Source organism: Spermophilus citellus (genome assembly GCF_964194105.1).
Source record: "Spermophilus citellus genome assembly, chromosome: 1".
In the NCBI taxonomy this organism is placed as follows: domain Eukaryota; kingdom Metazoa; phylum Chordata; class Mammalia; order Rodentia; family Sciuridae; genus Spermophilus; species Spermophilus citellus.
In genome coordinates this window covers 121,258,654-121,330,491 of record NC_138182.1, presented here as the reverse complement: position 1 = coordinate 121,330,491, position 71,838 = coordinate 121,258,654, and the positions used below count along the sequence as shown (strand labels likewise).

The following is a 71,838-nucleotide window of genomic DNA, read 5'->3' as shown; positions in this document are numbered from 1 at the left end:
CAAAAATATTCATATAGTAAACCATCAAATCTCTAAGATGAATAAGGGAGGAAGACATGAATATAGAATATTCAAAACAATCAGAAGGAAAACATCAAAATAACAGGAAGAAGAACATGTCTTTCAATAACTCTGAATGTAAATGATTTTAATTCTCCAATTAGACCCAAACCACCTGATTTTTATTAAAAAAACAAGACCTGACAATATGCTGCCTGAAAGAAAATCATCTCCCTGGTAAACACACACACAAATTGAAAGTAAACAGATGGAAAATGATATTCCAAGCAAATGGAATCTGAAAACAAGCAGACTTTAAACCAGAATCAGAAGAGACAAAGAAGTTCACTACATTTTGATAAAGGCAACAAACCATCAAAAGGTGAAATGATTATAAGTTTATATGCATCAAATATCAGAGCACTTGATTTTATAAGACAAATACTAATGGATATTAAGGGAGAGATAGGTCACAATTCAACAATAGTGGGTGATTTTAATACCCCATTCTCTCCAACATATAGATCATCCTGACCAAATATCAATATCAAATCATATTATAGATCAAAGGATTTAGTAGTTGACCTATGGATCATTTCACCCAACAGCCACAGAACATATATTCCTTTAATCAGCACATGGACCTTTTTCCAAAACAAATCCCATATTAGGTCATAAAGGAAGCTTAACGGATTTTAAAAATTGAAATAACTTCTCTCATTTTATCAAATAACAATGGAAGGCACTAGAAATCCACATCAACAGCAACTATAGGAATTATACAAGCACATGGAGATTCAGCAATACACTTTGAACAAACAGTGGCTCTCTGAAGAAATCAAAAGGGAAATTAAAACATTCTTTAGAATCAAATGAAAATGGAAACACAACTTACTGTAATTGTGGATACAGCGAAAACAATACTCAGAGGGCCATTTACAGATTTGAGTTCTTACATTAAAAAACAGAAAGCTCTAAAATGATCTATTGATGCATCTCAAGGTGTTAGAAGAACAAGAACCATCTGAATCCAAAATCAGTGGAATGAAAGAAATGATAAAGATCAGGGGAGAAATAAGTGAAATAGAGGCTAAAGAACAATACAAAGGAGGAATGAAATAATTGGTTCTTTCTTTGAAAAATGTAAACAAAATTGACAAACCCTTAATAAAACTAACCAAATAAATAAAAGTAGAATAATTAAATAAATAAATGTAGATATGAAAAGGGGATATTATAACAGATATCACTGAAATTCATAGAATCATTAGGGAATATTTTGAAAAACTATACACCAATAAACTGGAAAATATAGAAGAAATGGGCACATTTCCAGACACATGAACTGCCAAAATCAATCCAATGAGATAAAGATCAATAACAAGCAATGATATTGGAGCGCTGATTGAAGGTTCCCAACAAAGAAAAGCTCAGTACCAGACATATTCACTGCTGAATTCTTCCAGGCTTTTAAATAACAAATACCAATGCTCCTCAACCTATTCCATAAAATAAAGAAAAGGAACACTTCCAAACTTATTCTGTGAAGCTGAGCTACTGAAAACTGATAAGGACATAACATTAACAATAACAACAAAAAGAAAAGAAAACTATAGACCAATATCCATGATAAACATAGATTAAAAAATGTCTATACAATACTTGCAAATTGAATTCAGCAGCACATTAAGAAGTTCATATACCATGACCAAATTTCATTCCAGGGATATAAGGATGGTTTCAGCATATGTAAATCAATAAACATAATACATCAGATAAAAATAATCAAGGAGGTGGGCATGGTGGCTTATACCTATCCAGGGTTTGGGAGGGGAGGCTGAGGCAGGAGGATAGCAAGTTTAAAGCCAGCATCAGCAATTTAGGGAGGCCCTAAGCAATTTAGTAAGACACTGTCTCAAAGTAAAAAGGGCTGGGGATGTGACTTAATGGCTAAACACCTCTGAGTTCAATTTGTGGTACAAACAAAAACAAAATGAAAAGAATCAAGTATATTAAAAAAAAGCATATGAACATCTCAACAGATGTAGAAATTAGGCATAGAAGGATCCATAGACAACATCATACTGAATGGGGAAAAACTGAAAAAAAATTTCCTTTAAAATTAGGAACCAATCAAGAATGCCCACTTTTACCACTCTTATTCAATATAGTACTTGAAACTTTAGCCAGAGCAATTAGACAAGAGAAATAAATAAAAGGAATACAAATAGTAAAGGAGAAAGTCAAATCATCTTTTGCTGATGATATGGGTCTAGATTTAGAAAACTCTAAGAACTCCACCAAAAAAACCTCTTAGAATTAATAAACAAATTTAGCAATGTAGCAGGATACAAAATCAGCATTCAAAAATAAGTAGCTTTTCAGCAGTAAAGCACCTCTGGGTTCAATCCCCAGTATCAAAAAAAAAAAAAAAAAAAAAAAAAAAGAGGAGCTTTTCTGTACACAAATAATGAACCCACTAAGAAAGAAATTAGAAGCATAATCCTATTCACAGTAATATCAAAACAAACAAACACAAACAAACAAACAACAACAACAACAACAAAACTCTAGGAAGAAAACAAACCAAGAAAGTGAAAGACCTCTACAATAAAAATTTAAAAACATTAAAGAATGAAATTGAAGACACTAAGTTGGAAGGACCTTCCATGCTCATGAATGGGGAGAATTAATAGTGTTAAAATGGCCACACTCCCAAGTGATCTGCTGGTGCACTGCAATCCCCATCGAAATACCAATGGTATTCCTCATAGAACTAGGGAAAAAACCCTGAAATTCATATGGAAACGCAGAAAAGCTTAAATAGCCAAAGTAGTCCTGAAAAAGAATAATGTTGGAGGCATCATAATACTTGATTTTCAAAATATTCCACAGATAGTAACAAAAATAGCATGATATTGGCATAAAAATAGACGTGTAGGCCAATGTAATAGAATAGAGGACTCTGAAATAAACACATATGTACAACCAACTGATTATTGACAGAGGTGCCACAAACATGTTGGAGAAAAGACAGCCTCTTCAACAAATGGTGCTGGGAACACTGGAGAGTCTTGTGCAGACGATTAAAACTGGACCTGTTTTCTCACCTTGTACAAAAGTCAACTCAAACCGATCCAAGACTGTAAGGTAAGTCCCCAAACCTTAAGACTACTAGACAAAAATACAGGAGAAACACTTCAAGGTCTCGGCAAGGGAATGCTCTCCTGAGTGGGACCGCAGTAGTCCAGGGAGCAAAAGCAAGAATTGACAAATGCAGTTACAAGAAGCTGAACATCTTTTGCACAGCCCAGGACACAATCCACAGAGTGAAGGAGCAGCCTGCAGATCAGGAGGGAGTCGTTGCCAGCTGCTCACCCGACAGAGGATTAATACCCAGAATATAAATTAATATCCAGAATTAAAAAATGACCACAGAATAAGTAATCCAATAAACAAAGGGACAAATGCGCTGATCAGACAGTTCACAAAAGCAAAAATGATCAATAAATACACGAAAAAATACTCAATGCCTTTAGCCATCAGAAAATGGCTGGTATTAAAAAAATCCAGAAACAGTTAGTGCTGGTGAGGATGTGGAGGAAAAGGAGCCCTCCTGCGTGGCTGATGGGCTGTGAATTAGAACAGCCACCGTGGAAAACCCAGTGATCACATGAGTATCTTCAGGAAAAATGAAAATAGAACTACCACACGATTCAGCCAAGCCACTCCTGATTATTTACCCAGAGGAAACGAAGTCAGCACACAAGAGAGACGGCGTGTGTATTGAGACACGATTCACAACAGCCAAAATGTGAAATCAGCTTAGGTGCCCAAAGACAGATGAATGGATGAGGAAAATATGGTCGATATGGGGAGCAATACTGAGCCAGGATGAAAGTGAAACCTTATCATTTGCAGGAAAATGGATGGAACTCTAGGACATCCTGTTAAGAAAAATAAGCCAGGCACAGAAAGACAGGCCCCACATGTTTCTTCATATATGGAAACTAAAAATATATAAAAGAAAACCTGATAGTAGAAAAGGGTCCATTAGAGTATTAGGGAAGAGGACGGGGCCCAGGGTCCAGGAAAGAGGGGAAGAGAGGGGAGGGCCAAGGAGAGTAGAGGGGAGGTGAACATGGTCAAAACTTGACATGTATGTTATGGAAATATCACAGTGAAACTCAGCAATTGGCACAATTAATATTCATCAATTATAATTTCAAAATGAAATAAAAATCTTCACAAAAAAATGGAGGAAGAGGAAATGTGGACACAACCAGGGAGGCAGGTCCAAGAGGAAAGGCCACGGAGGACCCAGCGAGGAGGCAGCCCACTGGGGCAGCCAGAGGAAACCGAGCCGCCAACACTGGCCACCGCCTCTGGGCACCCACAGCAGGAGGCCTTGGTTTATGTTGGTTAAGCCTCTGCATCTCTCAGGTTTTTGTCATGGAAGCTGTAGAAAAGGAATAAAATCACAATTATCAGTTTAAAAAAATTAAGTGTCTCTTCTCCTTTAACTTCTTTCTTCCACTTAACCCTATGCTCCATTTCTTTCCTTCTGAAGATGGGCTGTTGGGTGCAGATTGACAGATGCTTGAACAAAGGCTTGAACATGGTACAGGCCCCTGATAGCAGAAGGTTTCAACATCTTTTTTTTTGCACTTATTTCCTGTTTATCCTCTTCCTTGAAGCATCTTTTCAAATTTTTCCACTCACTTTTTTTCTTTAACTGTGGTTGTCTTTTATTTATTTATTCTATTTTGTTATACATGACAGAAGAATGCATTTCAATTCATAGTACACACATAGAGCACGATTTTTCATGTCTGGTTGTACACAAAGTAGAGTCACACCATTTGTGTCTTCATATATGTACTTAGGGTAATGATGTCCATGTCCTTACACTGTCTTTCCTACCCCCTGCTCCCACCCTTCCCCCTCTCCCCTTTACTATTTAAAGTTTCCGCCCATGTTCCACACCTGCCCCCGCATTATGGATCAGCATCCTCATATCAGAGAAAATATTTAGCATTTGGTTTTTTGGAATTGGCTTATTTCACTTAACATAATATTCTCCAATGCCATCCATTTACCTGAAAGTGACATGATTTTATTCTCTTTTAATGCTGAGTAATACTCCGTATATACCACAGTTTCTTTATACATTCATCTACTGAAGGGCATCTAGGTTGGTTCCACACTTCAGCTATTGTGAATTGTGCTGCTATAAACATTGATGTGGCTGTGTCCCTGTAATATGCTGTTTTTAAGTCCTTTGGATATAAACCAAGGAGTGGGATAGCTGGGTCAAATGGTGGTTCCATTCCCAGATTTCCAAGGAATCTCCATACTTCTTCCCATGTTGGCTGCACCAATTTGCAGTCCCACCAGCAATGTATGAGTGTGCCTTTTCCCCACATCCTCACCAACACTTATTTTTGTTTGTCTTCATAATAGCTGCCATTCTGACTGGAGTGAGATGAAATCTTAGAGTAGTTTTGATTTGCATTTCTCTAATTGCTACCAAGGATGAACATTTTCATATATTTGCTGATTGTTGTATATCATCTTCTTTTTTTTTTGAGAGAGAGAGAGAGAGAGAGAGAGAGAGAGAGAGAGAGAAAGAGAGAGAGAGAATTTTAATATTTATTTTTTAGTTTTTGGCGGACACAACATCTTTGTTTTTGTATGTGGTACTGAGGATCGAACCCGGGCCGCACACATGCGAGCGTGCTACCACTTGAGCCACATCCGCAGCCTCTGTATATCATCTTCTGAGAAGTGTCTGTTCAGTTCCTTGGCCCATTTATTGATTGGGTTATTTGTTTGTTTGGTGTTAAGGTTTTTGAGTGCTTTATATATCCTAGAGATTAGTGCTCTATCTGATGTGCGTGTGGTAAAGATTTGCTCCCATTCTGTAGGCTCTCTATTCACCTCACTGATTGTTTCTTTTTGAAAGAAGAATAAAAATTTTTAAAAATTTGTTTTGGTAGTCCTGGTTTCTTGCCCTTTCCATAAGAGAATGATCTTATTTATCTATAAAAATTCTTGCTGAAAATTAGAATCAAAAATTTATCCGTAGATCAGAAGCTTTTTAGTTTGAATCCATCCCATTTATTGATTTTTGATTTTATTTCTTGTGCTATAGGAGTTTCACTCACTTTTTAACTGTGGTGTTTGTTTTCTTATTGTTGGCTTCAGAGCATACTTTGTATATTCTGGATGTCAGTCATTGTCAGGTCTATGATTTGCAAATATTTTCTCCTCCTCTATTGCTCATATTTTATCTTCTTAACAGTGTCATCGGCAAAGCGAAAGTTTTAAAAATTTAATAAACTCCAACTTATCAGTCTTATCTTTTGTAGATTTTGCTTTCGATATTAAATGTATGAACTATTTGCTTAGTTCTAGGACACAAAGGTTTTCTCTTGTGTTTTCTTCTAAATGTTTTATAGAGCTTTCAAATGTTTTATAGATATATGGTCTATATTTATGTAAGACATGAAGAGTAGGTCAAGGTTTTTGTTACAACTTTTTTTTTGAAGAAAGATTATTTTCTCTATTGAAATTGTACTTGGACTTTTGTCAAAAATCAATTTGTCATATTTGTGAGTCTATTTCTGTTCTGTCTCTTCTCTTTCATTGACCTATTAATATATATATATCTCATGACAGTACAATGCTATATAAAATACTGTAACTTTATAGTAAGTCTTAAAATTGGGTAGGGTGGTTATGTTACTCTTCTTTTTAAAAGAAGAATAAAAATTTTTAAAAATTTGTTTTGGTAGTCCTAGTTTCTTGCCCTTTCCATAAGAGAATGATCTTATTGATCTACAAAAATTCTTGCTGAAAATTAGAATTAAAAATTTATCCATAGATCAGTATTTAGGGAATTGACATTATTCCTATGTTGAGTGTCCAATCCATGAATTAGTGTGTCTTCAATTATTTAGGTTTTTGAGATCTTTTGTAAGCATTTTGTAGTTTTTATCATATAGGTACTATATGTATTTTGTTAGATTTATACCAGGGTTTTTTTTCATTTTGGGGAGTTATTGTAAATGATATTTATACATTTTGGTTTCTGTTTATTACTAGTATATATATATATATATATATATATATATATATATATATATATGATTAATTTTGCACATTCATATATTCATAATTTTGCTAAACCCATCTATTAGTTGTAATGATTTAAAAAAATAGATTCATTGGGTTTTCTATGTAAACCATCATGTTTGAAAAACAAGGATAGTTTTGTTTCTTTCTTCCCAACCTGTGAGCTTCTTCTGTTCCTTGCTTCTCGGCACTGGCTAGTGCTCCCAGTAGTGCTGGGCAGCAAGTAGCACCAGTGGACACTGTGGATCTGCCCCAGGTCTCTGGAGGAAGGCATTCACTCTCTCACGCTTCCATGTGACATTAATTTTTTTAAGGCACCTTTGACCAGGTCACTGAAATTCCCTCCTATTCCAAGTTTTCTAAGCATTTAGATTGTGTTAATGTTACACTTAATTGAAAGCTTTTTATCCATCAATTTCACTCCTAAGAGAAAGCTCACTTGTTCAAGGTGTATTATTTTCCTTTTTGCCTATAGCTGGATTTGATTTTCTATTTTGTTGACGTTTTTGCACCTACATTTATGAGGTATATTGGCTGGTAGTGTTCTTGTCCTGTATTATCTCTGAGTGACTTTGATATCAGGTTACTGCTGGCCTCATAGAATGAGTTAGAACATGTTTGCCTCCTTTTCTATTTTCTGAGAAAGATTATGTACAATCAGTGTCATTTTGTTTTAGATTTTTTTTTTTGGTTGAATTGACCAGTGAAACCACCTGGGCTTAAAGATTTATTTGGGTGACTATTTTAAATACAAATTCATTTCCTTCATGGTTAGGACTATTCTGGTTAACCTTTCATTTGGAGCACGTTCTGATTCGTGGCTTAGAGAAATTAGGCCATTGAATCTACTTCATTAGTTGTTTGCAGGAGTTGCTTATTATTCTCTTAAGGTCTGCCTGCACAACAGTGTCAAGCTCTGTCATTCGTGGTACTGGTGATTTGTGATTCCTCTTTTCTCTTTGTTCATTCTCTCCAGAGTTTATCAAATTTATGGATCTTTAAAAATAACTGGATTTTGCTTACATCACTTTGCTCTATTGTTTTTCTTTTTTTCATTTTGATATCTGCTTTTTATGGTCTCTTCTTGTTTGCTTTGTTTTTATTTTGCTCTTATTTTCTCCGAGTCAGAGCATATTTATTTCGACTTCTTTTATAACATACACATTTAATGCTGTGAATTTTCCTCTAAGCACCGCTTTTGCTGTGCTTCCCAAATTTTGATATCTTATATTTTCATTTTCAACTCAAAATACTTTCTAATTTTTCTTGAGACCTTTTGTTTGACATATAGATTATTTAGAATTAAGTTGTTTTGTTTCCAGTTGTTTGGAAAATTCCCTGTTATTATCCTGTGACTGATTTGGGGCCTTGTTCTGTTATGGATAGAGAAACTTCCTTGTCCCATCTCAGTTAAAAAAGAGAATGTTCAGGTTTGTTTTCCATCTCAGAATGCACACTGTCTTGTAGGTGATTCCACTTGAGAAGCATGTACATTCTCTGTTGTGGGGGGAATATTCTGTAAATGTCGGTTCTTCTGTAACAGTGGTTCTCAGCTGGGGTGGTCTTGTCCCTTTCTCCTTTCCCCCGTGGGACTCTTGCCAATGTCTGGAGACATTTTTAAGTGTCACATCTTGAAAGAAAGATGCTGCTGGCATCTAATGAGCAAAGGCAGAGATACTGCTAAAGAATTCACGATGGCTCCCCCACAAAAAATAATTAACTGCTCCAAAATGAATAGTTGTGAGGTTGGGAAGTCCTGTTTTATATCAGTACTTATTTTCTGTTTGCTCTTCAGTTAATGAAAGAGAACCATTGAAGTTCCCGACTGTTATTGTGGTATTCTCTAAATCTTCTTCCTGTTGTGTCATTTTGCTTCACGTTTTTATTAGGTTCATACACATTTAAGATTGTCTTGTCTTCTTAGTGAATCAACAATTTTATCTTTTGTTGTATGTAATGCCCCTCATTATCTCTTGTAATTTTCTTTGGAATCGACTTTGTCTGATATTAACGTTAATATAGCTACTTCAGCTTTCTTTGGGCCAGTATTATTATGATTTGTCTTTTCTTATCCCTTTACTTTTTTTTATTACTGTCAAATGATCCTTTTTATTGAAATATTTTCCTCTGTAGTTCGTAACCAGCTGGGTGTTCTACAGCTCCATTGTGGATACCATCTGTGAAGTCCTAAGAGTAGAGGACATCAACCCTGCAGACCCAGTGTGGAAGTCCCTCATTTCCCAAAGGGTTCCCAGAGTTCTCCAGCTAAATATCAGTGCTCATCTGTTAGGCAATGCTGATGGTCACATCCAAAGTGATTTCCACTTTGCTGTTTCTCTGCTTCTTTCTCCCTTGAGGGCCTTAATGACCAGGGAAGAGGTGGAATGCATTCCTGCAGGGGGGGCCTGGGTGTTCTGACTGGTCAGTTTTGCTGTAGAACTCAGCCCTCTGGACCAGCTGTTTACTTGGTGAATTCACCACCAATCTCTTTTTGGAAGAAAGAACTAGGGGACTGGTCTTGGGGTCCAGGTGGATCCGGTACCCATGTTTCCTCCCAGTGTACTTTGGTTACATGACTTTCATCTTGTTGAATCTGGATGATATGGAAGAGGTGGCTGCTGTTGGATATAGGATGATAGAAGATAGTTGGCTTTGGCTCCTTTGAGCTGAAAGCCAAAAGCCCATCCTTTTAATTTTAATGTACATACATTATTATGTTTAAAGTGAGTTGTCTCAGTAGTGTCTCTCTCTCTCTCTGTGTGTCACATACACACACACACATTTATTTCATTACTGAACATACAGATAATATGTTTATTTTCTTCTGGGCTTTTAGTAAGAATAGTGCATGCTTACATGCGAGTACTGGCTAGGGTGACCAAACGAATTACCACGCAACGGAGGGCTCTTGAGAGCAAAGGAGGAAACTGACAAATGCCAAGACAGATGGACCCTGTAAAATGCATCCTAAACAGCACTTCAGCTGGGGACGAACCACCAACAGTGGCTGGAACCACAGCTGGGAGAAACCAGCGGCAATGGTCTTGGCCTTGGAGGATTTGAAGAGGGGATGCGTGCAGTCCCTAAGGTTGGTGTGGCTCAGCCACTCAGGATCTGGCTCCCACGTCCAAAGGGGTTTCCTTGGCCATACTCTCTTCTCATGCTCACAACCGTTCTGCGAGGGGAGTTATTGTCCTCATTCACAGATAAGGGAGCAAAGGCCCAGAGAGTGAATGCAGAAGGTCCAAGATTGGTATATTCAGAATTTGGTGGAGGTGACACTGCTCTTTGCCCTTTCTGATTCTACACACTAACCTGGATGCCATAAGCCACGTGCTGGATGTAGACTTTGGTGGCGATGGAGCGGGGCTCAAGTCCCAGTTCTGGGCTGTTGAGCTCTGTGGCCTTCATTGCCCTGTATGATCACGGTGTGGTTGTGGAGCAGCGGCTTCAGTGTTTGCAGCGCCGTCACTACCCTGCTCTGTATCAGATGTTTTCTCTGTGTGTCCCACTCGCACCTCACCTCAACCCCACAGTAGGCACTGTTACAAACCATGCTCTGCAAATGATGGAGACAGCCCGAAAGGGACCAGAAAATTGCCCACCATGTGGGAAAAACACAGCAAATAATCTTTCGTTTCTGTTTTGACCGTGGGTCAGACCAGAGTGCAGGGCTGGAGTTCTTCTGCTTCTCGGTATTATTCAGGAAGGTCTGAGGAGGTGATTCCTTCTTAAAAATGTGCCTGCTTTTCCAGTTTCCCAAAGGCTCAAGGATTGCTTTTTATGTAATGTCGATTGATTTTTAAAATGTGTATTGTTTTTGATGTGGCCAGAGTCCCTCCCACTTTTTGAAACCGTTGTCCCATGCAGTGGTTGTGGCCATGCATGAGAAACAGCAGGTGGTGCCAGATGACAGATGGTGCGGGAGCCGTCCCGGTGGGAGGGGGCGCGATTGGAGCAGGCAGGCAGCTGCCAGATCTTCCCCGCTCACTGGCGCCTCGCTCGCTCGCAGAAGCTCGGATCCAGACGCACGCAAGGCGCTGTCCTTCAGCACCACGGCTCGAGCTGGGGCGGGAGGACTCCTGTTTGTCCTCCTCCTCAAATTGGCTTGAATCTGCTCTGACCCCAAGAGTGCAGCACAGTAAGTAGGCATTTGTTTTTGTTGAAACCACTCCCCAATACCCTCTAAATCCTACCACCCGGTCCTCCCCACAGCAGCCTCGTTTTGTGGGGTAACATTCCATCAGCAGGATTGACAAGAGGAATTCAGTTGTGCTTGGCGTTTGAGGGTGGGGTACAAGCACTGTTTGACTTCCAAGGGAGCTGGAGAGGAATAAATGTGGTTTGTTTATTTAGTTGGCAATCTTGCAATATGGGGGCCGCTAACTTTCCATGGAACCAAAAAAAAAAAAAAAAATGGCCCTCCGCTATTGAGGAAATGGAGGCATCCATGGCTGAATAACAGGATCAGCTCAAGCCAGCCTCTTTTTGTTTTATGAAATTGAACGTCATGTGCAGTCTACATGTGATGTGAAGGGTACACCTGGAGACATTGAGTGAATGCATTGTCTTTTTTTTGGGGGGGGGTTGCTGAAGGAAAGCCATGTAATGAAATAGCAACCAGGGTGGCGAGCTGAAATTTATCATACTGCAGGGGGACCCAGAATAATGGGATTTCGTTCTGCACTAAGAATAAGCTTTTCACTGGGGTTATATGGATATTTCAGCTGTAGTATTTGGGTATTTTTTAAGCTTGTATTTTTTTATGTAGGTCTGGGATTTTCCTTGTTTCCCCCAATTTGAGGGCTATTGAGCCCTGTGGGCAGGTGGCATGTTCTGATGATTAAAGAAGTTTTACTGGACAATGGGGATCATGTCAGGAAATCTAGCAGAAGATCAATGACTGATCACTAGATTGAAAGCCGCCCAAGTGGAGCTGTTGAGGACAGCGCAGTTTTCTCTGTCGCCAGCCCTCTCTCCCTGCCTCACCTCCTGCTGTAACCAGAACCCACTGCTTGCCTTAGGTCTGGGAAGAAAGGCGTGAGGATGGTGAAGCTGAACAGTAACCCTGGGGAGAAGGGCACCAAGCCACCTTCGGTGGAGGATGGCTTCCAGACCGTCCCCCTCATCACCCCCTTGGAGGTCAATCACTTACAGCTGCCTGCGCCGGAGAAGGTAAACGAGGTGCTCTTCCCCTCATCATCCCCCTAGCACCCCTATCCCAGGAAATAAAATGGCACGCAATCCCATCCCAATCCCTTTCTTTCCCCCATCAGCCATGGATGCCCCCTTTCTTGTAAAACGTAGCTATTTTCTCCAGAGACCAGACATCTCTTGTATTATTTCAGATTTATGGTAAGTGTTTCTTCATTTTTTGGTTTGTGTCTATATGCTTGGGCAAGCAAATCAGGCTTTCCTTGTTAAAGTTTTGTCACAGCCGATGAATACAAATAAGCTTCTAGATAGTGACAGAGGAAAAACCTGCCTTGATTATTTTGGGAGGTGTTTCAAGAATTAGCTGGCGTACATTTGAAGACAGAGAATTGGATTCAGTCCAACAAGCATTCAGTTTGCACCTGCTAAGGCTCTGTCCCTATCTAGGAGTTGGTTATAAAAAGAAAAAATTACAGAACACTTATTCAGTATGACAAATGAAAGTAATGTGTCATGGTGGATGCTGTACCTGAACATCACAAAGGCTCTGAGAGTGCATGGGTGGAACAAGCTAAATTCTGTTGAAGTGGGAAGAGGCTGGGGAGGGCTTGGGGATAGGACTGGTGGACAAGTTAGATAAGCTACAGAGGACATTTGGATTGGGACTTTAAAGGTGAGTAAGAACCTTCCAGGAAGACCATGGAGGGACAGGCATTTGAGGCCAGAAGCACACATGTGCAAAGTGTGGGGAGCCTTGGGGACAGCATGCCTGGAGCAGAATGTCTCCAGGAGAGGCGTGGCTGGGGTGAGTGATGGCTGATGGCACATCTCCTGACATGGGAGTGGCCCATGAAGAATGGAGGTGGGCATTCATACAAAGGCGAGGGGTTGTCATCCCATGGGCACAGATGGGAGAAACAGTCATTCACTGTCCACCTGAGAGTGCTTGGGGTTTATAATGTGAGTTTTGGGCCATCATATGAGAGATTTGGAGGCAAAGGATGAAGAGTGAACAATGGATCATTCCATCTGTTTGATTTTTCTCATTGGCATCTCCAGGAGGGCACTGTGCGTCTTACCACTTGGCTCCATCCAATCCAGAGAGGAGGAGCCAAAGCTAGATAAAGAGCCTGCTGATTGGCTGGGATCGAGTCATTTGTTTTGAAAGTGCAGAGGTTGTCAGTAGGAGATGGTGCTGGAGTGGGGTGGGGGGCAGACATGAGGATTTCTTGGGCCATTCTCAGAAACTGATAAAGCCTTTAAAAATAATTTTTGAACAAGAAATTAGCACTCAAAATGTGAAGAGACAGGATTAATTTAGTCCTTGCTACATGCATATCAGATCTTCTCAGTTTTTTTTAAACATATCAGAATCATCAGAGATTTTAAAACCCCTAATATCTAGACCACACCCTAGAACAATTTTATCAGAATCTCTGGGGTGAGACCCAGTGTCCATGTTAGTGAAATCTCCCTAAGACACTTCTATGTGCAGCTAAGGTTGAGAGTCGCTGTTTTAGATGTGCAGCGGCCCTGGGAATCAGGAATCATGCACTCTCATTTATAGGAACGTTTGGTGAGTTATCCAAGTTCACAGAAGGAGCCATGGAAGTGCTGGAATTGGAAGCCAGATATAAGTGGAACTGGGGAAGGAGGAGGGGATGTTTTCCTGGGGTTCTGTGAGGCTCACAGCTACAGCCTGCAGACCTGCGTTTCCTGGCAGTTGTGCAGAGAGAAGGGATTGTGATGGGGTCACTTTTCTTAACCTTGCACAAGCCTGCAGGTCATTCAGAGCTCATTATGGTCTCTTTCTCCCCTTACTCTTCCCACCCTGGTACTTTCTTTCCTCAGTGAAGGAGGAGACAGTCCTGATAAGCACTGAGTATTTAGTCCAGGCATATCAGAAAGTTGTCCCAAAGGATGGCCAGTAAATAAGTACCTTATCTCCACGATGGACCTGCATGTGTGGAAAAGGAAGCCATGAATCCCGAGAGATGCAGTGGGTCCCAGTTTGCCTGCAAATCCCCACAGGGGCACATCCCTGCAGGGTCACACCGCAGGCTCTCTCTGATGTTTATGACAATGTTTTTTCTGGGTGGACCTCAGGTTCCTCAAGTGAGCAGGATCCTGCCTACCTCACCACGGTCAGAATGAAGTTAGATGTGGTCTCACTCATAAAGCATCCGGCACAAAACTAACTATAAAAGAAAAATAGTTACAGTCATCAAGTACTTCTTAAATGTTAGAGGCTGTCTTCAGTCATCTGTAACACACACACACACACACACACACACACACACACACACATTTTTCTTCCATTTTCTCAATAGCGTAATAGAATATTGGAGTTGCAACTTCGATTTTTTTTTTTTTTTTTTTTGGTACTGGGGTTGAATCCAAGTCTTTGTACATGCAAGCAAGTACTAGATCACCAAGCGACAGTCCCAGCCCTTTGATTCACATTTTAAAAACGGAAACACAGAGCAGTAATGTAAATTCCCAAAGCAAAGAGTTGGTAAAGCATCTTGGATGTAGAATCTGGAAAGTGTTGTTCCAGAACCTTCCACTTCCACAGGAATGAGGAACAAGCTGGCCTGGGATTCCATAGATTTTGTCCCTGTCTCAAATTCAGTCATTCACCAGAGAGTGACTTGGTTTTCCTCCCACAGGTCTCTGTCTTCTCTGAGTGGGGAACTCTAAAACAGTTTTGTGTGCTAATATTTAGATTTTATGATATTTACAAGAGCAAACATGCCTTCCCCCTGACATTAGGAAAAATGTATTCAAAGTGAATTCCCGTGAAGAAGCCAAAGCTCTCTAAATGCTTAGGGTAGTATTGTGGTTACCAGTGTCTGAACCTCAAGTGGGATCACGTCTTTTCTCCACCTTTTGCCAGCCTACCTTGACTAAGGACTGGAGTGGATTTCCCAAACGACACAGCCTCAGCCTCTCTGAGTGTGAGACAGGGAGGTAATGTTAAGACTCACCTCCCAGGGATGTGGAGGAGGTGACGTAAGCCCCAGGGTGGTTTTAACCCTTTGATTAGATCCCAGTCATATGGTAACTATTTGAAGCTGAAATGTTTTGGGGGATTCAACATTGAAGTTATTGAGTCCAGTGTTAAATCAAGGTTTTTCTCTTTGGAAAATGTAAAATATGGAATGAGCTTGGTGTATAAAACTCAAAATTATCTTTGGATTCATTCACTAAATAATCTCGAGTAGCATGGAGTGTGAACATCAGGAGGAAATAAAATTGGGAGGCTCAACAGAGAGAATGAGGTCTTTAGCCTATTTTCTCTTACTATAACAAAATACCCGAGGCTTGGAACTTCATAAAGAAAAGAGGCTTATTTGGCTTACTAGCTCACTGTATTGGGGTTGGAAGTTCAAACAGCATGGTGCCAGCTGTGACTGGGTCACAACTTGTTGGATGGCATCATGGTGGTCGCATGTGTGAGGGAACATCACAGAGAGAAAGCAGGAGAGATCCAGGAACCAGACGTACTCACGACTCTCTCTCAGGAGTTAACTGGGGCCCAGGAGAACTACCTTCATCTCTTCTGCTGGCAGCACCTCCTGACCTGGCCTTTCACCAGGCCCCACCTCTTAGAGACCTTGCCACTGGCCACCTGGCTGTGCTGAGTTCTCAGTTTCCATCACACGCGTCTTTTGGGATACCCTTGACCATATCCAGACCATAGCAATGGGCTTGTCTGGGCCGAGCTGGCCTCTGCTGTCTGGCTTTCAGTTCATCTCCTCAGTGGCTGTGTGGGGTAGCTTCAGGCACCCATTCTGCTGGTGGGGACACCAGGCCCAGGTCGGTGCAGCGACTGTCCCAAGCTTCCCAGTCAGAGTGGGAGAGTGCGGGGAAGCCCAGCACACCAGGCACTCCAGCGGTCTCCTTTGTGATGCTGAGAAGCCTGTCCATGGCCACCGCTCCTCCTGAGCTCCCTCCCAGGCAGGCTCCTGGGTCCACAGGTGGGGCCTGGGTAGTTCCCCAGAGATGACACCCCCACCTCCAGGGTTCTTTCTTGTCCAGTGCCCACCACTGTCCTCTGCCTCGTGGGTGGTCCCTGCCCCTTCTCTCTGCACTGCCCTGGGCCTCCCCAGAGCTGTGGCCAGTTGATCTCCCTTGGAACCCTTTGCAGTCCCTCTTTACCACATGATGTCGCCCTCAAGCCCTTACCTTACCAGCCCGCCACCACCTCGCTGCCAGCGCTCCTTCCCTCTGTTCCTGCTCCACACCTAGAACTCAGCGTGCCACGGCCTCTCACACAGCGCTTCTCAACAGCGTCGCTTTGTCTCCAGGGGGGACAGGTTGGGTTGTCAGAACTGGAGGGGTGATTCTCCTGGCAGCACTGAGCAGAGAGGGAGAGAGGGACTCTAAATAAGCCGTCACACAAATGGAAGTGCAGATGCAGACTGTGGAAGGGCCATAAAGGATAAGGTGCTTCCTGGGAGAGGGGGTAAAGCTGAGAGGGCTGATTGTGTAGGAGGGTGGCCGGGAGCTCTGTGGTTCCTTGTGGAATCCCGGCTGAGACCCTGCCGGGGGAGTCGGGGTAGGGGGACCAGCGAGCAGCAGGCACCGAGGAGGATGGGGGACACTGGGGAGCTGGGCTGGCTGAGACACAGAGGGGGAGGCTCAGCAGAAGGGTGAGGGGGCTCCGGCTCCGTGGGGCCTGGCACATGGTTTTGGAAGTTCAGGGCAGGAGGGCGGTGACACAGGGTTCTGTCTTAGGAAGGTGATGCTGGCTGCCTCGGGCACAGGGGAATGCAGGACGGGGTCTGTCTCCCGCCTGATCCTCAGGCTTTTTCCTCTTTCCTTCCAATCGTTCCTCCACACAGTGCCAGACAGTTACCCCAAACAGGTGACTTATTTCCTGCAGCGGTCACACAGTGGGTAGTGGGGGAAGAGAAAAGAGCAGATGGCACAAGCCAGCTAGGAGGTCACTGCTGAGCTCACCACGGGGGACAGGGCCCCAGGAGAGGGGAGGTGGTGCACTTATTGAGACTGGGTACCAGGTTGGCTGTGGGGAGGATTTGCTCTCTCTGCTCCGTTTGCCCCCAGACTTGAGGACACTGGCTTTGCGTCATCTCAGTAGCCCACTGACCCATGGTGGCCCGTGGGAAATGCTGCCTGAAAAAGACCCCTTCCCCATCTAGCTTAACCCGGGCTCAGTTTCTACACTTGGTCAGCGGGGACACAGACTCAAAGCTCAGCAGTTGAGTGGCTTTCTCTGAATCATGGGAGCAAGATCTTGAAAAACTGGGACTTGAACTGGTAGACACCCAATTCCAGAACATGCACTTGGCACCTGGGGCCTGTGGTTTCTCTGTGTCCCTCCACCAGCTCAGAGAGCCCTACACCTCTCTGTGAGGTTGCTCCCATTGTCCCCACTTTATAGATGCAGAATTAGTCTCACAGAGTTGGCCTGGTGTCCTAGGATACACCACGAGAAAATGATGTAGCCAGGATCTGCACGCAGGCGTGCTGGGCGGTGTCCAGGAGTGGACGGCAGGTCTGCAGAGAGCAAAGCCATCAGGCCAGTCCCTGGTGGCAAAGCCCAGGGAACCATGGAGAGGCAGGCCAGCTGCAGGGCCCTGGGCAGGCATCCGGGAAAAGGTCAGCTCACCAGCTTGTGAGGAATGCAGACTTTCAGAGGCCAGTTTTTGGTGTCTCTCATGCTCACATTTTGTGTGGTGGATCGTGTGCACTTTCTAGTTCTACAAAGTGAGTTTAGATCTCAGCTAAGCGATCCACTTACTATGTGGCTTTAGGTAAATTGCTCACTCTCTCTGGGCTTTGCGTAGTTTTCAATTGCAAATTGATCATGGTATCTAAGCAGCAGGGTTCCTGTCAAGAAATAGACATGACCACTGTCTCCTAGCCCTGGCTCAGGGCCTGGCCCAGAGAGAGCTCACTGATGGATTTCTTTTCTTTCACTGGACACCAGATCATGTCCACTGAAGACAATTTTGTTAGGAGACTGTAAAAGTGAAGCATGCTGGGAATGACAAGGTCTCAGGGGACAGTGTCTGGAGCTGTGTGGTCTGCGGCTCCTCAGGGGGGTTTGAAGGATACTGGGCAGAGGGGATGGCCACTCTCCTCACTGAAGCCTCTGTGCCTTCTCCGTCCTTCCCTTGCTTCTTTCTCTCCCTGAGACACAGGATCAGAGAAATGTCAGCCTTCCCCCAGGGAGCCCCAGAAGGGCACCTCTCTGCAGGTCCAGTCCCCAGGGACCCCATCTTCAGAGACTCTCAGCACACATGCTGGGGCCAAGGCCGTGGCAAGGCAGCTCCTGCAAGTAGATAAAAATGACCAATAATCATGTCAAACTTTTTCTATAATTTAAAATCACAATTTTATGTGTGGCTGGGGCTGGGGCTCAGCAGTAGAGCGCTCGCCTAGCACATCGAGGCCCTGGGTTTGATCCTCAGCACCACATATAAATAAATAAAAGTAAGAGGATATTATGTCCACTACAACTAAAAAAATAAATATTTAAAAAAAATAAAATCACAATTTAAAAAAATATAAACAAATTGTTTACGTATCAGATTGGCAAGAGAATTTTTTTACAGAACATTTTAAAAATAATATCCAGCATTGATAACGCTGGGAACACATCCGACTTCAGTCCACTCTTGTTGGTTATATAACTTGATGCAATATTTTTCAGAAAGTGTTTTGGCATTGTTTATAGAATTCAAACTCTTTAGACCATTGGACTGATAAGCTTCCTGTGGTGGGAGTTCATTCTAAGGGCATCTGTTCTTACGTATGCAAAACCATATGTATGTATGCATAGGTTTAAAAATCATCTGTATTTTAACTGGGAAGAACTCGGCTCTTCCGTGGAAGGGCTGTTCCAGGGAACTCCGGTGCTGGACGTGGAAGACTAGGCAGCGGTTGTGGGAGGGAGGTACAGTCCTCATGCTCACGTGGGACGAAGGCAGAACTTCAGAGAGTGCCGTGGAGGGATCCCCTGTGGAACATGCACAGTGTGTGTATGTTTTATTGTTTTCTAAGAAGTTTATTTGTGATTGACATGATAATTGCAAATATTCACGAGGTACAGTGGGATGTTTTAACACGTTTGTGTTGTCTAATGATAACACACAATGGAAGATTATTCAGCAATAAAAAGGAAGAGATCCTGTCATTTGTGATAACATGAACAAATCTGAAGGACTTTATGTGTATATATGTTATATTCGTATAGTTCATAAAACTGTTTCAACAAGAAGCTGTTAAATGTTTGGGAAACAGAGATGGGGTGGGTGGGGTCCATTTGAAGATTCTATCTTATAGTTTTAATTTTTTTTAACCATGAACTTGTATCAGATTTTTGTTTCAACCCCTGTCCCCATTTTACAGATGGTGAAACAGACTGGGAGAGCTTGGTGTTGCTTGCTCACTTTGACACTGTCCACCATGGAATGGGCCAGTGTCCTTGTAGGTACAGGGAGGCGTTCTAGCAGCATAGTTTGAATTCAGATATTAACCCTACCAACTGTTTGCTGTGTGACCTTGGGCAAGGTTACTCACCACTCTGAGTCTCCTTTTCCTCATGAGAATAACATTTTCATCTAAGAATTGTTTTAAGGGATAAAACGAAAGCAATGCCTGCCAAATGTTCATCACAGTAACTGCTTAATGCAAAGCTGTTACTATTGTTGATGTTATTATCAGTGTTATTATCATCATCAATTCAGTCCTAAGATGAAGTCTTCTCTTCCTGGAGAGCATAGAGCTAGCCCCAGGCAGCAAGAGGGAGTGGGCTATGAAGTGCCCTGGGCCTCTGGACCACAGACGACCCTGAGAGAGTCCCTCATCTTGCCCTGTACTTTCATTGCCATAGAATTGAGCCATAGACTTCTTGGGGCAGACGGTCCATTTGCGGCCACGCTGGCCAAGCTTTCATTTGGCCTTTGAGAAAGCCAAGCCCAGCAAGGGAGAGGCTTGATCCCGTGCAGGCCGCCTGGACTGGGAGCTGCAGGTTCCTGTGAGCAGCCTGTTATTGACTCAGTCCCTCCTGGGGCCTGTGCCACACCCCTCCCCATCTCTGGGCTCCGTATCCCTGACTGTGAGTTGGTGGGGGGTGACCTCGCTGAGGCCAAGGTCCTTTGTGTGCCAACATTGTGCCTGCGTTTCCTGCTCAGTAGCAAGCTCCAGGGGCCAGGGAAAGACTCAACCCACAGAGAGAGCGGGGCTGAGGGACAGGGCAGGACGTGGGGAGTGCCCGAGGGGACCAAAACCATCTGGGCAACTCGCCTCTCTCTTCTGAGATAAGACAATTGCTCCCCACATTCAACAGCATAAGTGGGGCCCTGTCGTGCTCAGGCCCCGCAGGTCAGCGCACAGGTGTGAGCGGGGCACTTGGAGCTGACCTCAGGTTCAAGTCTGAGCCCTGCCTCCTAGTGGCCATGTGAGGGTCATCTCTGCTCTCAGATGCTGGTTCCTCGTTGGCACAGTGGGTGTGATGACCACCGTTCCCCATGGAATGAGTGCGAGGGCTCACTGGTCTACAGGATGTGATGCTTTGGCCCCTGGCCAGGCACCTGGTGTCTAAGGACGTACGTGGTTCACAGCCAAGAGCCCGGGAAGCCTGCGCTTGCACACCCGCTGCACCCGTTACCAGTCGGTCCGTCCTGAGGAGGTGACTGACCTCGCCAGGACAATGGGAAGAAGAGCGTGATGTTAGATGAGAGACCTCAGGATCAGAGGACGTGCTCCGGGAAGTCTTGAGAATAAACTGAATCTTCTCGGGTGGGCAGCCCGGCATGGGGCTGGCGCATGGTGGGTGCTCAGCGGCCGGTGGCGCTTTGTCCTGCCCTGAACCTCTCTCTGCAGCAGGGAGGAGCTGAGGCCATGGCGTGGATCTATTTTTGGCCAGTGCAAGTCCAGCTCCAGCTCTTAAAAACACAATCTGGCCCCTTGTCAGCACTTCGACACTTTTATTTATCGTCACTGCCAATCCCAGGGCCTCTCCACGTGGGGACCTCTTCATTATTGATAATCCCGGGAAGTAGTATTTTAAATTTTTATGATCTGTACTTTGCGCCATCTGAGCCACCCTGTGTCATTAGCCTTGCCAGAGGGGGGGAGGGTGCAGCCAGATGAGGGTCCTTCTGGGGTGAATGATTCATCCCCTTTAACACAACACCAATGACGTTAAATCACACTCCTCACATTAGCAGCGGACAGGACAATGGGGAGTGAAAGGGTAAATAAGAACAGAAACCAGATTGTTCCTTGGCCCCCACACAGTGATGTTGAAACCTGAGGTTTCGTTTTCCAAATACCTAAAACCAGGCTTCCAGTAATAAAACGACCAGGGAGGATGTTCCTTCTTCTCTCCCCACCCCCACCCCACCTCCGCTCATTTCTGTCATAAATCAAGGAGCTCACGGCTCTGTTTTGTTCCATTTTTTTGTTTTGTTTTTATTTTTTACTGTAGGGGAAATATAAATGCCCAGCATAGAGCCTTTCTTAGCAATTTTTTTTTTCTGTATCTTTATATAAAGAAGGTAAGTGTCCTGGCCTCACTCCATAGGGACAAAGCACCAAGGTCCCTGCAAACCCTGACAGTTGGTGGATTCCAGAAATTCACAGGACTGTACCCCCTGTTCCTGGCCCCCATCTCGGGACTCTCCATGATGCTTGAGCTGTCTCTGCCGGATGCACACCTGGAACCCATTCCCTGGTTTTTCCTTCTGTATCCCCATCCCCATGAATCCTCAGGGTTCTTCACTGGGTTCAGGGCCTCTGGGCGGCCTCTGGCTTCAGCTGTCACTCCCTCCCCTTGCTGCCCGGGTCCCTGGCGGATCAGAGCTGTGTCTGAGGTGCACCCGCCCTGCTCAGCCTCCTGGGTGTCTCTGAAGGTTTGTGCCAATCGCAGTCCCTTGGCCTGAAAAGAGCTTCAGCCGGGGTTGGAGAGGCATGAGTGGAGACAAGGAAGCTGACCTGCGCCAAGGTGCTCGGAGGGATGAGCGGGGCCCTGGGCTGAGGGAGGCAGGGTGGCCGGGCACATGGGCGACTCAGGAGGAAGTTCTGATGAGAACTGGGAACTCCAAGGGAGAGATCATGAGAGAGTTCTGTCCTTCATTTGGTTAGACAATGGCATGATCCTGCTGCCATGGTCTGAGCTGAGCCTTCTGTAGGCGTGAAACCTCTGAGGCAAGGCTGCTGGGGATCGTGGTCAGGGCCCGAGAGCTCGACTGTGGCCGTGGTAATTTTAGGTGCGTGGATCCCAGGGCAGATGTCCAGTAGGGAAAACTGAGTACTGGGTGGGATCTGAGTGCTGACATACAGCTGAGTCACAGACAGCAAGATGGACAGGGCAGTGACAGCCGGAGTGGTGAGAACCTCAGAGGGGGCTTGTAGGACAGGAGAGTGGCCGTGGCCGAGCCCTGATCAATCTAGACGTTGAGAGATCAGGTGGAGGGCCTGAGGAGGCCTGGTCAGCGTGGTAGGAGGGGAACCCAGAGAAAGATTGCCGTGGATCTGAAGGAAGGGAAGGTCTCACGGAAGAGGGGAAACGGACCTGTCCACTACAGACGCTTCTTGACTCACGATGGGGCTGTGTCCCTTTAACCCATTGTAAGTTGAAAATATAAGTCTGATATATAAACCACTTGACCTGCCAGACACCGAAGCTTAGCAGCACAGTACCTGCTGCTCCGCCGGTGGCCGAAAGGGAGCTCTGGCTAGCTGCCACGGTCCAGCATAGAGTGTCCAGTATTGTTGGCTTGGGAAAGGATCAAAATTCAAAATTTGAGGTGCGGTCTCTACTGAATGTGTGCCTCACTTCCACACACTCCTCAGTGATTGATCGATGGTCCGTCAGACCAACGTAAGCGGGAGATGATCTGTCCTGCAGAAATGCAGAGAGGATGAGGGTAGGCACTGTCCATTCTGCCCCAGCAAGTGGGCCTTGGGAATGGCGCTGGGTCTCTATGGGGCTAACACTTCTGCAGGGACAAAGGGGAAGCCCTGCACAGGGGCTGGGTTGCTCCTGGGGCCGGTGTGCTTAGTTAGAAAGGAGCAATGACCAGGACTCACATGACTTAAGGCACCCCCCCCCCCCCCCCCCCCCGGACCCGGGGCCTGTGTTTGGGATCTTTGGTTTCAGAAGTGACAAGCTAAAGTCAAAAGAAGTGTTTTCTTTAGAAAGTCACTCAGATCATAAGCAGCATTTCATAAAAGTTTTGGGAAACGCCAGATGTGGATTAGAAGAGAGGATTATGGCCCTAACCCTGCAGCCCCTATGGCGAATGGTGAACGGCATGTGACACCATTTAAGATGCACACTTATATACATAGTTATAAGCTGCTAATAGTGAAATGACACAGTGTATATGTACCTTTGTGTCTGATTTCTTCTGTGTAATCCAGTGTCCATGAGGCTCACCCGTGTGCATGTGGGATTGCTGAGTGGTGTCCCGTTTTATGAATAAAGTCAACGTCTCCATTCTCCTGCCAACAGACATTTGAGTTGTTCCCAGTTTGGGGCTTTTATGAGCAAAGCTTCACCAAATATTCCTGGGCACATCGTTCAGTAGATCTGTTGTAGTTTTTTTGAGCTGACTTTTTTGCTGACATCTCGGAAACCTATTGATTTTGGTATACTTATTTAGTATTTGGCGATCTTACTGGATTCTAATAGCTTTTCAGTTGATTTTCTTGGGTTTTCTTGGAACACATTTGTATCAGATAGAAAGCTTTTAGTCTCAAGCAATAGAAAAAACCCAATCCAAATTGGATCAAATCCCAATGAGTATGTGTTTGCTCCCATAACTGTAGAGCTTGGCACGGGGCTGGCTTCAGGCAAGGTGTGGTCCAGCAGGCAGATGGTACCAGGGCCCATGTCCACTCTGGGTTTCCCTCAGCTCTGCCCTCCCTCCCTTGCTGCCTTTGTCCTCCTCCTGGTCCCTTTAGAGCTCTTGTCCAGAGGTAAATTTCACAAGTATCAACGATTGCTACAGCAGTTGCAGAACAGGCCTCCCTACACCATTCAAAGGAAAGTACATTCGGAATGTAGATCTGACTTGGTCCCCAGTCAATGCTGCCCATCTCATTGGTCAAATCAGACAACATGCCAATGTCTGAGCCAACGAAACGGCCTGGTTATTGGGACAGCACTCCCTGACTTGGCTCAGCCCAACGAGGCCCATCCTTGAGATATTCCCAGAGAGGCGAAACTCCCACCAACCCCTTGGCTGCCGCACAGTAGGACAGCAGGGAATTGCTGAAGGAGTGGCAGGGAGCTTTGGATCGGAGAAGAACATGGGTGCCAGAGAAGCACCTCCGAGTGGTTATCATTGCGACGACAATCAGGGTGATCCTGCCTGTGGTTCTTACCCATTGTCCCATCCCAACATCCAGGGTCTTGGTCCAGCCTTCCGACTCCCTGCCTTGGCAGGACACAGGGTCCTTCAACTCTCACAGATGATGGAAACAGCTGTGCGCTTTCTGGGAAGCTCTGGGAGGGACGCTGGTATAGCTGGGTGGTGGGAGGGCTCCTTAATGGCTGATGTGGGCCATGGAGATGCTGGAGCCAGCCTGATGGCTGGGTTGGACGGGAAGGGGACACCAAGAGGTGGCTGAGCTGCGCTTGGCGGCGCGGGAGGGCGATGGTCTTCTAGTGCTGTGTGATGCGTTGCCACTTTTGTTGCAGCCAGCATGCATGTGTGGCCTTTCAAGGTTGTAGGTCAGAAGTCCAAGTGCTCCTTAGCTTGGTCCTCGCCCCACTCGGGGCCTCCAGGTGTGACGTCGAGGTGTGGCTGGGCTGCGTGCTTGCCCACACTCGGTCTTCTTCCAGGCCCTTTTGAGTCATTGGCAGGATTCGGTTCCTCCTTTCCCCAGAAGCCCTCCTCAGACGGTGCCTGCATCACGTTCCTTTTAAAAAAAGCCAAAGTTCTGGTTTTGTTATTTGGAGGAGGCTGTGAAGAGAGTTGGGCCCAGAGGTGAAATTTACCTCTGGACAAGAGCTCTAAAGGGGCTCTGTGTGGGCTGGACCTCTCTGATCAACACAGGCAGCACCCCACATAGCCGTCCAGGACACAGAAGTGTCCCCGAACCTTCCTGTGGAGCTGCGCCGAGTTGATGGCACACCTCATGGACCCTAGAGAACATTCTTCAGACAAGAATGCTTTCTCCAGTCAATACATCTGACTGTTCAGGGAGAGTGGTGGGATTTTCAGTGAAAATCTGCTTATTTAAGCTATAATGAGAATTAAGGGTGAATTTGGTTAGCAGATTATTTCTTTTAGCTGTGGGGCTGAGGACAAGTGACTTGGCATCTCTGAGCTTCAGTTTCCTTATCAGGAGAATGGGAGCAGCGGTGGTAGTTAGGCAAGGTACATGAAGTTCTCGCATATAACTAAATGGTTTAAAATATCAACCCTTTTCGTTTCACTTAACTCTCAAAGGAATCTCATTACATAGGGATATGGTTAGGGTGATGATTCTTGTGCATATTTTCAGGTGAGAGCCTGAGGCTCTGTTTCCATGTCCCTCACTGTGCCACAGCACCTGGCAACAGTTACTGATTACCTGTCAGGTCCCCTTTCCTTCCACGGCCTGCACTGTGGGATGGAGTTCCATAAATGTCTTGTCAGGTTGACAGCATATCTTGGTAACAGATGAACTACCTCTGCAAAAACAGTCAAGACTTCAGAAAAATAAGAAGATACGATAGGTTGAGCACGCATCTATATTTTTTCTTTTGGCAAGTCCCCAAATCAAATTGGAATTAAGAATGTATGCCAAAGTTCAGGGGTAGATGTCCATCATAATTTGTTTACACAACCCGAACTTTGGAAAAACCTTGATGGTCAACAGTTAAAGGCCAATTGTGATCTACATATGTAGTAAAATATTAAAAGGCATGCTGAAGGTTTGGGGGCGTAGCTCAGTGGTAGAGAGCTTGCCTAGCCTGTGCTTGGCCCTGGGCTCCTTCCCCAGCACTGAAAAACAAAAAAAAAGAAAGAAAGACAGAAAAGAAATTGTACATTTTTCTACACTGGAAAACTAGGAAAAAGCTACAGTGTTGCCTAATAAAAGCAGATTATAAGATAGATTATGAAGTATGACTCATTTCACAAAAGCAGGATACATGTTTTCATAGGTAGCAAATGTGTTTGATCTATGCACACACACATACACACACACACACACACACACACACACACACACACACACACCTAGAATGATACCACCAAACCTCTCCCCTGTGTGGCGATGGGGAAGTACGGGTGATTGGAATGTTCTCTTGTGTGCGTTTGGGAGGGAAGTTTCTCCATTTCCCGATCTTATGCATGGATAATAAACCCTAGTTACTAGGAAGGGGAGGGGGAGGGAAGCCCCATGGTCTCTGGGTGCTAATGCCGGCTCTCATTGCAGGTGATCGTGAAGACCAGGACGGAGTATCAGCCGGAACAGAAGAACAAAGGGAAGTTCCGGGTGCCGAAGATCGCTGAGTTCACGGTCAGTGTCTCGGGGTGTCTGGGTAATGGGCAGGGTGGCTGCAGCCTGCTCAGCATGCTGTGGTGGAGCAGGTACCACTGCCTCACGGGAAAGGGACAGGCCACCTCTGAGGACTTCTCAAAGCCACACCTGCTCCAGCATGGTGCACAATGGAAGGGCAAGGGCCTCCTTGGGCCTTATATTCCAGAAGGTTCTGATGCGCCTGAGAATTGGCAAGTGCCTCTTTGTTCCTGCCGATGTTCCTGTCCCCTTCTTCCTGCTCTTTCAGAGTCCTCAGGAAACACGGTGGAAACTCATCAAGTTTGTGGTTGCAACAAACGCGAAGAAAAAGGGTTTCTTGGTGGTAGAAACCCAGGGGTTGGCTGTCTAGTTCTTGGTGGAGGGTCCCGCGAAGTCGCTGGTGAACTCCTGTCGCTGGCTGTGGGGAGTCGCATCTCGGGCCACGAGAGATGCAGGGAAGTCGCATCTCGGGCTGCAAAGCCTGGAGAGATGCAGGGAAGCCCTGTAGGTGGGTCACTTGGGAACTGAGCCATTGGAGTGTGTGGGGGAGTGGCTGCTCATGCCAAGGCCCTGCAGCTGGAGGGAGGCTGGCCCAGAACCATAAGGACAGTGGGGTGGGGCTCTGGAGAGGTTGGGGGCAGGGAGGGGTGCGGCAGGAAAGGGGCAGAACGCAGCAGCTCCTTGCAGGCTACAAGGAGGGATCATCCATAGGAAGCCACTGAAGAACATCCGAAAGGCGAGGGTTGACCAGATTTGAGTTTTAGAAAAAGCATGTGGTCTTGTATGTGGTTAGTGGGGTACAAGGGCAAAAAGGAAAGTGGGGAGACATCTGGGCTACTGCAGTTGTCCAAGCAGGAAGCACTGGTGGCTCAGACAAGGATGGTGATTGAAGCGAGAGATGCAGGCTCATCCACAGGACGGCTGGGAGGTGGCATCAGCCACAGAGGCAGCAGAACTAGAGGCTCTGTGTGTGGACGTTGGAGCGGCTTGGCGGGGCTGGAGCCCTGTGTCGCTTTACATTGGCCACGTCACCACAAACACATTTTCAAACTCCATATCACATGGAGACAGTAGTGGGGCTGCTGCAGGCTGCAATGTAGAACACATGACTTGTACAGAAGATGATGCACAGTAATAGGGGCTGTTTGTGTCAACTGGGACTGCAGGTCAGGCAGGGCCGAGGGGGCTTTGAAAGTGAAAGCAGCCCTTGGTTAGTTATCTGAATGGGGGAGGGGGCAGAGAGGGTGCAGATGAACGTAACGGTCTGCTCCCACCTTTGACTATCTTTCTCTGTGCTAAATCTATGTTAGAGCTGCTGGGTGTGTGAACCTGGGTGGAAATGCCACCCAGCTCCTATAAGGTGGGACTCTAGAAATGCCAGCTCCCTTTTTTGAAAGCAGGGGCTGCTCTTTTACTATGCCTCAGTGTCTGCCACACAATGTGGACCTGGTGGCTGTGGCAGCCACATCAATGTTAGCAGCTCAATTCACAATAGCTAAGCCAGGGCTGGGGATGTGGCTCAAGCGGTAGCGCGCTCGCCTGGCATGCGTGCGACCCGGGTTCGATCCTCAGCACCATATACCAACAAAGATGTTGTGTCCGCCGAGAACTAAAAAATAAATATTAAAAAATTCTCTCTCTCTCTCTCACTCTCCTCTCTCACTCTCTCTTTAAAAAAAAACAATAGCTAAGCTATGGAACCAACAACCATCAACAGATGAATGGATAAATAAATTGTGGTATGTATACACAATGGAATATTACTTAGCCATAAAAAATGACTTTATGGCATTTGCCAGTAAATGGATGGATCTGGAGACTATCATGCTAATTGAAATAAGCCAATCCCCCCCCCCAAAAAAAACCCAAACGTTAAATGTTCTCCTTGATGTGTGGATGTTAACACAAAAAAGTAGGGGAAGGGATTAGATAAGGGGGAATGAAGGGAAGGGAGGAGGGATAGGGATAGAAAAGACAGTGGAATGACTCTGACATAACTCTCCTTTGTACATATATGAACACACCACAATGAATCTCACCATCATGTATAAGATAAATTCCATGTTTTTATAAATACGTCAACATAGACTCTGTAGTCATATATAACTAAAAAGAACAAATTAAAAAATAAATGAAGATTTTAAAAAAAATTCCCCTGTGAATCCGGGCATATTTCCCATGGTCCCTGCTGCCAGGATAGGTCAACTGAGCCCCCTGCCTGGTGCACACATGCAGGCTTCGAGAAGCCCCAGTGCCCCTGAAGCTCCATGCTCATTCCTGCAGGTGTGTGCTTATTCCTGAAGGTGACTGTGGGCAGCTGGGGCCAGCCACAGTCCGATGGGCTGTCATGGTACCACAGTGCTTGTGCTTAGTGACCCTTGTTTTAGTTAGGAGTGACCCCAAAGCGCAAGAGCCCCGGGGCTGGCAGGCAGCCAGCAGATAGCCAACCCGCCATAAAGTGAGAAGATGAAAGTCCTTGGTTTAGTACGGGAAGAAAAGGGTCATATGGTGCGGGGCTGAGATCTGCAGGATGTTGCTGTTGTTAATCCCCGTGTTGAACTGACAGACCACACCATTCCATAGGTGTGCGTTATAGGGAAAATTACAGTTCATATTGGGTGCGGTACTCTCTGAGGTCTTAGGCCTCCACTGGGAGTCCATCTCCCCTGGATAAGGGGGAACAAAGGGGAGGTAGGGCTCAAAGAGTGGAGGTGATTGCTAACCTGGCTGCCCAGCGGCCGGGCAGTGTCCAGGGCTGGTGCCTGGCCTTTCCCTTGGACTCGCCACTGCAGTAGTCATGTTAGAACAGGAGTGAGTCAGCTGAGGCGTGGGGAGCAAGTTGGTCAGGGGCCGAGGACTGGAAGTGCCCATGCACTTGAGCTCAGTCAGCCTTGGAGGTGTAGAGAAGGGGCCGTCTCTGCGCCAGGGTAGCCCTTTGATAGGCGCGGGTGGAGGAGGGCCCTACAGCCTGGAACAGGAAGGGGGGGGAATGAAGCGGATTCTCCTTTGCTCATGTGAATCTTCCAGCATTAATTGGCCTGTCCCCTCCCCCACTTTCTTCCAGAAAGTTCCCCCTGGGTTTTGTGGAAGATGTTTGTGGCTGGAAGGTGGAGGCAGGAGTGGGGAGGAGGCTGGGGGTGATTAAGAAGAGCCTGAGGGTCTCAGCTAAGTCAGCGCTCCCAGGCCCCAGGACCCAGGTGGGCTGTGGCAGAGGATTCACAGAACTGACTTCTGGTTGCAGAAAGCACAGGGCACTCCCTGTATTTGTTGCATCTGACTGGGCCTGGGGACTTCCTTCCACAAAGGTAGTCCTTTTCACAAAGGTAACACTGAGAATAAAGTGCCTGGAGGTCCAGGGAAGGTTTGGGGGTGGGTGGGCCACCCTTGGGTGCAACTAATGGTCTGGGCTAAGGATGGAGATTCACCTGGAGAAGCGTCTGGAAGAGGGTGGGCTTCACAGTGCTGGCCAACAGTGCAGGATCCTTCTCTAGGATATACTGCCAGCGTTCAGGGGACCCTAGGAAGGACCCCCTACCACTGCAGTCCCTTCACAGAGGTGGGACAGTGTGTCACTTTGAATTTCAAAATTGACCTGGAGAGAGCAGTTTATAAGCAGTTAAACTGAGGGTGGGGGGCAGAAGAGAGTACAATGGGGAGAGGTGAAGTGTGGGAAATCGACTAAAAGAATTGACAGGGATTTTTGTCACTTTTAAAACCAAGGAGGGTCTTAGAGTCCTTGTGGAAGGCCAGAGGCCTGCAGTGTCTTCAGCAGGCCAGCCTCAGCCAAAAGGAGGGCACCTGAAACCCTGGAGCTGGCTCTCCGAAGGCCAGTTTGGCTGTGGGGTGCTGGTGCTATGGAAGCCGCTGGACCAGGAAGTGTGAGCCGGGCGGGCACTGGGCCTGGTCACTCTGCCTGCAGGCATAGGCGCAGGTGCAGGTGCAGGTGCAGATGCAGGTGCTGGGGCTGTTGTGCATCGATGGTCCTGAGGAAGACCCTGGTAGTGGGGAACGTGCTGCTGCCATGGAGGATGTGGGTTCCGCCAGGGCTGCTACTCTCGGGGAGCAGGTGGGTGCTGTGGAGGGGGCTGCCCCTGCAGGGGACCCACAGCGGGGAGCACTCTGGTGCTGTGAAGAGTGTTGATGCCACAGAGGAGGTGATTGTACAGAAGGTGGTGGTGCTTTAGAAGGTTCCGTATTTATGGAGGCTACTAGTTAGGGAGGTGCTGGGCCGTGGAGGGTGCTGGGCTGTGGAGGGTGCTGCCGTGTCTGCCGTGCTCCAGGTCGGCTTGTTCGGGGCTGGTCCTCCAGTGGGAGCTGCGTGCTGCATCAGAAGCCATTGTGCCAATGGCTGACTTTCTGGAAACACCTGGGGCCGGGCTCACCTGAGGATCTCAGGCGATGACCTTTTCCTCTTTAACTTCGTGACCTTGGGAAAGCCCTTCACCCCCTGACCTGACTCACTGTCCTCAATAGCAGGCCGCGGTCTTGCGGTAACCAACAGTCCTGGTGCACTCTGAGGGCTTAATGAATGATCATTTATCATTTCCTTCCTGTTTTTATCCTTTTTCTTTCTCTTGGGTTTTTAGCTTCCTGCCTAATTGGCTGGATTTGTCTGTTGGCTGGGCTCCGAGCTCCCTGCCCTGACCTTCCCATGGGACATGACTTGGAAAACCTGGAGAACTGTTGGAGGTTGTAGCCAGTTCAGGGTCCACAGGTGGCCTCTGCTTCTTAGCAGGGACCCCGGGGCCATGTCTTTGCCTACTATAAGTGTAGTCTATATTTTTTGTGGGCCATTTTTCTACACATCAATGTTAACATGAGTGATCATCATGTGTTAAAGATGCTTTCGCGCCACTCTTCGTCCTGATCATCCTCTTGTGAACTGGATACTCGAATCATCCCCGTTTTGCAGGTGAGGAAATGGGTGCTCAGGGATGTGAAGTGGTCTTCCCAAGCCTGCTCAGCCAGGAAGTGAGAGAGCAAAACAGAGACCCACCTCTGTGGCTCCACGCTCCCTGCTCTCTGCCAGGCCTCAGTGCCACCGGCTATTGCCCTTGGTCAGGCCATTTTTCCTTGTTTGTGTTGGCATTTGCCTTGGGCGTGGCTCGGTGCCTGCTGCTGGGACACACAAGGTGGCCATATCCCTGCTTTCAAGGAGCTCACCAGAGTGCGGGACAGACAAGGAATGCTCTGGCCATTTTCTCAGCTCTCCCCTCCTCTGAGGCCCCTCCGCTGCCCTTTTCCCCTAGTTCAGGCCCCCCCCCCCCCGGGCGTGGTGGGGCCACGTGAGTACCTCCATTACAGCTTTCCTCTCCTGGCTGCCCTACATCAGCAGCCTCCTTCATCTCAGATCCAGGGAGATGCCTGGTCTTCTTCTGTGTCCCCCGTTCCCAGGACAGGGACCGGCATGGAATGGTGGTGGGTGTTTCCAGGGGGCCCAGTCTTTTGGGATGGGTGCAGTATTCCTTCCTGACCACAGAGCTGATTCAGGGCTTAGAAGTCTGGCTCCTTGGCTGCGGACTGGGCGGGCTCAGATGGGAGGTTGATGGGGCAGGGGGTGGGGATACCCACAGACCAGCCCAGAGCCAGGCCAGTGGGGGAGGCCAGACCCAGGATCACCAATCCAAGGGGACGGGAACCCACCTCTCCTCTCAGTTAAATGCACACCCAGAAAGAGTGAGGTGGGGGAGCCCTGGAAGGGAGGGGCCTGATTCTTTTGAAAACAAACAAACAAAACTGGCATTGGTGGGCTCTTATCAAAATCAATCACCTACAAGAAACGAAACAAAAATGAAACAGAACTTCCCCAGTTGACATGTCAGGCCCAACACTATAGCGTGTTGGTTTTAAAAGCTGTTTCATCCAGGCACTGATCCATCCACTCTTTGGACCTCTGTGCTGGGCCCCAGCTGTGACTGGCACTTTCTGTGTGCCATCCGGCCAAGTGGCCTCAGTGCTGCAGGCTGAGGGTTACTGTCCCCCTTGTGGAGTTCAGCAGTTGCAGAGAAGCCAGGTGGTGTCCCTGAGGCCACACCCAGAGGCTGTGGAGCAGGGACGTCCCCCCAGGCTCTGAGCACAGGTGCCTGCCTTTGAGTGGAGCTGGGTGGGAGCAGAGCCCAGCCACAGATGAGCAGCTCCTCAGGCATCTGCAGAGCGACTCGCTGCCCCTGTTCCCTCTTATTCTGCAGGAAGGTAAGGCCAACGGATGGGTTTGGGCAGTTGGCCGTGGGTCCCAGGCTCGATCCCGTTTCCTCCAACACCAACAGGGCACAGGTGTGGGGAAACAGAACCGGCTTCAGTGTGGGCTGGGTCCAGCCCCTCCCTCCCGAGGGTCTCCAGTGGCTGTCCATCTACTCATGCTCTTGGTCTAGGCTGACGGTGTCACCTGTCCAACCTCCTCCCTGGTCCTTGGCCTCCTTTCTCCGTCCCTCCATGGCCCCAGAGGAGGAGACTTTGCAAAGCTCGGCTCCCACCTTGGCTCCCACCCAGGCTGAGAATCCTGCCTGGTTCTGTTGCTCCCACAGGTCCCCTGCCCTCCCCAGAGCATTCACCTGTCCCTCCTGACACGGCCGTTGTGCTTCCCTGCCTTGTCCCTGCTGTCCCTTCAGGAGGGAAACCTTGGCTGCTCTGGCCGTCAGGCCACCTCCCCACTCATCCCTCAATGCCAGGCCCAAAGGGCGCCGGCTGGCCCTTGTGAAGCCAGTCCGCCCCCCTCGATTCCAGCACCAGTTGCGATGTTGGCCTCCTCCAGTCCCTGCTGGGGCCACCACTGATGGGACCCTAAGCTCCTGGAGGCAGGACTGATAGCTCTTCTTTGCACCCAGGTGCCCAGCCAGTGCCTCAGCAGGACTGGCACTAAAAGATGTCTTTAGGAACGAAGGAAGGAAGGGGTGAGTGAGCGAACCAAGGAGCTGCGCTGACCAGGAAAGGCCACACTGCTGGCCCGGAGGCTTGTTTACAGCCAGGCCTCTATTTCCTCCTCGGCTTCCTGCCGATGACACCTTCTCGTGAGTGCCGTCTTCCAGACCCCACTTCCTCCTGGGCTGAGTCCTCATTTTGGCTCTGCCATTTCTTCCACCGGTTTCTCATCCAATCTCCAGGGTTGTCAGCCGTCAGGGGGGATTCTCATATTTGCTGACAGCAGCATCTAGAGACAAGAGATCTGACTTTATTATCTGTTGTCTTGGTTTTTATTGCTCTCCTCTTTTTTTTTTTTTTAATTTTGAGGAACATTTTTAGGCAAGTTATTAAGAACCCTGCCTGCTGGGCGAGGAGCAAGCCATTAGCTGGCGTAAGAAGAATTTGCACAGGAGCACTTGAAGAAAGGCCGCAGCGGCATTTAATTTTTATTATTTCACTTCTGGCTAGAGTTTATTGAAAATCAGAGCAAAGATGCTGGCCTGGTTTTGGCTGGACGCTTTCTTCTGGCCTGAAGGCTGTGCTCTCAGAGTGACCTTCAAGAGCACATATTGCTATTAATTGATAGTGGAAAAGAAAATGTGGCTTATTATTATCATTAACAAAATATTTCCCAGAGGGAGAAAATAGACATGCTGCTCTCTAGGGAAGAGCAGACTCAGGGGTCAGATGAAGGCTGGGAGGGTCAATGACTCCGAGGGCAACTGACTGGGCGGATTCTATTGCTGGCTTCTCATTGTCATGGATGCAAACCAACCTGGGTAAGTCAATGATGCCAGCTGTCAGACCGTTGGGAGATCAGAGTCAGCCACGGTGGGAGTATTTACACCAGGGAAAACCACCCTGCAACTGCTCCTGCCAGGGCATCGCTGTGCAGAAGGCAGGGTATAAAAAGGGGAGACACACGGGCTGGGTTTACACGGTGGGTCTATGTGAACTGAAGCCAATCATTTCTCTCTTCTGAGTCTGTTTTCCAGTCTGTGAAGTGGGAGAATGATGTCTCCATCACAGGCTCGTGGTGAGGCCCAGGTGAGACAATAGGAATTAACTCACTTGGGCCATAGTGGTCATAAATGTGAGCATCCCTTTGTCATCACATGGTAGTGTCCTTCCTGGGGTGTGGGTCATCCTACCGGATGATGTGCCCCCGCCATGGTGGGTCTCTGTGGGAAGCCACACCTGGTCCCCGTGGGCCTGCCATCCTCACTGATGCTGCCCCAGCTCAGCTGCTGTTCCCCTTTCCACTGGACCAGTTTGACTCACTCTCTATTTCTGTCCCATCCCCTTTACCTCTGATGAGCAAAATCAGAGTAGATCACCAGATTGCTTTTTTTTGCTTGAGAATCTCCACGGCTCAGCTCCTTCTTCCCTGGAGCCACTGGGTGGAATCCTTAGCACAGACGGCAGCTCTCCCAGGTCACCCTTGCTGTAGCTCCTGCTCCTCTGTCACAGACTGCCTGCAGGCCCCAGGGCCCAGGGTTCTCATCGCCCTGCAAAGCTGCCTTCTATACTTTCGGCTCTTTACCACTCAGTCTCTTCTACCTCTATTTCCATCCTGTTTTCTGCCCGTGACACAGTTCAGGTCTCATTTCCTGCTGGAACTTGTCCTCAAGGAGAATTAAGGGGTCCTGGGGATATACCAGCATGTCCCTCAGATTCTATGCCTCTCAGTACCTTGCCGTGGGACTCAGCTTTTCTAGCTTCCCCCTCCGACCTGTCTGGGTTGGTTGCTGAAGGTAGTGGTGAGGGAAGGGCTTCATAAGGGCATCCCAGTTCCTAGCTCATGGAAAGTGGAATCACATCTTAAGGTTATTGTTTATAATTAAGGAATAAAAATAAGTTTCCATTTCACTGAACACCCCTGATGTGCCACAGAGTTTGCTAGTTGCTTCCTACTTTGTCTTTAATGTACCCAATGAGTAGGCTTTGCATCTAATGTGCGGATGAGGAGACTGAGCATCAGAGAGGCTAGTAAAGGTGGTCAGGGTCACACAGTGTCAGGGGCACTTGGAATTTCCTCTCCCAGAAGGCGGGCGTCCAGGTGTTGACGTGCACATGCACACAAATGCACTCTTGGTCAACATTATTTTCTGAATTTGGAAACTCTGCCCTTTGGGGAAGGGCCTAAATCAAACTATACTGAAAAGTGGTAGCTAGAATACTAAAAATTTGCTGCACGTCCCCATTTGCCAAGTATCGGGTTGTATTTTTCTCCTTTATTGTCTTTGAATTCTCTGTTTGGCCAAATCCTGAGAAGCATTGATCCAAAAGGAGAAAATAAGAAAACATTTCCCAAGGGAGAAATGCCATTTTCCTCAAGCTTGCCACACGACCCGCTTCATGATCCCAGGCACAGGAGAGAGGGCCGCTCCTGGCTCTCAGTTTCTGGGCCTCTGCTGCTGCAACGTGTGAGGACACTAAATATGATTTTTTTGTGTGTGTTTTTGGATTTATGGTGCTTATTCTCCTGGAGTTGTCGGAGGAAGACAGGCCCTAGCAGAGTGACTGCATGCGCAGCCCGACATGTCACCACTGTGTTCTATAATTATAGGAAAACTGGTTGTCATAGCAACTGCCATGCAGGCCCAGCTTCCTCCTGAGGATGCCGACGAGCTATGCAGCTCTGTGACCCTGGCAGCGGGAGGACTTTCTTCTTTAGGGTGATTGCCATGAATTCATTCTAATTCTGAGCTCTGTTTTGCTTGGCAGTGGGACAGGCCTGGGCTCAGATGGTTAGAGGCTCTGTAACCTTGGGCAAGTCATCTGATTTTAAGAAGCCTCAATTTCCTTTTCTGCAAAACGGGGATACCAGTGGCATAATGCTTCTCCTCATGATGTGCCAGCATGATTCCTGGCTCGCAGTGGCCTCAGATGTGTATTAGACATTTTCTCTTACCTCTGAACACATGGAAAATGAAAATGCTGGGAGTAGAGAGTTATTATTATTTTTAGTAGCATTTGTGGCTTGAAAACCAGATTATTACACAGAAATTCTCAGCTGGATTATGTGTAGGGGGTAGGGAGAGAGGACATAAGTAAATATTGAATTAGATGAAATTGACTTAAATTCAAATTTCTCTGTTTTTCCATTGCCTTTCTTGAAGCTAAAAATAAACCTCTGATCTCCGAATTCTCCAAACTGAGTAGGAGCAACCTGTTTTGGGCCTTGGTCTCTGGACCTCGGTTCTCCCATCTGTAAAATGGGTGGTTGTATGAGCTGATCTCCAGGGTCGTGTGGCCATGACGTTTTAGGACAGTGGTTCTCAACCAGGGATGAGTTTGTCCCCTAGGGGCCCTTTGGAAACACCTGAAGATAAGGTTGCTTGCCACAACCGTGGGTACCTTTGTGTCTGCTGTTAGCACCCAGCAGTAGGTCAGGGAGGCTGTTGCATATCGTATGAGGCACAGGACAGTCCTCCATAGCACAGAGTCATCCTGCCTCAACTGTCCATGGTGCAGGGCCAGGAAACCTTCGTCTAGAAGTTACCAGTGTGTTTGTTGGGTCTGGAATCAGGAATCAGACCACAGCTGTGCCAGCAACATAAGCTAGATCTGTCCAGCATTTCAGTTTCTTATCTTTGCAATCTCCTGGAGGTTTGAAGCCTTAGGAAAACTGGTGAAGGTGAAGACCAAAAGACTTTGAAGGTGGTAGAAGGCTTAATAAAAAATGGGGTGGCGGCAGGAGGCAGGAAAAGCACACTCTTTTGTCCTTCTCCCTTGGCTCTGCGTGACTTTAAACAGACCAAATATGATTGTTTCATGCTCAAGCAGAATGTACTGAATGCAATTTCAGGTCCATAAATAGCTTTATTACCTTTTCTATAGAGGATGATAAAAATAGGTCTTGCATACATTTCAACTGCTTCCCTCATTTCCAGCTCCCGTCTGGGGTCTTGACATTCCTGACACAGCCAGAGCGTCTCTAAGTAAAATACAGAATAGGGCTGGGGATGTGGCTCAGTGGTGAGTGCCCCAGAGTTCAATCCCTGGAACCAAACACACAAACCAACAAACAAACACCACACAAAGACAAACAAAGGCTCACACGTGATCACCTCCTTCCCCTGCTTGAGACTCAGCCTTTAGGGTGAAATCTGAACAACTCAGTCTTGATGTATTTTTTCCATGGTTCTGGACCCTGAGGACAGAAACAGCCCTGATTTGGTTCTGTGGTCCCTGTGGGCTCTGAGGCTTTGAAAAAGACAAAAAGGTAACTTTTTGTACTAGGGATTAAACCCACAGGCGCTTAACCTCAGAGACACATCCCTAGGCCTTTTTATTTATTTATTTATTTATTTTGAGAAAGGGTCTCTCTAAACTGCTTAGGGCCTTGCTAGTTTGCTGAGACTGGCTTTGAAGTTTGTGATCCTCCTGCTTCAGCCTCCTGAGCTGCTTCTATTTTTTGAGGGAACTTTTGTTTTTAAATAAGATAAACACAAAATCCAACAGTATAGAGAAGCATAAGCTCCCTCTCTTTCCCTTCATAATCCTTCTCACCCCAAATATGCATTTTCTAGGTACATGCTGTCCAAATTGAATGTCCCTGAGCCAGTGTGGCCATACACATTTCAATGAATCAAAATGAAATCCAAAATTTAATTCTGTAGTTGTGTGAGCCACATTTCAAGTGCTAATAGCCACGTGACCCTGGGAGCTGTCGTATTGGACAGCTGAGATTTACAAAGCATTTCCGTGAGTGCAGAGCATTCTGTTGGACGCCCAGGAATCATTTTTTATGTTCCTACCCAGAGACATTTTCCTCATGTCAGTATTTATATTTATATATGCAAATGACATTTGACATCCTCTTTCGTTTTCTCAAATGGGATCATTTTATACACATTCTTCTATATCTTGCTTTTTTTCTTCTTAATGATATATCTCGGGGATCTTTCCACATCAGCACTTGGACATCTTTGTTCCTGTCCACAGTTGTAGACTGAGGATGCTTCATCATGGTTCTCAATTAATTCACTATTGTTCTCTAGCCTTCATTCTTCTGCTACTAAAACCATCCTGCAGGAAACTTCCTTGCCTTGTGTACACACACACACACACACACTGTGCTCTGTTCTAAAAGTGCAGGTCACCTTCAATTTCAGGTGTTGAAACCCTAACCCTCATGATGGTGGTATTAGGAGGTGGACCCCTTGGGTAGGTGATTGGGTCATGAGAGTGGAGCCCTCACAAATGGGATTAGGGCTCTTATAAAGTAGTTAAGCAACATACCTGCTCCTTCTACCATGTAAGGATACATTGAGAAGGTGCCACCTAGGAACCAGAAAGTGGCCCTGGCCAGATACTCAATGCGCAGGCAGTTTGATCTTGGATTTCGCAGGCCCAAGAAGAGTGAGAAATAAATTTCTGTTGCTTATAAGTCACTCAGTCTATGGTATTTTGTAATAGCCACCCAAAGGGACCGAGGCATCTTTAACCTTAGGAATTTTGCCAGAGGATAGATAAATCCTCAGTTTTAGTAGATTTTTTGCCAAATGCCTTGCAAAATATTTCCACCAATTTATACTTCCTCCACAATGCATAAAAATGTGTTCCTCCCACATTGCCAGCAGCAAGTTTTATAAACTAAAAATTTTAAATAAAATAGATAGAAAATGATACGTGTGTTAATAGTAGCTTTTGGTCACTGTGACAAAAATACCTGAGAAAAGCAACTTAAAGGAGGAAAGATTAATTCTGGATTCTGATTTCAGAGGTTTAGTCCACTGTCAGCTGGCTGTATTGTTTTCCGGCTGGAGGTGAAGAGGGGCAGGGTGGAGCCATGCTCAGCCCATGGCACCCAGAGCAGAAAGGGAGGCGGAGGAAGGGTGCACACCCCCAGTGCCCTACCTCTTACAACTAGCCCCTCTCCTAAAGTCTCTATCACCTCCAATAGTGCCACCATCTGGGGACCAATCCTCCAACACATGAGCCTTTGGAGCACACTCCAGATCTCAACTATAACAAGACCTCATCTTTTAAGTTTGCATATCTTTCATTATTGGTGAAATTAACCCTCTTTCGATGTTCTTTCTTTCTTTTTTTTTTTTTTTTTTTTTTTTGCTTAGTGTATATTAATTGAACTTACTAATGGGGTTCAGTGGGATATTTACTTACACACACACACACACACACACACACACACACACACATACACACACACATCTGGTGAGCATCGATCAAATCTAACCTCCTTTTATCCACTTTCCCTCCTCCTGTTCCAGCCTCTATCATCACTATTCTACAATCAGGTGGACTTTAGCTTCCACAGTGGGAGAGAACATGCAGGGCTGTTCTTGTCTTTCTGTGTCTGGCTTATTTCACCTAATGTCCTCCAGTTCCATCCATTTTGCTGCAAATAGTAGGATTTCATTCTTCTTTATGCCTGAATAATATGCTATTGTGTAAGAATGTATATGTGTGTATACATACATACATATATGTTTGTATGTCATATGTATATATATATATACACACATACATATATGTATACATGTATGTATGTATATGTCTATCACATTTTCTTTGTTCATTTGTCTGTTCATAGGCATTAGGTTGGTTACGTATCTTAGCTATTGTGAATAGAGCTGCAATGAGCATGGGCATTCAGGTACCTCTTTGGGATGCTGATTTCATTTCCTGTTGATACATACCCAGGAGTGGGATACCTGGGTCATATGGTAGACCTATTTTTAGCTTTTTGAAGACTGCCCTGTTCTCTTTGATGCCCCTACTAATTTGCATTCTAACCAACAGTGTGAAGAGCTCCCCTTCCTCCACATCCTTGCCAGCATTTTGTTGTTGTTGTTGATTGGCTGTTTGGCCTTTGGTTCTTTCCTGGAAAGCTTCCTATTGGTTGGACTACTTTTAGTTCCTCCCTACTGATTTTCGTGACTCTTCCCAAAGCTACAAACTTGGTTTTTCTACTTCGTCTGTTTTTTTTTTTTTTTTTTTTTTTTTTTTTTGCATTTTGGTCTTGTTTATGGCATAACCTCTTTTTCAATCCTATAGGATTTTTTTTTTTTTACTTTTTGCCTTAATTCAAATTCATTACTAACTTCAGAAGACATAAAGAAAACATCGATACATTTGTCTCTATAAGTATTAAAGCCTCTTCTACCCTAAACTCATTTTCTTCTGGTACTTTTATGATTTTATTTTTATGTCAAATGTTGTTCTATCTGGAATTTGCCCCTTGAGTAAAGAGTGAGGTAGAAATCCAATTTTTATTTCTTTTTGAATGGCACTTTTCCATTCAAAAATGGAATGGGGTTCAGTGTGATGTTTACTTACACACACACACACACACACACACACACACATCTAGCTCACTATTGATCAAATGTTTGACAGTCACTAGTTAATCCTTTCCCTCTTTGTCACGTGACCTTCTTTCAGATACTGCGTTTCCGTAAGTATCTAAGTTCATGTGGGTTCTCTCTTTTCTTCCACTGTTCTGACAGTTGTTTGGTATCATGAACCAAATTTCTTCAGTTACGTAGCTTTATGATGTACCTCAGTATCTGCCTATACTGCTGTTTCCTCATTCCTTTTACTCTTCTGAAATTCTTTACCCATTCTTGCATATTTACCTTTCCAAATACATGTTTATTTGTTTGTTTGTTAGTTTTCAAAGCACTCCTGTTACTTTTTAATTTGGATTGTTTATTTATAGATTAATCTTAGAAGAAGCAACAGCTTTAAAATACTAAAGACTTCTGTCTGGAAACAAGATTTAACATACCATTCGTGGAACTTTCATGGCTCCCAACTGGGCTTTAAAATCACCTTTTCGGTTTTTGTTGTATTTTTACCTCGTTTTGCTGATATGCTAAGAGGAACACTTTATTTCACTATATTTTCCTAACTGGTTTTTGTTTATGTTTAATAATTTGCTTTTGGTGTTTCTGGTGTTTTTCTGTTTTGCAGTGTTTGGGTTGAACCTGGGCCCTCAGGTGTGCTGGGCAGGGGCTCCACCACCGAGTTACAGTCCAGCTCTTGCCTTTGAATTGCGTACACTTGTTTGCCACCAGGCAATTGCCAATTTCTTTTATTGTTTCTGATGATTTGTTTAAACATTTGTTTCTTTAAGTTTTTCTAGATATATGATTATTTCATCTTCCCCAGTCGAATATTGCTTCTCCTTTTCTGATATTTGGTTTTCTTATGTTATTTCTTATTTCCAATTTTTATAATCATGTCATTTTTCTTGTCTAGTAGCATTGATCAGCAACTTGAGGTCTGTCATTTCTAGTATTTTGCCATTTAAATTTTGATGGATATGCCCCAAAATAACCTTTCTGCATTTGTGGAGATGATCACATGGTTGGTCTTTGACTCAATATTATGGTAAATTATATGAAGGTATTTTGAAATATTAAGCCATTCTTACATGTTCTCATTTGTTCATCATGCACCAATGAGTCTTGTTTTTCAGGATATTATTCAAAGATTTTTGTTTAAATCATATTGTGTGTTTGTATTTTCTTTTTTTTGGTATCTCTGTCAGGTCTGGTATAATGCTATGCTGCTTCCAAATAAAAGAGTACAATGTGCCTTTTTCTTTCTTCAGGCTCTAGAAAATTGGAAAGCATAGAGACATAATCTGTTTAAGTTTAAAATAATAATAATAATAATAATAATAATAATAATAATAATAATAATAGACAATAGACCCGTAGAATTAGCTGGCTTAGTGTGGTTGGGAGAGGGTGTTAGTTTTCTGTAAACATGTGAAGAAATAATAAATAAAATCCATTTACACCCAATTGCCTCTCTAAAACTTTGAGAGATTTTATTTGGAAATGCATCTATCGTCACTCCCTTCATTATAACTCCCTTCGGTGATTTTTCTCCAAGTGGCCTCATTCAGTCAATATGTATTCAAAGAGTGCCTACCATGTCCCAGGCCTTGGGGTATGTGACGTGGGTGATTCATGGAAGCACAAGTTATGATGCACAATCTAATGTTCCCAGATGCTATCATACAGTGGAAATTTCTATTTCTGTGAATTTGATTCTAAAGCATCACCATTTATCATTGAATATTAATAGAACTTGGGGCTCTGTATTTACAAATTACCTTTTACGCACCCATTAGTCATTCTTGAATGTAGAGAACAATATCTCATAAGATGGAACAGATTGTCTTTCCTTTCTTGTTTGTGTCTGGCTCCTGTTTCTGATGCAGGTCTGCGAAGTTCGAACACATTGATCTATGGGCTGGGGAACCCATCAGACTTGCTTTGCGTGTGGCTCATTTCCTTACCTCCCTGAGTTTTAAGTCTTTTATCTGCAAGATAGAGATACTCATCTTATTTTATAGGATGTTCAGATAACACAGAGACAGCATCAAAACACAGTTGGCACCAGAAAAATGTAAGTTCATCTCCTTGATTTGGTATCTGCCCACGTGCTGGTGCAGTCTTCAGCTGTGAAGTACTCTGGGTTGTGGATATTTGTTTGGGTCTAGATTATTCTTATAGCCTTTTACTTGTGTCTTCCTTCCTCTCGAATATCCCCTCTAAATCAATTTCTATCCAAGTCGCCAACGTGATTTTTTAAATCCAAAGGTGACTGTGCCGTGAACATTGGGTGCTCAGCACCTGCCAGCTCGCCAGCTCTCCCAGTGAGCTCTGAGCCTGACCCTCACCTTATCTGCGGGCTGCCTCTGTTCAGCAGAGAAGCCCATCTTTCACTATCCAGTACCGATCCACCTGTGTGCCTCCGTGGAGCTCCACTGCGTGCCTCTGGGGGGCTCCACTGTGTGCCTCTGGGGGGCTCCACTGCATGCCTCTGTGCCAGCGGCTCTCTCCGCCTGACGCCTGATCACACTTTCCCTTTCCTCCAGGCTGGCTGAGGAGCGCCACCTCCATCACACTGCTCCTCAGTGTGCCTCCTAAAGGTCTCTCCCAGACCACCTTGCTGCATCCAGGTGCCTGGCCCTGGGGTTAATATTCATTTGGCATTCCCCCAGATCACCAGTTTGGGGCTCACTTTGTAACATGTGAATAAGATTTTCTCCAATTCAGTTCTCTGAAGAGCTGGGGGGAAAATCAAGGCCAGGAGAATCCATGCACTTCTCAGCTGCAGGAGATGATGGAGAGGAGGGACTTACTGAGCAGATGGGAAACACAGCACTGTGGGGTGGGGGATTGGGAGCGGGAGGCCCCTCTCATTTTGTCACATCCATTGGAATGACTTAAATCTTTTGAAAATATCAGTCATTCATATATTCTTATTTATCCTAAATCAATTTCTTCATTTTTCTTATTAGGTTTTTAAAAATTCGTTTTTAATTGACTCATAATATTTGTACATCTTTATGAAGTACAGGTGATGCTTCTATTCATGTCTATATTGGGTAATCATTAACTCAGGGTAATTTGTACATCCATCATCTTTGACTTTTATTACTTACTTATTGTGATTACATTAAAATCTTCTCTTGAGACACATTGTGCATTATTGGGTGTGATGCTCACCCTTCTGTGTTATAGGCTCTGTCCCCATCTAACTCTTAACATTGTACCCACTTGCCAGCCTTCTCCTCCTCTGTTATTGGCCTCAGCCCCTGGTAACTACCACTCTACTCCCAGCTTCCAAGAAATCCAGAATTTAGATTCTCCCTCTGTGTGAGACCATGCCATGTTTGTCTTTCTGGGTCTGACATTTCAGTTACCATAGGATCCTTCAGACCCATAAGTCGTTGCAAAGGACAGAATGTGTGCTTTTATATGGCTGAATGATATTCCATTGTGTATAAATATGTTTTCCTGACCCATTTGCCCATCATAGACACCTAGGTTGACTCCATAACCTGGATATTTTGGGTAGCGCTGCAGTCAACATGGACAGGCAGAAGTCTCTTTAGCATGCTGATTCCATTTCCCTTCAGTGGGATTGCGGGGTCATATGGGAGTTCTATTTTTATTTTTTAAATTATAAGCAGAATGCGTTATAATTCTTATTACACAGAGCACAATCTTTCATATCTCTGGTAGTATACACAGTATATTGACACCAATCCATGTCTTCATAATGTGGACTTTGTATAATAATGATCATCACGTTCCACATCATTAATGACCCATGCCCCCTCCCTTCCCCTGCCACCCCTCTGCCCTGTCTAGGGTTCGTCTATTGGGAAACCACCATCCCGTTCTCCATGGTGTCTGTGCTGATTCACACACACTCCTTCCAGCAGTGGCAAGGCTTCCTCTTTCTCCATACTCCCCTGTATTTGTTTTTTTATTTTTTATTTTTTTGTCTTTTTGATAGTTGATGTGAAGTCTCCTTGTGGTTTTGATTTGCATTTTGGTTAGGGACATGGAGCATTTTTTTCCTATCATCTCTGTTAGCCCATTGCTGCTTGAATTTTTATGTTCATTTCGAGTGGAAGCCAGGCTAGCACTCATCAAGCCATTCATCCGCCCACTGCTCATGAAATTCAGGAGCAGGTGCACTCGAAAATCCCAGAGCCTCCTTGTTCAGTAATGTCAATGATTTTGCCGCTCAACACCCACGCTCCAAGTTGCCTCCTCCAATAAGTGGAGAGGGGGAAAAGGCCAAAATAAGACAGCAGGGCAGACACTGGGGGAACATCTCCCTGGTTTCAGAAGACATGCTTACTGTGTTTGTCATCTCCTTGACTTTCATACTGCCCTGATGGGACATTATTGGAATCACTCCCTTTGGACAGAGGATAAGGGGGAAGGAATTCACCCAAGGCCACGTAAGTCAGGAACCATTTGTGCATCTTCTGAGCTGCCAATTCGTTTCTATCTTCTGGACTCTGTGCATACTATTGCTGCTCCAGTGCCTGTCTTTCCTCAGGTTTCTAGAAAACCTTGATCTAATTTATTATGCATCTACTTCAAGCTGGGGTACTGTTATCCTACTGTCTCCAACTTTATGCCCATTCTCGTTCCTTCCATTTACCTCATTGCAACAACAATGATACCTATCACAGATATCGCACCCTCGAGCACCCTTTATCCAAAATGCATGTATGTCAGATTTTAGATTTTGGAATATTTGCATATGTCTCAGCCAGCATTCATTCATGTCTCAACGCACACCCGATACCCAGATCCTGAAGGTGATCTCAGAGAGCAGTTTTGTTGTATTCGCATTTAGGCTGTGACATGTGTGAGGTCAGGTATGGAATTTCACTTACGGCATTAGAACAGCACTCAAAAACTTTCATATTTTGGAACACTTTGGATTTTGGGACGTCATGGATTTTGGATTTTTACAGTCCCTTCCTATGGAAACAGTGATGCTTAGCCTAGAATAACTGAAGACAGTGGAGGAGCTGTATGAGGTGCTTAGGGCAGAACGGGGCATAGGGAGCACTTGACACGTGGTAGAGGTTACTCACCCAGTGGCCTTCCATCATTTCTGGACAAGGTGGGGGTGTGGTAAAAATGAGGTGATTACACAGGTTACATGGGGTCTGTTTTCTCAGCACAGATGTGTGCAGCACCTATGGTAGCCCAGGCCTGCCAGATACAGAAGGCCCTGCCTGCGATGTGTCCTCAAGGCCCTAGCCCACCAGGAGCAGTCATTTCAGTCCAAACCTGGCTGGGCACAGGGAGGTGTCAAGCTAGTGTCCTTAGTTGGCTCATTGAGACTTCTTTCTGGGGGTTTGTGGCAAAGACCTCTGCATCCTCTCTGCATCCCCTGCTGGCCTCATTTTCTGTATCCGGGAAGTACCCTGACCTGAGCCTCACCTCCCCCTGGGCTCTGTCCACAGCTCTTCCAGGAGAGCTTTCCATAAACGCAGAGACACTGGCAGCTGGCTCTGGGCCATGATGCCCCTCACTCTGCCTGGGCTGCGGAGGTGAGAGTTGAATATGCACACAATTCCGTGGACCTAAACTACCGCCACCATAGGACCTCAGTGGAGGGAACGTACTTGGTTTAGTGGAGGTATCTTTCTGTGGCTCCCAGCAGGCCACGTTTGTGATCCTGGGTCAGATGCTGGCCTGGTGTTCTAGTAAGAGTGGCTTATAAGGGACATGTAGTCAGAGAGTGGTGATGTCTGTCCCAGTAAAACCATGACAAAGTTAATTAGGCTGTGACTCACCAGGCCATCTTGATGAAACAAAGCCAGGCCTCTGGCTCATTTAGTGGCAGGAAGCTGAGCAATTGGCTGTATTTGTAATTGCTTCTGAAGATCTTTAATTAATCACCACAGGAATAATTTCCAGCCCTAGGGGACCTCTGCTTCCGGGATCTTTGGAAGTCCTCCCAGAATACCTGGGAAATGATGGATCCTAATTTTGAAGATCAGGAGACTGAGGCTCAGAGATGTGGCATTCCTTATTTAAGGCCCACATAGCAGGTAAAGGATGGAGCAGATGTCGAATCCTAGGTCAGTCTGCTGTGGGCCTGGCCTCTCCTCCCAACTCCCTTGCTGTGCTTTCAGACTGTGGGTGCTCGTCTCTGAAGAGCCAGAACTAAATACTGTGCCATCTGTATGCAGAACTGTCAACGGGCTCTCATTTTTTTTAAATAATAAGTTAAAATCATCTTCATGGAAACAGTAAATAAACTTGGTGACGTTGATGCTCAAAGCCCTCTTGCCTACATGTTGGGACAGAGTTGTAGATATAGTCACGTCCTGTGGAGACAGCAAGGCTATAGGACTTCTTAACTTACCGAGTTGCATTTTGTGAAAAATGGCCCTGTTAACACTGTGGGAGTTTTCATGTCTGGATCATTTTTCCAAAAGGCTGATGATTCACAAGATTGTGGTAGAAGCTCAACAGCCCAGGTGAGAGGAAGGCCCAGGTGTGTTGAGCAAATGTCAGAAAGAAGAGGCTCCTTCTGCCCTGGCTGTGTGGTCCTGGAAGGCTCCTAGCCTCACTGAACTTTAGGCAGATGAGAACCATAGCCGTTTCATCTGACCATTGTTAATGGACTTCAAGTAAAGCAATACACGTGAAGTTACGGGCCTGGCCTGCAGCAGATGCTCAATGAATGTTAAGTCCTTCTCCCCTCCCCCAGATCCCTCCACGGTGGTAGAGGCAGCAGGCCTTTTCCCCTTGTATGTACATCCTCCAGACCCCTTTGACTTCCCACCCTGTCCCATCCAATAATCGGTCACAGATGCCAGTGGTGCCCCCTGGGAGCTGGCTCTACACTGAGCCTCAGACCAGTCACACTCCCCACCTCTCCCTGGACCTTGTCCAAGGCAGATTGAGGAGGACTGGCTGTCTCGTCTTGGGCTAACTGCTTTTGGAAACTTATTTCTTACCACCTAGGGATCAATAGCTCTATTGCTCCGGGTTGTTGAAAGGTTTAAAGTGAGCAGTGAACAGAGACTCATGAAAGCACTCCCTGGACCTGCTGCCCCCAATCTAACAATTGGGAAATTTCCTGTGAAGTTCAGGATCACTGTCTATTCTTGAACGATCTGGCCTGTCATTGTAGGACCTCGTTGCCTTGTTCCCTGATGACAAACTGAAGCCAAGCAGCTGCTGTCCCCTGTGGTCGGGGCAGGTTCCCCAGCATGCCCAGAACTCCCACCTGGCCCTTAGGACTTCCTTCTGTTGCTGGCCTGCTTTGTGCTTGCGGTGAGGGGCTGAGCAGGGGTGGCTGGCTCTGTGCTCTTGACGGGTTGTTGTAGTAGGTAACATGTTTAGATCTATTCTGCATTTGCTTTGCTGCCTTATAAAGACACAAGCTTGTGAATTAAGGCCTCAGCCTTCTCCTGCAAGAGGTTCACCGTCAAAGGTCTTGGTATCCTCCAGCCCAAGTTGAATGGTAGTTTGAACTTTTAAAATGAAAAATACTTCAGGGGCCAGAGATTCATCTCCTGTATAAACGGGGCCCCAAACCCTCATTTCTTCTTTCTAATGATTATGCCAATATCACATTAAATTGGGAAATGAGTTATTGCCTTGGAATGCTCCAGTTTAAACGGTGCTTTTTCTCTTTCAAGGATTTCACAGATATTAATGAATTCCTGGCTCCACACCCCAGAATCACACTCTATACCAGTCCTCCTCCCCATGGGGAATTTTCCTCTCTGAGTTCTGAAAGAGACTCCTGAATCATGGCTCATATAAACTTTGAGGCCACAGATGTTTCATTTTCCATTTACTCTCAAAAGGCAATTTACTGAGCAAGATTCACCAGGGCCTTAGGGAATGGGCTTCTTTAATGGGTTTTTAGGGGCTTCTGTGGGAGCTGACCAAACATTATGATGACCCATCTGGTTGGTTTGGGGAGGGGAGGCCCTTTATACTCCAGGAAGCCACTCTAGTAGTGGCCACCGGTGGCCTTAGGAGGCCACATAGCCTTTGGGTCAGACCTGGATTCAAAGCTCTGCTACTCCACTGGGCAGTAGAGTGTCCTTGGGCAGATGACAACTTTTCTGCATCTCATTTTCTTCATTTATAAAACAGGAAAAGTGATGGGGCCTATCTTATTGGGTTGGTTTAAAGATATTAATAATAAGTGAAGCTAAAATGACCACACCATGTTTAAAACATTGTAAGTCCCTCCAGTGAAGTCATCTCAGCCCTGGGGGTGCACCAGCAGCCAAGCCAATGCCCTCTTTAGGAATGTCCCCCTGCTGAGGAATGGAACAGATGAGGGCAGTACACGGGCCACCATTAGGTGTTCCTTCCCAGACGTCTTGTCATTTGGGGTTGGCGCTTCCACCCAGGACAGTACATTGACAGGAACTGTCTGTGTGTCTCTCGGATGGCACTTACTAAACATGTACCATTTCAGAACAAAGCCAGCAGCGGCCTCTAGCCCTCACTGCACCTTTCAGCTTGAGTGCAGGGCACCGCTCTGACTCCTATTTTATGGCTGGGGAAACTGAGGCTTCAGGACGTCACCCAACCTGTTCAAGGTCATGGAAAGGACAGGAGGAGGAGAAGCTGCAAGTGGAGAACAGCTCTGGCCAGCAGCACAGGCAGCCTCCTCCCCATATCTTCCCAAACCTGAAGGGAATCGTTTCTTTTCTCCCCAGTAGCCAGACAGGTCAGCCAGCACTCTGGTCATCTCCTCTCTCCAGGGACGTGCCTGAGTCTGATGAATACAAAGTAGAATGAAGTCATTAGTATTGAGTGAATGCAGCCGGATGGGCACAGAAAAAGGCCACTCAAAACACAGGGACCATGAGGCAAGCAGAGGGAGCAAGACTGTACCTCAGGCTATATTCGCTCCCCCAGATCCTTGGTCTCTGGCTCCGGCTCTGTGGCCGGCACAGCGTTCCCACGGGGTGCTCTCCTTCCCTCCTAGAGTCGGTGCTTGAAGGTAGTTTCTGTGACCCCAATTCCCAGGTGAGACAGCCAAGGCCATGGAGCTGTGATAAGAGACCCAGGAAGTGAGGGGCTGGGGTGCAAGCATGGGGGGTTCTGGCCTCCCAACAGGGCTCTGGCCATTACCTATTTTTATGCCTTCATCAGGTCAGAAGGGACAGATGGGAACGTAGGTGCTCTAACCGAGGTCACATGAAACGTACCCCCGGCCCCAGAACATCTGGGCCTTGAGGGAGAACTTGGCTTCTGGGTGTTCTTTAGAAGCATCACTGGGGAGCACCTTGACTGGCTGAGTAGATGCAGACTCAGCCCTTCCTCACCTGCATCAGGTGATGCTTGGATCGGGGGGCTTCTGTGCCCACACCTTTCCTCCTTGGACTCCCTGCTAAGGAGGTCCGTATGTAAAGACAGACTCCAAATGCAAGACACAGACCTGCTCCGTTGACCTGGTCAGCATCCAAGAAACCAGGGGCAGGCTTCTTTTGTGAGCAAAGCCAGGGCATGTGGCTCAGGAGGAGGCCCGGGACAGTCTTCATCTTCTCACCCTGTTGTGCCCACTTTGCTCCGGGGAGGGGTCGCCTGCTGCTGTGAGTTCATTTTCAATGGCTGAAACAAAATGCCTAAAGCTGGGCTTACAAAAAGAAAAGAGTTTTATTTAGCTGACAGGTTTGGAGTCTGGAAGCTCAATGACATGGCATCTGCTCTGACGCGGTCACCTTGACTGTGGCCATCCTGGTAGAAGCGGGGGATCCTATGGTGAGACAGGAAGCCAGAGAGCGGGGAGGGACTGCACTCTCTCATGGGAATCAACTAGGGTCCCCTGGAGGCATCTTTACTTTCTTTCAAAGGCAGAGCCTCCAGGACTAGCCCTGCACACGGGGCCCACTGCTTCAGGGTTCTTCCATCTCCCACATCTCCACACCTGCGTCCACACTTCCACCACGTGAACCCAAAGCATGTTCAGCCCTCAGCAATAGCCCAAAGGGTACTGCTGCCCATGACCAGAGGGAAAAGCTTCATGTAGACTGTGGAGGAAGGGTGCCCATTTCCAGTTTTGGTGTTAGGCTCACTGAGTGAACCTCAGCCAGATGCCACAAAGAAGGAGAGGGACAGACCCCAAACCAGGTGGCCTGCTCCTTTACGCAGGAAGAATAGACCCTATCTTCATCCTGACCCATGAGGCCAGAACAAAAGAAGAGGTGTTAGTGGGCCCCGGCTCTGGGAAGCAGACAGGGAAACAGGAGGGCTGGGCCCTGGTGCCTGCCTTTAAGGCGCAGGGACCCTGGAAAGCCGAGCTCCTTCCAGGCTCTGAAACACCCGGCGCACAATGGGGAAGTCAGGAAAGCAAACAGAGGTGGGCGCTGTGCTGGAGGTCCCCGAGACCCCCCACGCTCAGGGGCCCACCAGGAGGACTCAGGGACTCAGCATACAGCTGTGTGTTTGGCTCTGGCTTATTCCAGCAAAGGGACCCGCAGCAAAATCACCCAAGGGAGAGGAGCACGTGGCCAAGCCCAGAGGGACACAGGCACATACTTCCATGAGATTCCTCCAAGTGCTTGACCCCCCCCCCGCCCACTTGAATAACAATTGTGACATGTCTGTCAGCGGTAGAGACCCAGTGCCCAGGGCTTTACTGGGGCTGATCACATAGTCACCTTGTGGTGAGCACCTGCCCAGATGCCCAGAAGGAAGGCCGATGTGCAGCCTAAACCATACTGTGCACATAGCTCAGGCACAGGGAGCCGGCCCTGTCAGCCCAGGAATGGGAACACTCCTAGAACCCCAGTTTGCAGATGCCCAGCAGGGCCAGTGTGCTCCAGAGGGAGCAGCCTCAGGCCTGCTGCAGGGACCCTCCTATAGAAAGGCCTCCACAGCCCTCCCAGTTCTGGTGTATCTGGTCTGGTCAGGAAGGAGGCGCAAGGAGGTAGAAGACTGGGCAGAGATCCCTTCATCCTTGTCACTGAAATGATGTCTCCCTGGAGCGTGGCTGTGTATTAGGAGCAGGCGCCATGTGTGGAGGCTGTGGTGTTGGTAGGCGCTATTTTTCACCCCTGTGGGAACTACAGGAGGACCTAGGTTCATTTTTCTGGCTGGGGAGTCCCCACTGGTGCCTAGCAGTGCCATCCATTGGAATTTGGAGAAGATGGTTTCTCATTTTCCAAACCAGTTTTGCTGAGCTGGCCCCCTCCCCACTTTTTAATCAACTCTTCTGCCAAGAAAGGGGATTGAGGGAATGAAAGTAGCTTAATGAAACAAGCTCTTTGAGCTGCAGGTTTTAGTGTCTCCATGGAGACGGACACAGGCTATGTCTAGGCCGGAGGACTGGCAGGGAGACACTTGCAGCATCTGGATCGTTGGCCTTCTGGACAGAGGAGACAGCCTGGCTCCCTGATGGGATTGGCTGAAATCAATGATGTCGCACTTCAAGGCTCACTGTGTGCTCTCTGTGCCAGGCCCAGGCCTGGAGCTGGGCAGGAGGTCACTGGGGCAGAGTTCCTTCTCTTGGGAAGCTCACAGTCTCGGGGCACAGACTAGCAGGTCAAGAAGCCATGATAACATGGAGACATATGCACATGGCCAGGACTGACAGCTGCGTACTCTAGGGAAAGGTCTGGGATGGTGTGTGTGTGTGTGTGAGTGTGTGTGTGTGTGTGTGTGTGTGTGTGTTGGGGGATCCTCTGTGGAAAAAGGTGGGGGCCAATAGGAGAAAGCCAAGAGCTTCCAGGCACGAGGACTGTGTGTGTGCCCATGCCTGTGTGTGCATGGCCATGCCTGAGTGTGCGTGCACAGGAATAGTGTCTGCAGGGGTTCCTGGAGCCCATTCCCTGGGGATATAGAAAGACAACTGTATTTGATAACCAAGGCTGGGGAATTCCTTGTCCTTTTCTCTTTAGATGCCAGACAAGGATTTTGGATGGTGTCCTAAGCACAAGCGCCAGGTAACTGCACCCGAGCCTCTCAGGTGTGTGTGGAGCCTGCTGACTCCAGAGTGTCGGGCAGAGTGGGGGATCTGAATACAGAGGCCCAGGCCTCAAGACTCTGCTTCTTGCCATTGCCTTGGGTGGCCCAGTGAAGTCACAGACCCTACATGCCAGGAGACAGGAAGTCAGGGAAGGGCTTGCAGCTTCCGTGAGATGTTCAGAAGGGTAACTTAGCAAGATCCCTAGGCAGCAGGGAGAACAGACTAGGCAGGGAGCCTTGAAGGGCAGGACCCTCAGGCCCTGGGAAGCTCAGAGATGGAGGAGGAGATGGCCCTGCCTGCAGGGACAGTCACTCAGCTGGGTGGGACAGGGGATAGGTGATAATGATACCCAGTGGTCCTGGTGCCGGGGAAATAACTGAACCAACGCAGCCCTGGTGGTCACAATTATAACAGGAGCAGCAACAGGAAGCCTTCATCACCACTGCAGCGTTGACAGAGCCAGCTCTCCTTCGGCGTTCTTCATCTTAGATGCACCCCATGGCAGTTTGGGATAGATCAGTGTAATGATTTAGGGACATTTTGCAGATGGGGAAGTTAAGGACCCTCTTGGTTCTTGGGTGGTCCCAATGTGTATGTGAGGATGTCCTATGTGACCACAGAAAGCTGAAGGGACCCCGAGCATGTAAAATGGTGTGGAGCAGAAAGAACCAAGGTTTGTGTTGACATGTGCGTGGACAGGAAGAAGAGATAGGTGTGGACATGAGTTGAGGCTGGTGAGATAACAGTAGGTGTCATCTTGGATTTCCAATATCGTCTTCATGATAATGTTTCAATACCTTTTAATTAATTAATTTTTTTTGTACTGAGGATTGAACCCAGGGGCTCTGAGCCATATCCCCAAACCTTTTTATTTTTTATTTTGAGACAGAGTCTTATTAAATTCCTGAGGCTAGCCTTGAATTTGTGATCCTCCTCTCTCAGCCTCTGGACTTGCTGGGCTATTTTTTATTATTTTCCTCACATGGCTAGGCTCTGAGCCACTGAGCCATGCTTCCATTTCCAGTACATTTTTAATAATAAAAAAAATTCTATTGAGCTTGTAGGTTTTTAGGCAGCCTAACATTTGGTTGGGAAGCCGGACTTATGAGTTAGACCCGAGTTCAAGTCATGACTCTGCCCTCATATATGAAAATTTGCCCTGCCTACCTCTAACACAACATCTGTAAAATGGGCATGTTGATAGCGCCTACCCCACAGAGTCCCAAGGACAAGAAAAGGTGTCATGCATGTATGCCCTCCATGTGTGCTAACGTCATCCCCATGGGGTGGCAGGTATAACGGCCAAGCCTCTCCAGTCCTTGTGTAGCCTTTCAGTAGCCAGTGTGAAGAAGTCACCATTTCAATCCATTTCACAGGGGGTAAGCGGAGGACTCCCAAGGCAGGCAGCTTGCACAGCTTCACACCACATGTGACCACCCAGGGCTGCTATCTAGACGACTGGTTTCAAAGACCCTGCCCCATTCACCACTTGGTACTAGGGAAAGGGCTAGGAAAGCCAGGTTGTCACTTGAGGGGAAGTTACAGAGGCCGCGATCCCCTCACCCTTTCCCCTTAAGCCCCTTGGGCAGGATCTGTGGGCCGAGCCAGGAACATGGCTGGGGGCCACCCAGTTCTGTCTCTGGGGGTTCCTGCTGCCACGTTCAGAGGACAAATGCCTGCCAGGTGGCTATTTCAATCTATCTACAAAATATAATCTCCCTGACACAAATGGTCCTGGTGCTTTGAGGCTTGCTGGGCTCTCCCTCCTCATTGGACAGGGCCGCTCACCAGGTACTACCTGCCCGGGGCTGTGCTCAGCCGAATGGTAATGATGTTCATGTTTCCCAGCATCGTGAGGCCCTAGACCAGCGTCCTGGCTGGGTAGGAAGCAGTGTTTGTTTCTCTCTGCTCTCTTTCGAGCTCCTGGGTCTCCACATCTTCAGTGATGTGCCCTCCCCAAATAAGTTTCCAGGATGTGTTGTGCGTAACGTCTTGCTTCCCTGCACTCCTGCAAGCAGAGCTGCTGCTGGACAGACGCATTCATCAAAAGGCCAAATGAGGTAGCGGTTAGGACTGAGGCCTTCGAGCACCAAGCGTCCGATTCCAATCTGCTCCGCTCCTTCAGTGCCCACGTGGCCTCAGACGAGTAATGGAAGTCCGCTATGTCTCAGTTGCTGCTGCTGTAAGATTCTTTCCCAGGTGAAGAGGCCTTTGTCTGGGTGTGTGTGTGTGCATGGCTGCTGGTGGGTGGGACTGAGAAGATGGGAAGGACAGAGGCTGAAGGTGACAACTCCGGGCTCCACCCTGAACATAGTCTGCTTGGTCACACACACATTGTCTGCTTATGTCCATCTGGGGGAGCGTGTATGCGGTGGGGAGGGGGGGTATTTTTGCAATTTGACACTGTGGCTCAGGCTTTTCTGTGTCCAGCACAGAGAGGGAGGACATTGCTGGCTGCCAGGCTTTCCCAGCAGGTGGGCTCTGAGGGCCATGGAGGTGAGGTTGAGCCTGGAGCTCTGGAGGAGTCTGAGCCAGCTGGGCCCCTGAGCAGGGGTGGGGCAGGAGCCAGGCCAGGTGGGAGGCTGAGGAATCCTTCTCCATGGCCCTCAAGCAGGGACACCCTGGAGGAACTCCAGACAGGGCCAGAGACACTCAGGAGTGGGCTGGGACTGAGGAGGGAGGTGAGCCCCGCAGTGACCGGCGTGAGGCTGGAGGGCGAGCAGGAACCGGGCTGAACAGGGCTGGGCTGAAAGCACTGGGGACGCGGTGGGCGCTCAGGCAGAACGGGGGGGTGGGTGGCCTGGGCCTGCAAAGCCTCTGAGGGCTGGCCCCTGTCCCTCCTGCTGCACCTCAACTGCGTCTCCTTGTGTCCTCTGGTCATAGCCAGACAGCCCCTCCCAGGTCCTCTGGGAACCTGTGCTTGTCTCCTCTGGGGGTCTTTGGGAGGGCCCGGGTCCACTCTGCCTGGCTCTGCTTCTCAGGATGCCCTCTCCTCTGCACACTCTGTTCCAGGTCCCTTCTGATTTTGTCACCATTTGGGTATTTATGCATTCGATGCCCGACTCTGCCTAGTGCACCTCCTGGGGCAGGGACCATGGGCCAGTGCCTGGCTCGCTGTCGGCCCTGTCATTAACACACTGCATGGGTGAGGGTGAGTGAGCAGGAGGACGGTGAGCAGGGGGCTTCATGTGGCGAGCATCACGTCTAATGGACCAGTCACATCCAACATTGGAAAGCTAACGAGCTATTTATTGCTAGTGCCAGGTTGTTAAATTCAAGAGGTGAAACTAAAGGCTTTAGAATGTCTCCAAGGAATGGAGTTTTATAAACCAAGTCAATAAATATTGATGTGGATTTCAGGCTTTCGGGTCCAGAGGGGCTTCGTTGGGAAGGGGGCTTCTCTCCCAGGCCATGGAGGCTCACCCGCCCCATTGGGAGCTTGGCTGCAGGGATCAAGCACGTGGGGGCTCTGAATTCCACAGACCTGCCAGAAAGGCTGAGGCCAGCTGAGGCGGCCAGCTCTGTAGGATGCCCAGTGCATCAGCCCACAGGAAATCCACCCATAGGCAGCCAGAAGCCTCTGGCTCCTGACCCTACTTGGAAAACCAACGGAGACTCCATTTCAGGAATTCAGGCCCAGCTCCAATGTCCACCTTCCTCCTCTCTCACAAGCCTCCTTGGGCCATCGACTCTACTCCATGACCCGAGTCTGGCCTCAGCGTTTGGGACCTGTGTTGGTCACAGTGCCACCACATGTGTTGCAAGTGCCTGTGTCCATCTGTCTACCTCTCTCTTGCCTGAAGACTCTGAGGTCTTGAGGGACAGTGACACCTGATCCATTGCCACTTTCCAGCCTTCCAAATCTCTCCAGGAATGGCCGGCCTAAGCTGCAGAAGTTACTAAACTTCAGGACAGGAGGCACACTCTTTAGCTACAGCATCTTAATTCTAGTGCTCTGGAATGAGGGACCCAATCTGATGTGAGATGGCCTTGCTTGGGCAGAATCCCAGGAACAGAGTGGCTGTGCCCCAGCACCCGCTTAGCATAGCAAACTTGATGGTGCCGGTCACAGGGGCCACCCGTCCCATGTCCACACAGCGCTCTCTGCCACCTGCCTGCACTGGGGAAGCATCTTGGGGCTTCAGAACATCCTGACAAGAGGTCCCAATGTCATTGGTTGGGGTGGGATCAGAGAATCAGGAGTGTTTCAAATGCTGCCCAGGTGATGCTAACCATGTGCAGTTGGTCATCACCACACAGAGGAGAGGCGCCTCCCTGGTTGCCCAGTCTAATCCGTCACCCAGGAAGTTCATAGTAGTGCCATGGCCCTGACCCCAAAATTAGAATCCTTGAGGCTGTGGCAGCCCAGTCCACCAGCATTGAAAGGGCTCTCAGGTGCTGCTAATGTGAAGGGGGCTGAGGCTACTGTACCGGCCTCCCTCTTCCCTTCTCTTGTCCCAGTGACACTTGCTGAAGGCTTCTCTGCTCACACTTTCAAGCAAAGTGGTGACACTTTGGTGACATGACTCCTCCTGGGTTGTTAGCACCCAGGGAATGTCAGGGGTGGGCCCATTCACCAACCTGCTGCTCGCCGGGGGAGTGTCCAGCCCCGAATCGGGCCATCTGTGTCTGAGTTTGGACCTCTTGCCCTGCTCCCGAGTTGGCTGTGCATGGTCACTGGGGTGGGAGGTGTTCTGGGACTCCCTGGACCCCCATCAGGCCATTGGAGTGGCGGGGGGGGGGGGGTTATGGTTCTGACTTCCTTTCTGCGTGCAGGAGGTGTGAGTCGCAGGCTGGTGCACACGTGGCTATGTCTTGTCCTGCTGTTGGGAGCAGCCCTCTTAACTGGGCCCAGGCAGCACTCTGTGAGGGCAAGGGCTGTTAGCCACATTTTTAAGTCCTTTAAGGTGGCTCTGCAGCCACCATTGAGGAGGATGTCCCCACTTCTGGGGTGGGTGCCAGGCTACTGTCTGGGACATGGGCATTTATTTTTAAAAATTGAGGTCAAAGTTTATTAATACAAAATCAATCACTTTACAGTGAACAAGTGGGTGGCATTTAGAACACTCATAATGTTGTGCAAACATCACCCTTACCTGGCCCCAAAACATTTTCATCACCACCAAAAGGAAACCCCGTGGCCATCAGCCACTGCCCCCTCCACAGTCCCTGGCGACTATAGATCCACCTATTCTGGATATTCCATACAAGTGGGGTCATCTACTATCTGACCTTCTGCACCCGATTTCTTTCATTTAGCATGTGGTTTTGTGGTCTATCTGCATTTGTAACATATATGTCATGCCCTTTTATGACTGAATAATGTTCCCTTGTGTACATATACAGTCGTCCCTCAAGAGTCATGGTCATTGGACCCAGGAACCTCTATAACTGACCAAATGCTCAGATGCTCAGCTCCCTTATCTAAAACGCGTAGTATTTGCATAGGACCTATGGACACCCTTCTGTGTACTGTAAATAATCTCTAGACTCTTCATAATTCCCTAACACAAGGTAAATGCTGTTATGTTGTGTCCTTTAGGGAATGGTGACAAGACAAATGTCCATACTTGTTCAGTAAGGAAGCAACTTACTTTCCAGTTATTTTGGTCTCCACGGTTGATGAAATCCATAGAGGGGGCTCTGTGGGTGTGGAGCTGACTGACCACTAGCTGACCACCAACTCACCAGTTGATGGACTTGGGACTGTTCCTGCCTTGCGGTTATTGGAAAATCGGGGCATTTTTAGTTTCTTTACAAACTTCTACTGACCAGGTGTTCCTGGTCCTCAGTGTCAGTGGGGAGGGTAGTGGTCTTGGGCGACCCCCTTTCCTGTGCCATTCAGATGACATCTTTGGGGAGTCTGTGTGCACATGACTGAGCTGGGGGCAGCCCTTGCTCCAGGCTCAACTTCCACAGACATCTCCGTGCGGGCTGCACATCTTGCCTGGGGACTTGGGTCTGATGTCCCCATCATTGCACTTGGCACTGTCTTCACCCTGGTCCTAAGCAGGAGGCTGATTCCTGTCCAGTGCTTCAGCAGAGGAACTGGGGAGTGGAGGGGGAGGGCAACACACTGCTCCAATAATAGTTTAAAACCTCATGGCACTCACCTGTATCTGAAACCTTCACATACGCACACACACGTGCACACACGCACACACATGCACACACACGCACACATGCCTGGGGAGTCCTCATGGACTCTCCACCAGAGGATTCAGACTCACCGCCCTGTTCCATCTCCCCTTCACCTTCCCACATGTCTCCCATCCAGGATTCAAGCTGCCGACAAGCAGCGCCCCTTGCCCGGAGCGTCCTAGCCTCCTGTGTTCTCCGTACTCATCAACAAGCCTTGGGGTGGAAATAGGATGAAGATCCCCAAAGATGGTTTGGTCTTTTTTCTGAATCAAGAGGAGCCTCTCTCCAGGAGAGGAATTCTGTAACATTTCTAGGCTGACTGACTCAAAGGGCTGTCTGCTGTTAAAAACAACGCACACAAATTCCACTCCTAGCTCTAGACGCCCTAATGTCTGCCTCGTACAGGGGTTGCCATGGGGCCAGTGTAAACCTGGAGCTGCCTCGGGAATCATTCACTTGCTCCCTTCTGATAAATCCTGGGGGGGCTTCCATCAGGTTTCCCCAGGGTTTGTGAAGCTTGCTTGTAGGTAGTGGTCAGGAGCTGGGCTTCTAGTCTGAGGTGTCCAAGGACACTGCATGTTTTTGAGCAGGAAGAGGACGTGCCTCGACTTGGACGCCCGGGATCTCTCTGGTTGCTGGGTCGGGCACACCAGAGAGGGCAAGCAAGTCTCGGGTTAAAGGCTGTTTCCACCCGCGGGTGAGAGGTGAGGGTGGCCTTGGCCAGGCGGAAGTGGTGGGAGTGGTAAGGAATGGTCGGCTTTGGTCCAGGTATCTGAAGGCGGAGGTGCTAGGCTCTCCTGGAAGAAGAGTGTGGGGTGAGAGGCAGAGAGCACCAAGGTCTTTGGCCTGGTGGCACAGTGGTGGCCACCAGGTGGGAGGAGAGCCTGGGGGAAGGTTTAGGGACTAGTGTCCACAACTAGGTGGAGCAAGCGGTTGATGTCTGAGATGGAGTTCAGTAGTGGTGACGGGGTGGTCACAACAGAGCCAGGAAGCTCTGGAAAGGGGGCCCAGTGGTCAAACCCCACTCCCTACCCAGCGTACAGGAAAAGTCTGTCCCAAGTGGGGTCCAGAAAAAGCCTCAAGATGATCCTGCACAAGGAGGCACGGAGGCCCCGGCGCACGCTGCACGTCATTGACAAAGCCCAGTGGAGCAGTGTGCTGGGTCCCTGCCCGCACTCCTAGCAGGCCATCTGCCTACCACCCTGGGTTTAAGGTTCGTGCATGGGCTGGAGCGGGCATCTGGAGCCGAGGGTGACGCAGGTGTGTCTTCCTGCAGGTCACCATCCTCGTCAGCCTGGCCCTAGCGTTCCTCGCCTGCATCGTGTTCCTGGTGGTTTACAAAGCCTTCACCTACGACCACAGCTGTCCAGAGGGATTTGTCTATAAGGTAAGAGGCCCTGGCTGGTGGGTGTGGTTGGGGGATGACCCATGTCTTCATCAGCATCCAAATTCTGGGCGTGACAACCACTCTGTGTGTCCAGCAAGGTTTTCTGGGTTTCCTGAGGGGCTCAGCTTCAAGCGGGCCGTCAGGCTCCCTGCCCAGTCGGCACTGTCCAAGGTCAGGAGGTGAGCCACTGGGCTGATGGCAGAGTCCTCACCTCTGCAGGGCCCTGCACAGGGGTGAAGACTGTGCTTCTGAGGTTTCCATGCCCCTCCCTGGCCCCGCTCTAACTGCAAACCTCCTTCAAAGAACTGAGCCAGCCACGTGACCTCGAAGAGCCTCCGGGCCCCTCCAAGCCCCAGTTTTCTTACCTGCAACATGGGAGCTGAGGATGCCCATAAAATGGGGGCTGGTAATGCCCCAAAGATTTCCATGAGGTTTTAAGGAGAGAATTCAGTCTGGTCAGCTGGCCAAAGGCCTGCCAGGTGACTGGCCTCGACACGTCAGTCACAGTAAAACCAGAGTGTGATTCAGAGCTGGAACAGACAGTGGTATTCATCTTTACAGTCACCCTCTCTTAGGCAGGCTCTCTGCTAGCCATTCTCCTGGGCCTTGTCTCAGTAGGGCCACAACCATTCTGAGAAACAGGTCCTAGCGTCCCCATTGTGCAGGTAAGGAAAGGCTGGAGCTGGCCGTGAAGAGGGTTCCCCATGGGGGGGCGGTGTGGTCCAGTCACCTTCCAATGTGGGCAGGTCCTTGGATTCTGCCCTGTGACTTCCCCAGACCACCCCCCTCATGGCTAAAAGCTGGAACCCGAAGGTTGGGAACAGCTAGCGCTGGGGACAACTGAGTGAACTCCGGGAGACACACGGCAGGCTCCGTGGTGCTGTGGGGAGGGACAGGAGAGGAGGCCCAGACCCCTGGGGTCGGGGAGCCAGTGGGTAAGGAAGGATGGAGCAGCCGCCTGGGTGTGGGAAAGGGAAGGCGAGAGGCGTGGCTTGTACTGTCAGGAAGAAAGCCCACAAGGATTAGCCAAAAACTACTGAAAACGGTCACTTGGGGAAAGGGAAGGGCAGTGAGGGCACAGGGACAGGAGCCAGAGCCCCTGGGTATGTCTTCTTAGATGTTGTCATGAGACGATGAATGATTGACGTATTAGAAAAATTTTTAAGAATAAGAAAAAAGAAAACCCTGACAATTGAACACAACCTAAACCAAGAACCTTGCTCTATATCAAGTTGAGGACATAAATACCTCAAATGACTGTGGGATACAGGGTATGGACGTCCACCCTCAGTGGAAGATAGAGGTGCTCTTGACCCTTTCATAAGATGAAAATGACAGAAGTCAAAACTGCATCCAACTTACCCAGCAGCACCACAGCTCCGCACGGGGCGACCGTGCTCAGATCCTTACCTTCGTCTGGCTCCAGGGAGAATCCTGGCCTGCAAAGCCTGTTCTATAACCAGGTGTTGAGTGTCTCCGGCCATTGATTGAATACTGAATTGGAAGGCAGAAACACTGGCCGATAGGGGTGCTTTTGTATGGTCCCAGTCAGAAAATGACAACCCTTCCAAGCTGGGACTGTCTGTGTTCTAAGGATATAGAGAGCCGCAGAGCAGAGTGAAAGAAGTTCACCCAGTGGTCTAATTCTGCGGAGGAATGTTGTGTTATTTTGTGACTGTGCTACACGTATTATAAGATAATACAAATGCACTGATACATTCATGTTGTTAGGGACCAAGACTTTTGGAATTAAAGAGATACAAATGTAAAATCAAGAGCATAAAATAAGCAGCCATGGTCCATGGGCAGCATCCCGGGAAGCCCCTGGGGCCAGGAGAGGGGAGCTGGGGCCCGAGAGCCCCACAGTGGAGGAGCAGGGGAGGTTGGCCTTGGGTTGGGGTCACCATCAGGTTCATTTCCTCTGGCTTCTTCCAAGGGGCCATGTTGATGATGGTGATGGGAGGGTGATGATGCTGGGGAGGGGCAGGCCAGGTGGAGGTTGTCACCCACTGTGCGCTGAGCTGTGTGTGGGTTGAGGGGTGGGCTGGCCACACGCCCCTGACAGTCTCCTTCTTCCCCAGCACAAGCGCTGCATCCCGGCCTCCCTGGATGCCTACTACTCGTCCCAGGACCCCAACTCTAGAAGCCGCTTCTACACAGTCATCAGCCACTACAGCGTGGCCAAGCAGAGCACTGCCCGGGCCATCGGGCCCTGGCTGTCGGCGGCCGCTGTCATTCATGAGCCCAAGCCGCCCAAGACCCAGGGCCATTAGGGGCCTACCAAGCCGGAGTGGGGGAGGGGCGGTGGGCAGGGGACCCCCCAGGCTCAGCCAAGCTCGAGTAACAAGACAACACTGTACTCCTGGGATGTGGGGGTGGGGCGGGTGGGGGGCGGGGCGGCACTCTCCGGAAAATATCGTGCACTGGAGTTGTCTGAACCGATGTTCCTTTTTGTCCCTTGGTATTGTTGATTCGTCCCCAAGTCAGGCTCATGTACAAAGGCATGTTTCGTGTTGATTGTTCCCATGTAAGATATTCTCAAAGCCACTGCTTATTCTTTGTCAGGAAAATTAAAAAAAAAAAACAGAAAAGGAGAGAAACAAAGAAAAGGAACAGAAAGTGCCAGCAGGCTCCATCTGGAGGGCGTGAGGAGCTGGGGCTCCTGCAGCCTCGGCCGTGGGCCTGGTGCAAGTGGGTGGCAGACGGGGCTGCCTGGTTTGCCTCTGGTCTGCGGGACAGGAGCACGGGGAGCTAGGAGGGGCCCGGCTGGAAGGAAGGATTGGTTTTGGTGTTTTTAAGCCCAGGATGCGCACAACCCAGAGCAGACTCGGCTGAGCTCGGGTGCCTTTTGCAAGATGAGCACAAACCGGGGGTGGGTGTTGGTGCCAGGGCTGGGCACCCCGCGCTGGGCTCCGAGGGCTCGCCCGGTGGCCTAGTGACTTGCAGAAGCAGACACTCAGTCGTGGGCAGGTTTTTCTTTGCCTTTTTCAGGTTTCTCTAGCTCCACAGCTGGATGCTGCCCACGCCTGTGACTGGCAGGGCAGAGAGGGAGAGAAGGAGGCGGCTCAGCAGGAAGGCCCAGCCAGGCGCTGGCCCTCGGTCACTAGAAGCACAGGCCCCAGGTGTTCGGCCATTGTTGGTTCAGTGCTAACAGTCGCAGCACCCGGGTCCCAACCAGGAACCTCAGGTGGCAGCCAACCGAGTTCTAGAAGCTCCCGAGGAAGGGCCATATCTGGCACCGCCCAGGCCTGCTCCGTGGAACCTCCTAGGCCCGCCCAGGCCCCTCACAAAGGCTCCGGGAGGCCCATCCTATGGCGCTGTGGCTCCGTGTCCAGCAGGCCCAGGGCTGGCTGGAGAGTTGGCTGTCTGAGATGTGTCACTGTTTCCCCATTAGTCTGTGACAGGCCATTTAAAGGGTATTTTTGTGGCTTGCTCTGTGGCTGAAATCATCATACCCGACAGCTGGGTAATAAGGCTACTATCGCTCAAGCTCTCCTGCCAAATGCTCTCATCTGTTCTCCCTCCTTCCCCCACCCTCCCATCACCTGAGTCACCTGTAAATTCATTTGTCATCTGAAGCGGAATAACAAATTGTCCCTAGCAAAACCGCTGAGCGCTTTATAATTTTGTGGTGTATTTTTGTCAGTAGGTAGCAGAGGCTGAAGTATTTTTTGGTGTAATTCTCAAAATTTTCTGACAGGAAACAAATAAAGATAGATGTGTCTGAGAGCCTCGGTCTTCTTCTTAGTGAGATTGATGAAGATGTTTCGGGTAGGGGACCCAGGAGGGTGGTTGAGCCCTGGGGGCAGAGTGGCCTATGCAGCAGGGGCTGGAATGGGACCCTGGGGACCTCCACCTTCAGGCCAGTGGGGTCTGACCTGACGCTGGGGTCCTAGGTAAGGCCCAGGAGATGCGCATGGCCACCTGTCCTGTAGCCCTGTGTTCATTCCACAGCCCCTGCTGGTCAGCACGGCCTGGCACGTGGCATCTCAGCCTGTTTTGTGTTTCTATAGCAGAATGTAGACTGGATAACTTATCAAGAAGAGCAACCCATTTCTCCCCGTTCTGGAGACAGGGATGTCCACATCAAGCTCCAGCCTCTGGCCAGGGCCTTCTTGATGCATCATTCCATGTCAGAAAAACCAAGAGAGGGAGGGAGAGAGCAAGAGGTGCCTCTCATGGACTCAGGCCCCTTGTAATGGGCGTTCTTCTGTCCCCGAGGTTGGAGCCTCGAGACCTAAACACCTCCCCTCAGGCCCCGCCTCCCAACACTGTGTGTGGGGAGCATGTTTCCAGCACCTGTCTTTAGGATGACACATTCCAACCGCACTATGTAGTCACTGCACTGAGGTCTGGAGCCAGACTTGGATGTGGAAATGTAGCAAAGGTAGGGTCTGACGATGGCTTTAACACAACGCACTTGGTGGCTGGCCAACAGCTTGAGGAGGGAGATAATGGGCATCCAGTGGACGTCTTCAGAATTAGCTTGAGACTTAGTACAACCCTGGAGGTAGGGGTTATTGACCCTACTAGATAGGAGGTGGAGAGATTGAGGCTCAGAGGGACAAAGAGCCTACCCTCGGGCCATTGTAGAGGAACTGGGATTTAAACCAAGGTTTGTGTGACCCTTTTGCCCCCAGAACTGCTTCCTTTCTCTAAAGGACCCTGAGCAACACTGTCAAGGTCATAACTAATTCCTAGAAGGTCAAGTTGCAGTTATCATTAGCAGGACTCCGCATAGGTGGTCCATGCTGGGAATAGCACCCATCTAGATGCCCTCGCTCTCTGCCAGGTGCTAGTGCTCTGTGTCTCTTAATTTGTATTACCCTCCTGCCAGTCCCAGGGGGTAGGTGCCCTGCCTCCAACACCATGGCCATCAGTATCATCTAATCGTCCCCATCCCAGGATGGAGACATGGAGGCGCACAGCAGAGAAACAGCTTGCCCAAGGCCACCGGGTTGGTGAGTGACAGAGCTATGACTCTAACCCAGGTGTTTTGCCACCAGTCTCTTAACAGCTCCGCCAGTCACAGTGACCACGGGTCTCTGTGTCTTGCCCTCCGGTTGGTAACTGTGCCCATGGCAGGCCACTTAAGGCAGAGCTGGGTGGACTCTGCCCACAGTTGGCAGTGGAGGCTCCCAGCCTGTTGCCATGCTGGGGATGGTGGCTGAAGGCCAGATGGGCAGGAGAGGAGGAGGACAGCAGGGCTCCTGCCCTTCCCGCTATGCAGGCCGTGAGAACCCACGCCCACCTGCAGCCTTCACATCCAGCCTGCCTCCAGGAGACACGTGTTGGAGAGGCCTGGGGCAGGGATGGCCTCCACCCAGGAGGCGGCTGACCCACATGGCCAGCCCATGAACACCCAGTGTATTTTTTAATTATACAAAGTCAACTGAAGACTTAATGAACACATGTTCCAACATCCTGTTATGAATAGATTTGCCACTCCATTGCTCAAAAAAAAAAAAAACCAAACAAACAAACAAAAAAAAAACGGAGCTCTCTATTCTGTGTGATAAGTCTGCTGTGGGGACCCACCGGAAACAGCGGTGCTGGAAGGGTCGGCCATAATGGCAGCCCTTCTCCCTGAGGATTGACCTGGGTGGGTGCTGCTCCTGGGGAGTTAGAACCAAAGAGGACGCCTCTCTTCCGACCTGGACATCCCTGGAGAGGCAGGTTGGTCACAAAGGTTTAACCAGAGGAGGTTGATCTGGAAAAAGCTCCTCTGAGTTTGGAGAGTGGGGTCTCACAGAGCCCTTTTGGGGGTCGCGCTCCAGAGGGAGCCAGGAAATGACCATATTGACAGCGCCCCCCCCCCATGGCTTTTGCACATGTTTAAATCTGTTTATCCACAAAGGGAACCTCTTTTGAGAGGCTCCCAGTAAGATGGGACCAAGGCTGGGTAGCAAAGGTGATGGGGAGGGGGCCCGATTGTTCTAGAAGCTTTGTGACCAGAGGGTGAGCCAGCGTGGCTGTCACCAGGAGGTCTTGGAAAACCTGGTCTTCAACGGGCCCTGCAAGACAGGTTGCCGGTGACAGGAGGAGCTCCGGGGAGGCGTGCTGCATGGGCCACCCTCCCAGGTGATGGAAGTGTCCTCAAGGAACAGAGCCCTCTCCCTGAGCCAGCACTGGATGCAGAGATCAAACGCGTGTGTCCACAGGCTGCCCTGCTCCCCTTGGGTCACAGCCCAGGCTGGGGAGAAGGGCAGGAGGGGAATGGACAGACAGTGGCCAGGTGTTGGAGAAGTAGAGACAGCTTCTGGGCAAGCCCTGCTGTCCATCAGGTCAGGAGATGGGCAGGCAGACATAAATATATATTTTCTTTTTCTGAAAAATTGGAAAACCACCCGTTGGGTCTTCCAGTGGATCGATTTAGCTCCCCTCCACCTCACGACACGCTCTATTCAACTGCGGAGTCCTGTGGAAGAAGAAATAGCCTTGATCCTATTCCCAAGAAGCACACAATACCATCTCCTTAAAAACCAGCGCTTCGAGCAACAGCAGCGAGCAACACAGGGAAAGGGGCTGGTTTCCATGGCAACGTCAAGGGCGGCTTCCCCCAGATCTCACTCAGCCTAGCACAGCGGGGGTCCCAACTCCATCCTTTTGTCAGAAGTGACCTGTCTCCGAGACACAGACCCAGCGTTCAGCCAGCCAAGTGGCCTCAGACCTGGCCCACCTGGCCACCCCTCCCTGGAAGCCTACCAAGGCCAGGTTCTCACTCAGCCTCAGCTTCCTCATTGTAAACTGGAGTCATGTGGATGCTACACGTCTGACAGGCACCAGGCTGGCTGCTCCTCTCTGCCTTTGGAGCTCGCAGGCCTGGCCCAGCCTCTCCTTACATCTGTGGGGTGGGCCCTGCCCAAAGCTACAGTCTGCCCTTTCCCCAGCCTATGAACTGATTTTGGTTGTTAAATTTGGTTACACAAAGAGGTACAGACAGGGGTTTATCTAGCAGCGGCACATCCAAGGGAGAGTGTATATGCATTTTTAGGGTGAAATTAAAGTATTGCTTTGGAGTCTGCCACATGTCCCTAAAGTGATTTTGACCAAACTCTTCACATGCATTAGAAAAATGTAACCACAGGTTACTCAACTGTCACCAGTTTTTTTTTTTCAGCAAGATCCTTTTTTTCTGGTCCAGGATGTGACCTGAGATCCCTCAGGGCATTCACACATCTCCTGGTGACCTCCTGTTTGTGACAGCTGGTTGGTTTTCAGGACTTTGACACTTGTGAAGGGTGCAGGTCCCTCAGTGGGTTCCCCAGGGTCGCACTGAGAATGTGGGTTTAGGGGGGAGAGTCACACAGAAGGGGTGTGCCCTGTCCAGAGCATCCCATGGGGTGCACCCTGGGGACCTGAGTCCTGCTGCCATGCTGACCACGCTCTTTGATCAGGTGGCCTTTGCCAGGTCGCAGTGTTCATTATGATGCAACACACTTTCCCTAGGCAACCAGGAGAATCTGGGGGAGTTGCTTTGAGGAAGATGCGGATGGTTGCTCCTTCCTGAGCTCGCACATGCCCCACAGCACCAGCTGCAGCCGTGTTTGAGAAGTTAACCCCCGCACCCCATAAGGAAGGGCTTCCCTTCTCCACATTTATTATTCAGTGATGTATTGTATCAGCATAAACTCATGGGTCTTTGCTTATTCTTTGGGTTAAACTCAACACTATCTTACTTCATTCCTCAAGTTCTACCAACTTTTGTCTTTGGGTGACCTTTCATGTTGTCTCCTATGTCTTTTTTAATAAGACCCATTGTTTTAAAGAGAGAGAGAGAGAGAGAGAGAGAGAGAGAGAGAGAGAGAGAGAAAATTTTTTAATATTTATTTTTTAGTTTTCGGCGGACACAACATCTTTGTTTGTATGTGGTGCTGAGGATCAAACCCGGGCCGCACGCATGCCAGGCGAGCGCGCTACCGCTTGAGCCACATCCCCAACCCAATAAGACCCATTTTTTTAAAAAGAAATTTTAAAAATTTTCTGTCATTGCAAGATCCTCCAGGTTCATCTGGTATTTCCCCTTCCCAATCCTGGCATTGACTGTGTCTCCAGGGAAACTGGTTCCTTTCTTGGGGAAGAGAAATAGAAACCAAGATCTGAACATTAGGTATGCTCATTGCTATAGAGGGTACTGGTTTGCAGACCCTCTTGGCGTACTGAACCAAGAAATTATGGCTGTATCCTAGCTCACTTATCTATCTATTTATCTTTCTGTCCATCCATCCATCCATCCATCATCCATATATCCTTCTCTATCTATAATCTATGTATCTATCATCTATTCATCTATGATCTATTTTCTATCACCCACTTACTTACCTATCTATGTTTCTATCACCTATCCATCATCTATCTATCACCTGTCTCAAGCACAACCGAGTTGACTTTGACCCCTCTTACACCAATGCCACACAGGGTTTATTCCACCTCAGGGTTTATTCCAGCATTCCCGCTTTGTTTGCTTGTGGCTTCTTTCTCTGACAGTGGAAAGTATGATTTACATCTCCAGTGTGCTTCTCCACTCATCTCTAGCCCACACGTACAGTTCTTTCAGATGGATGAACTTCTTTGACGTTTAGAATTTCTGACATCACTAGAGACACTCTTTAGGGCCATCTTACACTCTTCTTGTTGCTTTTTGCAGTACTGAGGGTGGCACCCAGGGGTGCTGGACCACTGAGCTACATCCTCAGCCCCTCTTATTATTTTAATGTTGATACAGGGACTCTCCATGTCCACCTGGGCTTGAGCTTGCCCTCTTACTGTCAGCCTCCTGAGTGGCTGGGACACAGGTGTGTGCCCTGTGCTGGCTAACGCCGTGTTTCTTTGCGTTTATTTGTAAAGACTCATGTGTAAAGCCGAAGCTGCCTTCTATTTCCTGAAGGCCAGCATTGTTTGGAGAAGAGTACTACATGGTTTCACACTCAAGGTGGATTTGTCCACTGGCTGTTACTATGGGATCTGATACAACCTGCCATAGACACATACCCCATCTGCTCTTGCAGGGTCCTGGCCCCCCATAAAGTTCTCACCCCCCCCAGGTTACTCCCTGTATTTCTGGGAGCTCCCAGGTGGGCTCTCACCTGGGCTGAGTACTGCTGGGCTCCATGGATGCCCAGATATTTTCAGATGCTGATGGGCAGCTCCATGATGCCCTGGGGTTCTTCTGGCTCCCTGCTGATTCTGGACTGAGCGGAAACTCATTCTCTTTCCTTTGGATTTTATTCTGTTAAGAGGGACCACTGCAGCCACTGCTGCTCACGGCTGGGTGTTCAACAGCTTTAACCAAAAGGGTTTTCTTTTCCTTTATGTTTTACCCACACCTCTGCCCTGTCCACGATGGGACCCATTCGGGAACACATGGGCTGCACTGAAGGACAAATCTGAGCAATACTGTCATGTCTGGCTTGGAAGTGGGTGGTTCCCCACTGCTCCTGTCTGCACCCCTGAGACTTAGCAAACGGTACCCCCCTCTCCCCCATGCAGCCCTGTGGCAGCCTGGTGATCTTTCCCTACAGCATCTGCTGCTAAATTTGATGCTGATGTGTCAGAGATTGCTGGCTCTCTAGAAAGTTTCATGGCTCCTTCCATAGCAGGGGCTTGTCACCAACACCACCAAGGTCACCTTGGGTACTAGGGAATGATCTTTTCCAGCCCCGTTGCTTCTCGGCTCTCATGTACTAGTAATTCCCATTCCAATGTGGGGAACGGGAAGTGGACGAGCTCTGGGCTGGCACTTTGAAGCACGTGAGGGGACTCTGGGCTCTCTTTTCCTCACCAAGCCTCCCACACTGCAATGCCTGGAGGCCAAGGACCGTCCAGCCATAGGAGATGGTGGACTCACAAGATGCAGGGAGCCTGGATCCCTGTATCTCCATGTGGAATACAGTGAGCTTCCCACCCTGGGTTGTCAGATGAGTGGAAAATGGCTTTCACAGTCTTAGTGAAGTCTGGGGGTCTATTTGCTATAGTAGAAAGAATTACCTTGACCAACACGCAGATGAAACCCATTCTCCATCTGGACCCCATACCTGGTGCAGGGCTGGTTGTGACAACGATGACAATCACAACACCCAGCTCCTTTCTCCCTTGGGTAAGCTCTCTCCAGGAAGCTGCTCAGCTCTGAGCTCTCTCCCGTGTCAGGCATATTCAAGTTTAGTCCTCAGGACCTGGTGGCGGGTGTCACTGTTACTATGAAGTCTTTTCTAATCTCCCCAAACCAGGCAGGATCCTTCCAAATCCTGTGTCTCCGTTTGTCGCAGAATTATCAGTCTATTTTCATCGCTGGGTTGTCTGTGAGCTCCTGGAATGGATGGTTGAATGGATGGAAGGAAACTTTTCCTCTCTTCCAATGACCTCTAAGTCAACTCAGGCACCTCAAACTTGATCTGTATCACATTTCCTCCAAATATACTTTGTTTCTTTTGTCATTTAAACTATGTGATGGCTTTACCAACCACTCAGCTTTGCAGATGGAAATGCCCAGTGTCATCCTTGTTATTTTATAGATGAAGAAATGGAGGTTGGAAGGGAGTTGGGTGCGCCCCTGGAGTCAGGGTGGCTGCTCCCACTCCTGGGCGCGTGACCCTGCACCCTGGCATGGAGCCCTGTGTGCTGCCCCTGCTCATCTTCTCCACCTTCCTTGCAGCCCTCCACCTCTGGCTTGGAGACCCCAGCCCTGCTCCCCTGCAAGACTGACAGCCACCATTCACACCTCCACTGAGCTGGCACTCCCCCCCACCCCAGCTCTAAATAAACACACTTGATGAGAAGAATGTGTATTTCTGTGTTGGTAATTTATTCCCTCCTGTGCAAATTGTCAAATTAATTTAAAAAGGGAAGAACAACCCAAATCAAACCGGTAAGCTTCTGAAAGGGGAACAGAAGAAGCTGTCCACAAAGGGCTGCATCTAGACACCCGGCATTGGAGTCACAGACCTGGGCAGAATCCCAGCGCTACAGCTCTCTGCTGGGCAATCCTGAACAGGCCGTCTTCCCTGCGCCTCCCTTCCCCAACGCTCAAGTGAGAGCACTAGTTCCTGCTTCACAGGGTGTTGTGAAGATCACCGGAGAAAGTGTGCAAAGTGTTTGGGGGACTTGAAGACGAGCTCTGATAATAATTTGCAGAAAACAAACTTGAGCCCATGTATCCTCTCAAGCCTGGAGCCCGGGAGGCAGCACAGGAAACTCATGGAGTAATGACTTGGTGTGGGTTGGATTGTGTCCCCCAAAATGATATGCTGAAGTTCTGACCCCCGTTACCTCAGAGTGACTTTATCTAGAGAAAGCATCTTTACAGATATCATCAAGCTAAAAGGCAGTCAGGCGGGTGGGCACTGATCCAATATCCTGGGTGTCCTTGT

General features: G+C 48.2%; 1 protein-coding gene across 1 annotated transcript; it reads left to right on the top strand.

The window, feature by feature from the left end:
• Positions 1-12,168: 12,168 nt before the first annotated feature.
• Positions 12,169-62,745, top strand: NSG2 (neuronal vesicle trafficking associated 2; the record flags this gene model as incomplete). Its single annotated transcript, XM_081302545.1, has 4 exons — positions 12,169-12,312; positions 26,701-26,784; positions 60,362-60,472; positions 62,554-62,745. Exons 1-4 carry the CDS (start codon positions 12,184-12,186, stop codon positions 62,743-62,745), a joined length of 516 nt encoding a protein of 171 aa, XP_081158671.1. The 5' UTR covers positions 12,169-12,183.
• Positions 62,746-71,838: the final 9,093 nt, after the last annotated feature.